The sequence below is a fragment of the Triticum urartu genome, chromosome 7A, assembly GCF_056163025.1.
Source record: "Triticum urartu cultivar PI428250 chromosome 7A, HENAU_Tu73, whole genome shotgun sequence".
NCBI lineage: Eukaryota > Viridiplantae > Streptophyta > Magnoliopsida > Poales > Poaceae > Triticum > Triticum urartu.
In genome coordinates, this window is record NC_141879.1 from 144,925,621 (window position 1) to 144,997,709 (window position 72,089).

Consider the following 72,089-nt stretch of genomic DNA (forward strand, 5'->3'; position numbering starts at 1 on the left):
ATAGGCGACTCCTGTCCAATGAGTGGATGACATCTGTCCCAACGGTGAGCCAACACGTGTTTCCTTCGGCCAATGAGAATTTTACACGTGGAAAATCCCCATTGGTCCAGGCTGTTAACGGGTTATCGGATCCAAAAATGGTCCCGATAGCTTAACAATGACCCGTTATGGTGGATGCCACATGTCGGTTACCCTTGACGAAAACACTTCCATGACGCGCCATTTATCGTCATGGAAGTGGACACTTCTGCGATGATAATTTTGGTAATGCAATGGAACACTTTAATAACCCACAAGTATAGGGGATCAATTGTAGCCTCTTTTGATAAGTAAGAGTGTCGAACCCAACGAGGAGCTAAAGGTAGAACAAATATTCCCTCAAGTTCTATCGACCACCAATACATCTCTACGCACGCTTAACGTTCGCTTTACCTAGAACAAGTATGAAACTAGAAGTACTTTGTAGGTGTTGTTGGATAGGTTTGCAAGATAATAAAGAGCATGTAAATAAATTCTAGGGGTTGTTTAGATAAAGAAACAACTAAGTTAGTTTCAGTAGAGAGCTTTTTGTCACGAGAAAGTTATTTGTCCCTAGACAATCGATAACTAGACCGGTAATCATTATTGCAATTTTATTTGAGGGAGAGGCATAAGCTAACATACTTTCTATTCATGGATCATATCCACTTATGATTGGAACTCTAGCAAGCATCCGCAACTACTAAAGATCATTAAGGTAAAACCCAACCATAGCATTATAAGGCATCAAGTCCTCTTTACTCCCATACACAAACAACCTACTTACTCGGGTCTGTGCTTCTGTCACTCACGCCACCCACCATAAGAAAATCATGAACATATTGCAAACCCTACAGCGGGGATCCCTCATGCTTGCGTGACACGGAGAGCACCATAGGACAGCACCAATAATAAAACATGCAGCTCAAACCAATCACGATCATCAATTAACCCATAGGACAAAACAGATCTACTCAAACATCATTGGGAAATAATATATAGAGTTGAGCACCATGTTTAAGTAGAGATTGTAGTGGGTAAAAGAGGGGTTACACCGCTACATAGAGGGGGGAAGAGTTGGTGATGATGGCGGTGAAGTTGTTGGTGTAGATCGTTGTCGCGATGATGGCCCCGGCGGCGTTCCCGCGCCACCGGGAGAGAGGGGGAGAGCCCCCCTTCTTCTTCTTGCTTTACCTTCCCCCTAGATGGGTTAAGGGTTTCCCCTTTGGTCCTTGGCTTCCATGGCGGCAGAGGGGCGGGAGCCCCCCCCCCCCCCGATTGGATCTCTCTCTCTGTTTTCTTCTGTTTCTCCGTTCCCCGATTCTGCCCTTTCACCGTTTCTTAAATTCCCGGAGATCCGTAACTCTGATTGGGCTGAAATTTTGACACGATTTTTACCCGGATATTGGCTTTCTTGTGGCGAAAGAAGGGTGGCAACCGCCTTATGGAGTGGCCACGAGGGCCCAGGGCGCGCCCCTCACCCTCATGGGCCCCTCGGGCATCGTCTCGCGTTGACTCCACTTCCCAAAATTCACATATATTCCAAAAAAAATCTCTGTAAGTTTTTATCCCTTTTGGACTCCGTTTGATATGGATTTTCTGTGAGACAAAAAACATGCAACAAACCGGAACTGGCACTGGGCACTGGATCAATATGTTAGTCCCAAAAATAGTATAAAAATTTGCCAAAAGTATGTAAAAGTTGTAGAATATTGGCATGGAACAATCAAAAATTATAGATACGATGGAGACGTATCAGCATCCCCAGGCTTAATTCCTGCTCGTCCTCGAGTAGGTAAATGGTAAAAAGGATAATTTTTGATGTGGAATGCTACCTACCATAATCTTGATCATGTAATCTAATCATGGCATGAATATTAAGACACGAGTGATTCAAAGCAATAGTCTATCATTTGACATTAAGATAATAATACTTCAAGCATACTAATAAAGCAATCATGTCTTTTCAAAATAACATGGCCAAAGAAAGTTATCCCTACAAAATCATATGGTCTGGCTATGCTCCATCTTCATCACACAAAATATTCAAATCATTGATACGTCTCCAACGTATCTATAATTTTTGATTGCTCCATGCTATTATATTATCTATTTTGGATGTTAATGGGCTTATTTTACACTTTTATATTATTTTTAGGACTAACCTATTAACACCCAGACCAAATTGTTGTTTTTGCCTATTTCAGTGTTTCGTAGAAAAGGAATATCAAACGGAGTCCAAACGGAATGAAACCTTTGGAAACGTTGTTTTTGGAACAAACTTTATCCAGGAGACTTGGAGTGGACGTCAAGAATCAATCGAGGAGGCCACGAGGCAGGGGGCACGCCCACCACCTCCCCCCCCTTGGGCACGCCCTCCACCCTCGTGGGCCCCTCGTTGCTCCACCGACCTACTTCTTCCTCCCATATATATACATATACCCCGCAAACATCCAGGAGCACCATGAAACCCTATTTCCACCGCTGCAACCTTCTGTACCCAAGAGATCCCATCTTGGGGCCTTTTCCGGAGCTCCGCCGGAGGGGGCAACGATCACGGAGGGCCTCTACATCAACTCCATGGCCCTTCCGATGATGTGTGTGAGTAGTTTACTTCAGACCTTTGGGTCCATAGCTAGTAGCTAGATGGCTTCTTTTCTCTCTTTGGATCTCAATACAAAGTTCTCCTTGATTCTCTTGGAGATCTATTCGATGTAATCTTCTTTTGCGGTGTGTTTGTCGAGATCCCATGAATTGTGGGTTTATGATCAAGTTTATCCATGAACAATATTTTATGTATGATCGGTTTATCTTTGCAAGTCTCTTCAAATTATCAGTTTGGTTTGGCCTACTAGATTGATCTTTCTTGCAATGGGAGAAGTGCTTAGCTTTGGGTTCAATCTTGCGGTGCTCGATCCCAGTGACAGAAAGGGAAACAACACGTATTGTATTGTTGCCATCGATGATAAAAAAGATGGGGTTTACATCATATTGCATGAGTTTATCCCTCTACATCATGTGATCTTGCTTAAGGCATTACTCTGTTCTTATGAACTTAATACTCTAGATGCATGCTGGATAGCGGTCGATGTGTGGAGTAATAGTAGTAGATGCAGAATCGTTTCGGTCAACTTGTCACGGACGTGATGCCTATATATATGATCATACCTAGATATTCTCATAATTATTCACTTTTCTATCAATTGCTCGACAGTAATTTGTTCACCCACTGTAATACTTATGCTCTTGAGAGAAGCCACTAGTGAAATCTATGGCCCCCGGGTCTATTCTCCATCATATAAGTTTCCAATCTATTTTATTTTGCAATCTTTACTTTCAATCTATATCATAAAAATACCAAAAATACTTATCTTATTATTATCATCTCTATCAGATCTCACTCTTGCAAGTGGCTGTGAAGGGATTGACAACCCCTTTATCGCGTTGATTGCGAGGTTCTTATTTGTTTGTGTAGGTACGAGGTCACTCGCGCGTGGTCTCCTACTGGATTGATACCTTGGTTCTCAAAAACTGAGGGAAATACTTACGCTGCTTTACTGCACCACCCTTTCCTCTTCAAGGGAAAACCAACGCAGTGCTCAAGAGGTAGCAAGAAGGATTTCTGGCATCGTTGCCGGGGAGATCTATGCCAAGTCAAGACATACCAAGTACCCATCACAACTCTTATCCTTCACATTACATTATTTGCCATTTGCCTATCGTTTTCCTCTCCCCCACTTCACCCTTGTCGTTTTATTCGTCTCTTTCCCATTTGTTTTCTTGTACCATGGCCGATTCAAAAAGGGCTAGGGGTTCTCTCCCGGGTTTTACCTTGGATAGTCCTTTTGTCCTCTCTAAGCTCATAAATAATGACGCTATGGAGAGACCTACCGGGGTTATCAATGAGAGTTTGAATAATTTTGATGAAGATGATCCTGGAATTTTTTGTTATTTACTTGATGAATCTTTGAAAGACGCTTGGGATAGGCTATTAAGAATTCGATCTAGCTATGTGCCCCAATATCAAATTGAGGTTTACCTGAAAAGCTTTTATATTGGTTTACCCTCTTCATTCAAGCAAGTTCTAGATTCTATATTTGAAGAAGGTTTTCTTGAGGGGGATACCATTGATACTTATGAAAGTATGAAAACTATATTTGCGCACCCCATGAGTGAGAAGGTTGAATCTACCTCTCTTTTGTGCTTCTACCGAAATGAAACTATCAAAGAAATGAGGGCCAGCTTAGATGCCAATTTCCATAACGTGCTTAATCTTTCTTCTACTATCAATGCCCACGTGCTAACTCAAAATAGAAAGATAAATGCTATAGAAAAGAAATTTTCTCTTTTCTTCCCTAATACCAAAGATGACAATACCTAGATCTATCCTTGCTTTTATGCCTAGCTAGGGGCGTTAAACGGTAGCGCTTGTTGGGAGGCAACCCAATTTTATTTTTATTCCTTGCTTTTTGCTCCACTTTAGTAACAAATAATTTATATAGCCTCTGTTTAGGTTGTGTTTTTTGTGTTTAATTAGTGTTTGTGCCAAGTAGAACCATTGGGAAGACTTGGGGAAAGTCTTTTTGATCTTGCTGTAAAAAAACAGAAACTTTAGCGCTCACAAGAATTGCTGCCATTTTTTATTGGAGAGCGATATTTAGTTAATTATTTTTGCAGATGATTAATAGATAAATTCCTCACGTCCAGCAATTTATTTTAGAATTTTTGGGGTTCCAGAAGTTTGCGTTAGTTACAAATTACTTCAGACTGTTCTGTTTTTGACAGATTCTGTTTTTCGTGTGTTTTTTGCTTATTTTGATGAATCTATGGCTAGTAAAAGAGTTTATAAACCATAGAGAAGTTGGAATACAGTAGTTTTAACACCGATATTAATAAAGAATGAGTTCATTATAGTACCTTGAAGTGGTGTTTTGTTTTCTTTTGCTAACGGAGCTCACGAGATTTTTCTGCTAAGTTTTGTTGTGTGAAGTTATCAAGTTATCGGTAAAGATTTGATGGATTATGGAAAAAGGAATGGCAAGATCCTAAGCTTGGGGATGCCCATGGCACCCCAAGGTAAAGTACAAGGACACCAAAAAGCCTAAGCTTGGGGATGCCCCGGAAGGCATCCCCTCTTTCGTCTTCGTCTATCGGTAACTTTACTTGGAGCTATATTTTTATTCGCCACATGATATGTGTTTTGCTTGGAGTGTCTTGTATGATTTGAGTATTTTATTTTTAGTTTACCACAATCATCCTTTCTGTACACATCTTTTGAGAGAGACACACATGAATTGGAATTTATTAGAATACTCTATGTGCTTCACTTATATCTTTTGAGCTATATAGTTTTTGCTCTAGTACTTCACTTATATCTTTTGGAGCATGGTGGTGGTTTAATTTTATAGAAATAATTGATCTCTCGTGCTTCACTTATATTATTTTGAGAGTCCTTTAGAACAACATGGCAATTTGCTTTTAGGCATAATAAAAACTTTCATATAAGTGCATTGAATACTAAGAGAAGTTTGATACTTGATAATTGTTTTGAGATATGGAGATGGTGATATTAGAGTCATGCTAGTTGAGTAGTTGTGAATTTGAGAAATACTTGTGTTGAAGTTTGTGATTCCGGTAGCATGCACGTATGGTGAACCATTATGTGATGAAGTCGGAGCATGATTTATTTATTTATTGCCTTCCTTATGAGTGGCGGTCGGGGACGAGCAATGGTCTTTTCCTACCAATCTATCCCCCTAGGAGCATGCGCGTAGTACTTTGTTTCGATAACTAATAGATTTTTGCAATAAGTATGTGAGTTCTTTATGACTAATGTTGAGTCCATGGATTATATGCACCCTCACCCTTCCACATTTGCTAGCCTCTCTAGTACCGCGCAACTTTCGCCGGTACCATAAACCCACCATATACCTTCCTCAAAACAGCCACCATACCTACCTATTATGGCATTTCCATAGCCATTTTGAGATATATTGCCATGCAACTTTCCACCATTCTGTTATTATGACACGCTTCATCATTGTCATATTGCTTTGCATGATCATGTAGTTGACATCGTATTTGTGGCAAAGCCACCGTTCATAATTCTTTCATACATGTCACTCTTGATTCATTGCATATCCCAGTACACCGCTGGAGGCATTCACATAGAGTCATATTCTGTTCTAAGTATCGAGTTGTAATTCTTGAGTTTTAAGAAAATAAAAGTGTGATGATCATCTTAGAGCATTTTCCCATGTGAGGAAAGGATGATGGAGACTATGATTCCCCCACAAGTTGGGATGAGACTCTGGACGAAAATAAAAAAAGAAAAAAAGAGGCCAAAAAAAAGAAGGCCCAAATAAAAAAAGAAAAAAATTAATGAGAGAAAAAGAGAGAAGGGACAATGTTACTATCCTTTTTCCACACTTGTGCTTCAAAGTAGCACCATGATATTCATGATAGAGAGTCTCCTATGTTGTCACCTTCATAAACTAGTGGGAATTTTACATTATAGAACTTGGCTTGTATATTCCAATGATGGGCTTCCTCAAATTGCCCTAGGTCTTCGTGAGCAAGCAAGTTGGATGCACACCCACTTAGTTTCTTTTGTTGAGCTTTCATACTCTTATAGCTCTAGTGCATTCATTGCACGGCAATCCCAACTCACTCACATTGATATCTATTGATGGGCATGTCCATAGCTCATTGATACGCCTAGTTGATGTGAGACTATCTTCTCCTTTTTTGTCTTCTCCACAACCACCATTCTATTCCACCATAGTGCTATATCCATGGCTCACGCTCATATATTGCGTGAAGATTGAAAAAGTTTGAGAACATCAAAAGTATGAAACAATTGCTTGGCTTGTCATCGGGGTTACGCATGATTTAATATTTTGTGTGATGAAGATAGAGCATAGCCAGACTATATGATTTTGTAGGGACAACTTTCTTTGGCCATGTTATTTTGAGAAGACATGATTGCTTAGTTAGTATGCTTGAAGTATTATTATTTCTACGTCAATATTAAACTTTTATCTTGAATCTTTCGGATCTGAACATTCATGCCACAATAAAGAAAAAATTACATTGAGAAATATGTTAGGAAGCATTTCACATCAAAAATTCTGTTTTTATCATTTACCTACTCGAGGACGAGCAGGAATTAAGCTTGGGGATGCTGATACGTGTCCAACGTATCAATAACTTTTGATTGCTCCATGCTATTATATTACTATTTTGGATGTTAATGGGCTTATTTTTACACTTTTATATTATTTTTGGGACTAACCTATAAACCGGAGGCCCAGCCCAAATTGCTGTTTTTTGCCTATTTCAGTGTTTCGTAGAAAAGGAATATCAAACGGAGTCCAAATGGAATGAAACCTTCGGGAATGTGATTGTCAGGACCCCGATTCCAAGTCACATCGATCTAGCCGGTAACACCTCATATCACTTTGCGGCCTCACGCACGGTATTCCCACGGGTGTCGCCTTACCATGGCCCGGGACCGTTTGCGCCTTTTGGCTCACGTATATGATAGTGTCGCTAGCATCCATATGACAGAGAACCCGGGCCGACATGACTAGTCGTGAACCCAAAGTGGCACTAACTTACGGGGACAGGCATACATGAATCAACATCGAGCATGTCGGTCAGCAGCGTGCGAATCCGGGCTGTGGCACTCGGCTAACAAGACTCCGATGAACACGGGCTATAGCAGGCTAGGCAGGACTCCGGATGTCACCGCGTGACATTTCCCCAAAGGGACAGACACAGGAACGAAGTGAATCACATGCCGGCCAGTCAAGTTTTCCGGAGCAGTAGTGCTGGGCTAGCAGGACTCCGGTGAACCAGGCTGTAGCGGACTACTATGGCTCATGGAAGCACAAGACTACATTTCCCCATAAGAGAGGCTACCAAGGATAAACAACTAGGTTGTCGGATCCCACACATACCAAGCATTTCAGTCATACACACAATATGCTCGATATGTGTAAATACAACATGGCATCACAACAAAACTCTACGACTCAAAGTATTTATTCAAAAGGCTCCAGAGAGCCATACATAACATGTTCATACAGGTAGGGGTCACATGACCCGACACTCAAGTCATACAAGCATACAAGCACATGCGGAAGCTTAACATGTCTGGGTACAGACATCTACAAATGAAAAAGGCTGAGAAGCCTGACTATCTACAAGACACTGCCGAGGGCACAAGATCGTAGTTGAGGTATCAAGCTAAACGTCAAAGTCCACACGGAACTGATGGCGAGACTGACGTCTCTCTGCAAAACATAAAATAGGCAAACGTGAGTACAAATGTACCCAGCGAGACTTACATCAGAACTAACTACATATGCATCGGTATCAACAAAGGGGTAGTGGAGTTTAACTGTAGCAAGCCAGCTTCGACTCGGTGGCTATCTTAAACTACGACTGCAAGTAACTCTTTTGAGGTGGCGCACACGAGTCCACATATTCACCATATCAATACACCACTATGGATCCGCTCCCGTCTCCCTACGAGAAAGCCATCCATAGCACTCACGCTTATCTTGCGCATTTTAGAGTATCCACTTTCACTTGTCTATGAACTATGCAAGGGGTCCAAGTTTCCATATCCGAGGAATCCGGCTATTCGAATAGATAATGATAACCCTGCAGGGGTGTACTTCTTCACACACGCTCTCACCACTTATCACCATATACACGTCATGTATCTCGGCAACCTTCAAGTGGAAGCCTGGCAAGGGTGTCGGCCATGACCTGACTAACCACACAAGTCTCTAGTCCAGGTTTATCGCCTATTCGGGTTCCATCCGCAAGGAGATCCGGCCGGAGTTTTGCTCATAGCCCCAAACGATGTGTGCAGGGTTCCCGAGACACCAAACGGGCGCCCGGTACACCGTGCCACGGTGTATCTACCGCATCATAGCCCACCCCTAGGGTCAGCGCTATGCACGGCCGCCAACACATATCCTATAAACACCATAAACTAGTTGCAACTCCTGGACAGAGGACTAGGGCAGTTAATAAGTCGATAGGGTCAATTAAGGATCCCAATGAGTGGTAGTAGCTGTTCATGGATCACCAACACAGAACTCAGTTCTTGAGGACGGTTTCAATGAGACAACCCACCAAGTATAACATGGCCTCTCACCGCTACCTTTACCAAATCGTGTTCACACACTTAGCTCACACACAGTAGGGCATGTTCATCGCCATTCCAATTCATCCCCGATGAATCAGACCTGACTCAACTCTAAGCAGTAGCAGGCATGACAAACAAGCATGAATGAGTAGGCACATCAGGGCTCAAACAACTCCTACTCATGCTAGTGGGTTTCATCTATTTACTGTGGCAATGAAAGGCGTTCAACTACCGCAGCATGTAACAGTTGAATCGTTGTTGTCATAATGCAGTAAAAGAGAGCAGGAGCGAGAGAGTGGGATTGTATCGGAATGAACAAGGGGGTTTTGCTTGCCTGGCACTTCTGAAGATAGTATAGTTCTTCATTGGTGTCAACGATCTCATCGTCAAAACCACGTCTATCGAGAGGGGACAAATACCGGCACAAAGAAAGAAACACAATCAATGCAATGCACAATATGATGCATGATCATGGCATGGTAAAATGAGAGTGTTGGGCTAATGCAACTACAACCAGATGGGTTTGAGCTATTTTGAATCAAAGATTCAAAGTTCAAACTCATTTGTGATCTTAAATAGTGCTTTATCATGTTTTGCACTAAACAGCAAGTTAAATTGTTTAAACATGCATGAAACTATTACATATGGATAGATTGGATTTTTCTGATCATTTTTCATATATAAATCTTTTCAATCTGAGTTATAGATTATTTTCTATGATTTTTAGAAGTTTTGAACATTTTTTGGAATTTCCTGATTATTAATAAATCCAGAAAATGTATTACAGCGTCAGCGTCAGGTCATGCTGACGTCAGCAGGTCAACAGGGGCTGGTCCAGGTCAAACCTGACCAGTGGGGTCCACTGGTCACTGACTCAATTAACTAACAGGGTTAAATAGGATTAAAATTAACAGGCACTGGGCCCATTATCACTGTCAGAAGTGGGGTAATTAGTCCTAAACTAAACAAGTCAGGGGTGGGGCCCACATGTATTGACCACAGGGAGGTCAAACCCCGGTCAAACGGGACAAACTCGTCGGCGTTGAGTCGCCGGCGAGGTCAGCGGCGGCGAGGGGCTTCAGAGAACCCCTCTGGTGCACCGTTTGGCACGCGGTTGGGCTCTGCGGGACGCTGGCGAAGCGGCGCATCGAACGGCGATGGGCTCCGGGCCTGGGGTGGCCAGAAACACCGACGGCGAGCAGTGCAGCGGAGGCTGGAGCTCAGGCCCGCTCGGGTTAGGTGCTATGGCGCGCAAACGCGCGAACTAAAGCTCGGGGGCTGCTCTACGTGAGGCTGCGAACGCGTTGCACACTGGCGCATGACCAAATGGTCACCGGAGTGTCGCCGGGGTCGAGCTTGTGCGGCGGAGCGTCTCAGCTCTGGTGGACGAGGCGGCTAGAGCTCGAAATTGGGCATGGAGTTAGGGGGAAACGAAGCAGGGGCTCACATGGAGTCGGTAGGGCGGCTCAGCAAGCTCGGGGAGGTCCGGACGGCGGCGGAATCACGATGGCGATCGTCGGGACCCGAGGATGAAGATGACATCGATGGTGGCACTTCGAGGGCCTTCCAGTCACGTGGATCGGCGGGGACGGTGTAGCGAATGACGGCGGAGCTCGTGGTCCGGTCGAGGGAGCGAGGGGGATGCGGTGGACACGGTGGCAGCGAACGGCGGCGACGGCTGCGCTCGGTGTACTCGGGAGAGAGAAACAGAGGAGGGGAGGAGCACAGGGAGAGTGAGAGGGGTCGGGGGGTTGCGTGGCGTCGCGGAAGACGTCCAGGGCAATGAGGGGACAGCCAGGCAGGCAGCTGCCGGCGTGGCACGCCGCGACGCCGTGGCTAGCTTCTCTGCCTTCTGGCGAGAGGAGGAAGACAACTGGCAGGGGGGTGGCTGGGCTGGGCCGGCTTCAACAGCAGGCCGCACAGGTGGGCTGGTCTCTCTGGTGGGCTGCTGCTACAGGTAAGAAGCCCAGGTGAGTTTTTCTGCTCTGTTTTAATTTTTGTTCTGTTTTCTTTTATTTATTTAAACTTGCCACTGTTTAAAATTTAGAACAATCAAAACAGTGCCAAATATCCTCCAAGTATAACTTATGTTGCTCATTGGACATTTCCAAATGCACATAAATTATCACAGAGCATTTAAAGACATGTCCATATATATATTTGAATATATTTTCAAATTCAAATAGAATATTGTTTTAAATTCAGAGACCAAATAATTTCTTAAAAATGTTCCAAAATTTTGGTTTGGTATATAACCCTTGCCAAAATTCTCAAAACTATTTTTAGGGAATTTTGGATTCACTGAATGCAATTTAAAGGGTCCTTGCCCTTCTTTTAAAAGATTTTGAGGCTTTCAAATTCCCTCAATTCAAGTTTCTTCAATTTAAACATGATGCATGCTCATGGATGCAACTATTACACTCAGATACTCTAGGGCTGTGACAGTGATTTTTTGAACAAATGTGATCCAGGAGACTTGGAGTGGACGTCAAGAATCAATCAAGGAGGCCACAAGGCAGGGGGGCGCGCCCACCCCCCTGGGCGCGCCCTCCACCCTCGTGGGCCCCTCGTTGCTCCACCGACCTACTTCTTCCTCCTATATATATCCATATACCCTACAAACATCCAAGAGCACCACGAAACCCTATTTCCACTGCCGCAGCCTTCTGTACCCAAGAGATCCCATCTTGGGGCCTTTTTCGGAGCTCTGCCGGAGGGGCATCGATCACGGAGGGCCTCTACATCAACTCCATGGCCCCTCTGATGATGTGTGAGTAGTTTACTTCAGACCTTCGGGTCCATAGCTAGTAGCTAGATGGCTTCTTCTCTCTCTTTGGATCTCAATACAAAGTTCTCCTCGATTCTCTTGGAGATCTATTCGATGTAATCTTCTTTTGCGGTGTGTTTGTCGAGATCCGATGAATTTTGGGTTTATGACCAAGTTTATCTATGAACAATATTTTATGTATGATTTTTTTTATGTATGATTGGTTTATATTTGCAAGTCTCTTCAAATTATCAATTTGGTTTGGCCTGCTAGATTGATCTTTCTTGCAATGGGAGAAGTGCTTAGCTTTGGGTTCAGTCTTGCGGTGCTCGATCCCAGTGACAGAAAGGGAAACGACACGTATTGTATTGTTTCCATCGAGGATAAAAAGATGGGGTTTACATCATATTGCATGAGTTTATCCCTCTACATCATGTCATCTATCTTAAGGTGTTACTATGTTCTTATGAACTTAATACTCTAGATGCATGCTGGATAGCGATCAATGTGTGGAGTAATATTAGTAGATGCAGAATCGTTTCGGTCTACTAGTCACGGACGTGGTGCCTATATATATTATCATACCTAGATATTCTCATAATTATTCGCTTTTCTATCAATTGCTCGACAGTAATTTGTTCACCCACTGTAATACTTATGCTCTTGAGAGAAGCCACTAGTGAAATCTATGGCCCCGGGGTCTATTCTCCATCATATAAGTTTCCAATATATTTTATTTTGCAATCTTTACTTTCAATCTATATCATAAAAATACCAAAAATACTTATCTTATTATTATCATCTCTATCAGATCTCACTCTTGCAAGTGGTCGTGAAGGGATTGACAACCCCTTTATCGCATTGGTTGCAAGGTTCTTATTTGTTTGTGTAGGTACGAGGTGACTCGCGCGTGGTCTCCTACTGGATTGATACCTTGGTTCTCAAAAACTGAGGGAAATAATTATGCTTCTTTACTGCACCACCCTTTCCTCTTCAAGGGAAAACCAACGCAGTGCTCAAGAGGTAGCAATCATGCACAACCCAATGACAAGCCAAGCAATTGTTTCATACTTTTGATGTTCTCAAACCTTTTCAACTTTCACGCATTACATGAGCGTGAACCATGGATATAGCAATATAGGTGGAATAGAATATGATGATGGAGGTTCTGTGGAGAAGACAAAAAAGGGAGAAAGTCTCACATCGACGTGGCTAATCAACAGGCTATCGAGATGTGTGACACCCCAAAATTTTGACCTTGTTTTAATAAATTAAAATTTTGCCAGGAAATTAAAACTTTTATTTTCTGGGCTCCCTTTTTATTTTTGAACCTTTTTCTCCCTTGTTATTATGGAGTTTTTCCCCCAAAATGAAAACTTTTCAAATATGTTATTGGACTTGCTTAACCTCTCAAGAAAAACTCTTCTTTTATTAGTAGAACTAATTACATAATTAATTTGCTTGACCTTTATTTTCTTGAAAAATGGTTTTCCAAGGTTATATGGCCATAACTGAACTACAACCATTTGATAAATTCACTTAAAATTCCAACCAAAATTTGGAGATGTCATGTGATGTTTTTAAATCACTTTTATACAAAAATATCTTTTATTCATGAAATATTTTGAGCTCTGCATCAATTTTTCTTCTCCGGTCCAGAGTGCAATTTTTCACTACAACCCATTTAAATATTTCTTTCTAGCCTCCACCAAAATTATGGGATGTTGGTAGTAGCTTATGATTCAACTTTATGCAAAATCCCAATGATGTTATTTGAAGTTTTTGAGTGAATCAACCTCATTTTCATTCTGTTCCAACAAGTCCAACCCATTTTTGGATTTTATTTCATTTATTCTATTCCCCAAAACAATTCTGTCAATTATTTTAAGCCTAGGTGATTTGCAAAGCAAGTACCTAATTTCCTTTGAGTTTTGATCTCAAACCAACTCCTCTGGATAGTCCTTAGCACCCACAACCTAGAACCATCAAGATCCACTCTTCTTCTTTTCAAAATTTTCAAGTTTCAGCCTCTGCAAGTTTGGACCAGATTTGTCAAATTTGGTGAAATTCATATCTTCTCTTCTCCAAAAATTCTACCAAAATTCAGGCAGCCTCCAGGTGCAATGAGAGACCACTCCACCAAAAATCAGCTCAAGGAAAAATCCCTAGAGGCCAGAATCATTCTGTCGAACACTTGGCGTGCACTGTTTTTGTTCATGTTCAGTAAATTCAGAAATTGCAGTGTCGTTCTCCGTCAGAGATTCAGTCACATGTCCATAGTGCCCTTGGCACATTGCTCGCCGCCTGGCCTGCTTGTCCGGAGCTCCACACGCGCGCTTGGCGCCTTCCTGGCGTCGGTGGCACCCTGGCCCGCCTGCGCCGGCGTGTCTTGCGGTGGCCGAACCACCGTAGCGGCCGACAGGGAGCAGAACGGCGGCTCAACGCCGTTCGGCACCGCCCAACCCTCCTGGTAGCTCCGCGTGGCCATCTCCTTGCCAGCGCACGCATGCAGCACCGTCGCCGTGGCCTGGCACGCGCAGAGCGCGTTCTCTGCCGCCAACGGGCCGTGCTGCCGTTCCGTCGAGGGCAGGCCGTAACCCTCCCTCCCGTGCTGAGTTGGACCCTGTAATGGCACCACTGCTCCACCTAGGCGATGCTCAAGCTCCTAAGCCGACCGTCCCGCCACAGCGCCGCCGTAATCACCCGCCGAACTTATCCGTTCACGGCAACCGCCTCGGGCCGGCTATAAATAGCACCCCCGAGCTTGCTCTCGCCCCCGCACAACTCCACCACCTCACTAGACCCTGCCTAGCCACTGAGAGAGCCTTGAGGGGCCTTTCTTCTTCGACTCCGGCCACCTCCGTCCGCCTCGGGCTCCGGCAACATTCTCTTTGGTGAGAACTCCTCCGCCGCCCTGCTCTTGCCCGTAGCCCCGTACCACCTCCAGTAGGCTAATCCCCACTTCAATTTGAACACCGCAGCTCCCTCTGGCGAGATCCACGACTGCCCGAACCGCCGTCCGCCGGAGCAAGGGCCGCCGTCGACACAGTGCTCGCCGGCGACCACCACCACCACCCACAGACGCGGAAAGGTGCACTGATCATGAAGGTAACCTCCGATCCCCCTGCCTCGCCGTGGATCGCCGCCGGCGACCACCGTGGCTCTCAGGCATCGTCGAGCTCTGCCGCCTCTTTTGAAATTTCAAACCTGACGGGCGGGACCCGCCTGTCAGCCTCTCTGATCTTTTAAACGAACCGTTTTCTGAAAACGTCTTCTGCCAAAATGCGTCTCCCCTCTGGGCCGGCGTACTCTCAGTCGAAGCGTTTTCTGTTTTTATAAGTTAGCCCCTCGGAACTTTCTGTTTCATTACAGATGAGTCCCTAGATTAAAACTCTTATAACTTTTAAACAGAAAATGATTTTTGATTGATTCTTTTTCTGTCCTCTTTAAATTTTTGTCTAGTTTTTTATCATATTTATTTGAAAATTTTCAAACAACTTTTTTTGTGCTGTTTTGAAATTGTGTGTTAATTCAAATTTATTGAAAATAGGATTTTGGAGAGAGGAAGAAAACTTTCAAAAGTTTTGGAGAGCACCCCCACCTCTCCACACCTTGAAGGCAAGCATCTTGAACCCTGGCATAATATTTTTGATGTGTTGGTTGACACGATTATAACACCACCTTATTTCGGAGAACTAGTTATTTTATGTGATGATGCGATCATTTGCATGAATGCATATTAGTGATTTCCTCGCTGTTGGAAATGAATATACTTGTGATGGTAAGCATCCTCATGTGCCTTGCATGCATGCCGGAAAGGAATCCGGGAAAGCCTCTGCCTTGGGTAGGAGTGAGCTTGTTGCCGGTCCCCGTCGGGACGGTTATGTCCGGTATGGCATAGTAAGGTATAATGGGTGGTGATTTCGTCGGTTGAAATATATTTGATATACATGTCATGCAGGGAACTCATAAGCCTCCTGAGTCGGCCATAGATCGAGTCTTGTTCCGGTAACCCCCATACTTGTTTCGTACTGCCACTAGTCCCTGCCGTAGGTAGGGTATGGTTCAGTAAGTTGTTAACCCTTGTCTTGGCACACACCGTACAGAGAGGCCATGGTGGAAGATACCGGTTGTAGCCGGTAGGCATGCCACCTGGTCTGGGGGCATGGGTGTTTCCGGTTGGGACCGAGAGGGGGGCACCCATTAGAGCGCGCGATAGAAATTTGATCCCATGCTACGCGAGGTTGTAGCCTCCCCACTTAGAGTTTTGCTTAACAGGTGTCATGGGTGATTCCAGACACGAGTAAAGTTAAGCTGGTGTGTGCAAGTCAGGTGTGTTTCAATTAAAAGACCGTAGACGGAATTAGTTCCGATGAACTAAAGAAATCCGTTACTCGTGGGTAAAGAGTAGACCCTCTGCAGAGATATTAAACCTATTCGAATAGCCGTGTCCATGGTTAAGGACTACAGTCTGGGATGGGTCAAGTGTCGGTCTTAGTGTCGGTCTTCGGAGGAGAAACTACTAAACCCGAATATTGATTATGACTTGTGATATATGATGGTTATGATTATTATCATTATGGACTAACCGTTTGCACTGTTTGAAATAATGAATATCCCTGGGACGGTACCACCTCCTGGATATTCACTATGATTATGTTTATATATATAAGCCCTTATGTGGCGTCGCTCAGACGCCCGACTGTGGCATGTTTGTTATTCCATTTTCTCATAAGCCCTTTATGCGGCGTCGCTCAGACGCCCGACTGTGGCATGTTCGTTATTTCATTTTCATATAAGCCCTTTATGTGGCGTCGCTCAGACGCCCGACTGTGGCATGTTTGTTATTCCATTTTCTCATAAGCCCTTTATGTGGCGTCGCTCAGACGCCCGACTGTGGCATGCTTGTTATTTTATTTACTTTATAAGCCCCCTTACGTGGTGTCGCTAAGACGCCCGACTGAGGCATGCTCACTTTTACTATCCTTTCGAGACATCGCTTCAGACATCCGATCGGTGCAGTTTATTTCTATTCTGTCATTGCATATTCCGGTTGCATATAAATAACCTGCTTGCATGCATCAAGATTTTATTTATGACTGACGATGTGATCATAGAATATTTCAGTGTATGTTGATCAATTATATTATACCTGTGTTCTTAATGTTTGCGAGTACATTCAAAGTACTCACTGGCTTGTCCCTGGCTATTGTCTTGGCCAGATTGCTTGCTTGGAGAGGAGCGTGGCGATGACAGCCTCGGGACCTAAGCAACGGTGATAGCAGCCTCGCGAAGATAGGAGTTAACCTGGTCAGCTGTTCCTGTGGGAAATGGAGTCCCATAGACCGTGGTGATCCACAAACCGCTTCCGCCCTCAACCACTAGAAACCATTTGATGTACTCATAGGCCACAATGGTCTTGTACTACATATTTTGCACTTTTGCTTGGAATTTCTATAACAAGTCGGTGCCTCATCAGCTAACAGTAATCCTGGGGCTGGTGAGCACAACAGCCCTTTTCTGGAAATTAGAGCCCGGAAAACCGGTCGCGACAAGATGCCCATAAATTGATGTCAATGCGATGAGTAGGGATTGCCATGCAACAGATGCACTAGAGCTATAAGTGTATGAAAGCTCAAACAGAAACTAAGTGGGTGTGCATCCAACTTGCTTGCTCATGAAGACCTAGGGCATTTGAGGAAGCCCATCATTGGAATATACAAGCCAAGTTCTATAATGAAAATTCCCACTAGTATATGAAAGTGATAACTCAAGAGACTCTCTATATGAAGAGCATGGTGCTACTCTGAAGCACAAGTGTGGTAAAAGGATAGTAACATTGTCCCTTCTCTCTTTTCTATAATTTTTTTCTTTTTTTTCTTTTTTTTGTAGGCTTCTTTGGCCTCTCTCTCTCTTTTTTGGGGGGGGCGCGTTCTCTGGCCACTTTTATTTTGATAACCTCACATGGGACAATGTTCTAATAATGATGATCATCACACTTTTATTTACTTAAAACTCAATATTACAACTCGATACTAGAACAAAGATATGACTCTATATGAATGCATCCGGCTATGTATCGGGATGTGCAATGATATAGCGTAGCAATGAAATCAAAAAAAACGGACAAGCCATGGAAACATCATGCTAGCTATCTTACGATCATGCAAAGCAATATGACAATAAATGCTCAAGTAATGTATATGATGATGATGGAAGTTGCATGGTAATATATCTCGGAATGGCTATGGAAATGCCATGATAGGTAGGTATGGTGGTTGTTTTGAGGAAGATATAAGGAGGCTTATGTCTGACAGAGTGTATCATATCACGGGGTTTGGATGCACCAGAGAAGTTTGCACCAACTCTCGAGGTGAGAAAGGGCAATGCACGGTACCGAAAAGGCAAGCAATGATGGAAGGGTGAGAGTGCATATAATCCATGGACTAAACATTAGTCATAAAGAACTCACATACTTATTGCAAAAATCTATTAGTTATCGAAACAAAGTACTACGTGCATGCTCCTAGGGGGATAGATTGGTAGGAAAAGACCATCGCTCGTCCCCAACCTCCACTCATAAGGAAGACAATCAATAAATACCTCTTGCTCCAACTTCGTTACATACCGGTTCACCATACGTGCATGCTACAGGAATCACAAACTTCAACACAAGTATTTCTACAATCCACAACTACCCACTAGCATGACTCTAATATCACCATCTTTATATCGCAAAACTATTGCAAGGAATCAAACATATCATATTCAGTGATCTACAAGTTTTATGTAGGATTTTATGGCTAACCATGTGAATGACCAATTCATGTCATCTCTCTAAATAGATATAAGTGAAGCAAGAGAGTTTAATTATTTCTACAAAAGATATGCCCATGCTCTAACAAATATAAGTGAAGCACAAGAGCATTCTATAAATGGCGGTTTTCTATGTGTAGGGAAACAGGCAATCCAAACTTCAAATGATATAAGTGAAGCACATGAAGCATTCTATAAAGCCATACTCAAAAGATATAAGTGAAGTGCAAATAGCATTCTATAAATCAACCATGGACTATCTCATACCAGCTTGGTGCATCAAAGAAAAGTGAAAACTAAATGCATAAGGCACTCCAAGATTTGCACATATCACATGAACGAAACAAAACTGAAAACATACCGATACTTGTTGAAGAAAGATGGGATGCCTTCCGGGGCATCCCCAAGCTTAGACGCTTGAGTCTCCTTGAATATTTACTTGGGTTGCCTTGGGAATCCCCAAGCTTGAGCTCTTGCCTCTCGTCCTTCTCCTCATATCAAGACCTCCTCGATCCTTGATCACTTCATCCACACAGAACTCAACAGAAAGTTTTGTAAAATCCGTTAGTATAATAAAGTCAATCACTACTCTAAGTAACATTGCAAACCAATTCATATTTTGTTTTTGCATTGTAGCTACTGTAATTTAACTTTTCCATGGCTTAATCCACTAATAGAAATCGATAGTTTCATCAAAACAAGAAAACAATGCATCAAAAACAGAATCTGTCTTAAACAGGACAGTCTGTAGTAATCTGAACATTCACCATACTTCTGGTACTCCAAAAAATCTGAATAAATTAGTAAATTTGTATATAAAGACAGTGCAAAAAGTTTCAGAACCGTTTGACGTTCCAGTCAAAAATGTAAAATCGCGCACTACAACCAAAGTTTCTGTTTTGCACCGCACAAACCAACAAGCAATGTAGACATCCTAAAAGCAAATCTTGGCACATTATTTTTATAATACAATGAAATTGTACAAGGGGATAATTATTTTTGTTGAAAAGTTTCTGTAATCAAGATTCACAAAGTTTCCGTGAGCATGGAAAAAGTTCAAGGAGCTCCCTCACTTCAACAATGCTTGTCTCTCTCACTTTCACTTTCCTTTTTGAAAAGTTTTGGGTTCCCCTCTTTTGTTAAAACTCTATAAAAGCACTCAACAGAAATAAATGACTCTGTAAAACTTCCGGGTTGTCTCCCTGGCAGCGCTTTCTTTAAAGCCAATAAGCTAGGCATAAGGTGCTCAAGTAATGAATCCACCCGGATCCCAAGGTATATCAAAGCCAATTTGAATTAGCAATGATTTGGCATTTAGTAGTGAGCACAAAGCAACATATATCAGGCAATGACGAAGTCTAACTCTCTTCCTATGCATCGGCATGTCATACAAGAAGAATTCATGCACATCAAGTAAAGGCCAATGAATAGCAAAAGAAGTTTCTTGCAATTTTATCGTGTTGGAAACATAGAGAGGCGGAGATGTAGTTCCTCTCTCATAATAATTGCAAGTAGGAGCAGCAAGCACATGCGTATTATATTCATCAAAGTTATCATGTGCAACGGTAAAAGGCCACCCATCAATATAATCCTTAATAAGTGCAAACTTCTCCGATATAGTGTAGTTTGGAGAATTCAAAAAGATAATAGGACTATCATGTGTGGGTGCAATAGCAACAATTTCATGTTTAACATAAGGAACAATAGCAGGTTCATCTCCATAAGAATAACTCATATTGGCATCTTGGCCACTAGAATAGCAAGCATCAAGTTCATCAAAAAGGGATATTTCAAACGAATCAACGGGATCATAGCAATTATCATGGCATTCATCCTTCGGTAAGAACAAAGGGACATTAAATAATGTATGAGTTGGAGAGTTACTCTCACTACAAGGTGGGTACGGGTAGCTAATACGATCTTCCTCCTTTTGTTCTTCACTCTCCTCATCATCTTTTTCATCCAATGAGCTCACAGTTTCATCAATTTCTTCTTCCATAGACTCCTGCAAAATATTAGTCTCTTCTTGGACAATGGAGACTTTCTCAATAAATTCATCAATATCATAATTGCATTTATAATTCTCATAGCAATATTTACGGATAGCTAAATTTTCAAGTCTATAAAGTGAATCATCAAAATCTTCAAACTCTTTAAACAAAGATTCAATTTCACAAGCACCCTTAAAAGCAACAAATTCTTCTATTCATTCCACATCATAGTAATCATATATACCATTAGCATAAGAAGCTAAGGTTTCATTATCATTAAATTTACATGAAAAGGGAAGGTGTTGAGCTTTCATCCTAGAGCAACAAGTATAATCATATATCAAGCATAGTTGCCGAGCATACCAATGCAACATATAAATTTGATTCCTTAATAGTTTCCCTTTTTGAGTCAAGCGATAATCCCTAAAGTATTCACGTTGATCCAACGTGTCTCCCGTTATATAATTGAATCAGGTTTTCTCAGGGTTATTAAAGTAGTGCATAATATCTTTCACATAATGAGCATCAAGGGTTTTACGAGGTTCCCCATCTCCATGAGTAGAAAGTAAACCTATTTTTTTGGTATTTAGTGTTCCATATCCATAACTAAAGACAGAGACACTTCAAAAAAAGACACTTCTGTGATGATACGTGTTTGTCACAGTAGGTCACATTTTCTGTCATGCATGTACATCCATGACAAATTTATGATGGAATGAAGATAGTCATACCTGTGCTGTCGTAGAAGTGTTCCATGACATTACCAAAATTATCATCACGGAAGTGTCCACTTCCATGACGATAAATCGCGCGTCATAGAAGTGCTTTCGTCAAGGGTGACCGACACGTGGCATCCACTGTAACGGGACGCCGTTAAGCTAAGGGTCTGGTTTTGGATCCGATAACTCTCTAACAGCCATGACCAATGCCGATTTTCCACGTGTAAAATTCTCATTGGCCGACGGAACCACGCGTCAGCTCCGCGTTGGCACAGGTGTCACTCATCCAACGGTCGAGATGGGCCTATGATATGTTGACATGTGGACGGGCCCAAAAGTGTCCCATAAAGTTTAAATGGGTCGGCCCAACTAAAGGCCCACAAGATTTAGCAGACCATAATGGGTTGGCCCAGCTAAAGGCCCACAAGCTTTTGCAGACCATAATGGGCCGGCCCAGCTAAAGGCCCACAAGATTTAGGAGACCGCAATGGGCCATCCCAGCTAAAGGCCCACAAGATTTTGCAGACCATAATGGGCCGGCCCAGCTAAAGGCCCAACATTCTCAATTAAGTCCCGTACAGCTAGTGTCAAATCGGCCCATCAACGGCATGTCCTAAACTTGTCATAATCGCGGCCCGTGGTCACTTCTGGCCCATGAACAGTCCGCTAAGTATATCGGTTGAATTACGGCCCGGTGTATTCCCGTCCTGTTAAAGGTCCTGCTTCATTTGGGCCCGTTTACAGGCCATTGAAACTTTCGGCCCATAAACGACCATGAAGGATTTGGGTCATATTCGGCGATGTCTGACATCCGGCCTGTTAGAGGCCCACTATAGATTTGGGCCACTTTCAGCCTGTTGTGATTTTCGGCCTGTTAACGTCGGACGGAATCCATGGGCCATATGTGGCCCAACGTCACATCGGGCCCATTAATGGCCCATATAAAAATGATGATAATCTAGCCCGACCGAACTTCCAGCCTATTAAAGGCCTGTGTATTAGGTCGGCGCATTTACGGCCGTCCGAATTTCGGCCTGTGAAAGATCCGCATCGTAAATGGGCCACCATTTCGTCCTGCTAAGACCAGTGGGTTATTTGGCACAATCAGGGCCCAATCTCACTTTCGGTCTATTAAAGGCCCATGCTTTTTATGACCTCAAGATATTTACACCTGTAAACGGCCTATTGTTACCGAGGGCCCAAATTATGTTTAGGCATGTTAAAGGCCCACTATGGGCACAGGCCTACCAGAAAAATATGAAAGCTTATGCTGATTTAGGTCCAGATATTTTTAGTGGGCTACATGCAAATTTCGGCCCATAATCGTTTTTAGCCCAATTGGAATGGGCCCGACGAATGTTGGCATGTTGGGCTCCTATGAAGCTTTTCGCCGAATACATTACTAAGATAAACCTACACTATACAAAAATAGCATCGTAATTACTGCAGCCTTTGGCAGCATCATAAATGTTGTATCACAACAAAATAAATTCCAACCATACAACAAAAGGCCTGTTGGCATAAAGTTTATAGTCCTTGCAGATAAAAGCACCATCAGATGTATAGAAGCACAGATCATTTGACCTGAGTGCTGATGTTTCATGCTGTAGAATCTGATGGAGCAGCACGGTCTTCACCTTTTTTCCACCATTGCTCTTGAACAAAGAAGTGAATGTCTGATAGTCTGGTTCCAAAACCATTCATATCTTGACGACATTTGTCAACCACTATTCTTGTTTCCAAAACAACGTCCATTATGGATTGGACTTGTGTCTGGAGCACAGATATATCACTCTGTCTAGCAGGAAGATTTTGTTCAGTAGGCGATTTGGACGAGGTTGCCTTGACAACCAATCCAGAATTACGCAGGAAGGTGCTTTTTTCACTGTTAGTGGAGAGATACTGACGCACTGCAGCAAGAGGTGACATTGTGCCTATGGTAGCCTCGTCACCTTCAGGTGGTTGTGGCTGTTCAACCATTTGTTCCATAGCTTCCTGAAAGTTTGAACTTGTAGATTAGTGTACTAGATAAGTTACTAATGAGACAAAAACAAACAAAGTAGGTTACACATTTATACATAACTTATTTTGGTGAACTACTATAATACATTAGCATGTATTGTAGTGCCAACCACATAATAAAATCACTTTCGGAACATATGTCCATGTACCATGCCTACTGTATTATCTATTTCCTCACATTCATTGACATCTAAGGATAAAGAGACATGGTTTAAAGTAGGATGAACATAGTATGACATCATTCATATCATGGGCAAACATATATAAAACAAACAGGCTATTTTATCATTATGTGAGCACGTGAACATAACAACTAGATTACAGATCAAGACCAAAAGAATATCCTTCATCTCTTTTAAACCATGTAAGGTGAAATGATACGTTAAGAAAACTGTGTATAAAAGTGAATAGAGTAACTTACATTGGCTGCAAACCAAGTAGTTAAATGAACACATCACAGTACCAATCAGTTCAAAGGCAGGAGGAGTAAGGACTTACAACAGCGGCTTTAACTGGTGTGCTTATGCCCTTCATCTTGCTAGTGTGGCAATCCTTGAAGATTTGCACTGCATTCGATTCAGGTTCTTTTTGGTCCGCACAGGCTTTCCTCTGTATTTGGAACAAGTCAATATAGATACGATAATATGGCACAGAAAAAATAAGGAAGTAGCAGCTATTTACAAGAGCCTCGCAGTGTGCAATATAGCTACGAGATGCTGTTGTCTGTTGGAATTTCACTTTAGAACAGTTGGTCTTGTTCTCAAAGAGTTAGCCTAGAAGAATATACACTTGTAAGGCACATACATAAATACAAGTTCAATATGTGGTCTGATCAAATACATATAGCCTACCTGATACTTTGGATCAGACCAGTGTTTAACGAGGTCTGTCCAGTCTTCATCTGTAATATATTCCACTAGAGATGTTTGGGCGATTTCATTGTTAGCTCTGCCGTCAAAGTAAGATTTTCTAAGGTGGTACCGATATTGTCGCAAAGCAGACTGAAAAACATGAGTGCATGCTTGTTTAGTTGCATCATCTTTCGGATCCAACTTGAACCTCATCTGTTGAAAAAAGAATGTGAGTCTTATTAGGAGGAAGCTAGAAAGTATGGGACAGAGCAAGACAATATTACTAATTGCGATGAATAACATTACTTACGGATAAATGGTCAAGGAAGGTGTTAAACTGGGTATTGTCTTTCTCATTCCTATACTGTATCCACGTTGGGAGGATACGTGCATGACACCTAATGGCAATGGCTGCCTCTGATACTAACTTGGCTAACTCTGTAGCATCACGTGGCCTTTTTAAACCTACCTCAAAATGGATCTCCATTCTTCCTCCTTTAGATTTTGTTAATCTGTCAAGCATTATCCCTGATGTTTGTTTCCACTTGCGCTGTGGTGCTAGTTCAACAACGAATATGGAAAGTGTTAGTGTACATCAAACTGTGGGAGTACATATAAAGGAGCATGCAACTGCAACTTGACTAGGTCAGGTACCGTCTTGGTGTTGATGCTCATGAGGTTCATCCGATCTTGCCAAGTCCTGTTGTGTCAGCAGTGCTTCGGAAGTAGTGTTAGGTGTGAAGGCAGCTTGGGAACTAGCCAGTTCCGGAGCAAACGAACGAGTAACTCGTTGAGATGCTGGTACAGTTGAAGCGGATGTTGCAGCTGGTGGAGCAGGTGATACTGTGTTTGTAGATTTAGCCGGTGGACTTGGACCTTCTACTGCACTATAAGTACCAGCAGAATCTGGACAGTAGATCCTTTTCCGTTTCTCCTGACGAGTAACGCCACTCCCTACTATATTATTTTCCTTGATCTTTTTTGACTTTGCCATGTCAAGCTATACCCACAACACAAAAGAATAAAATCGCTCTTCAGAACTCATTGATGCATGATACAGACAAGCAATACTTTGATGTAAGACAACCGTATGAGGATGGAATATGTAAGAAAAACAGGACGGCATGACATATTCACAGCTATGATGTGTAAACTAAGCAGAAGGATTTTCAATAAAATAGAAGTAATGCAAGCTAGACACCATATGAAAGATGCAACCAGTATTACTCTGCCAAGTTAAAGTGTCTTGTCATAAGTGGCAATTCAAAAAATTAGAAGCAGTACAATGTAGAAATCAATGCAAGATGCAACCACTATCAAACTGCCATGTTAAAAGCCTCCAATCATGAGTGACATGCGGGATACACAACATTAGTACTTTGATGTAAGAACATGGTATGATAGATAGATGCAGTGTATTCTAGACACAGAATGCCATGTCATGTGCACGTGTATAACATATAAACTCAGCAGGTGCAATTTAATCAAAATAGAAGAAATACAGGCTTGACAACATATGCAACATGAAACCAATTATCACACTATCAACTTAGAGCAAGCACCTGCAATGGTGGAGTAAGGGAGATGAACTCATCATGTAGACTTGGGACTTCAACTTCATTAGCAGTGGCAGTGGCAAATCTAGAGAGTCTCTATTTGCGTCGGTGCGGAGGACCACCAACATCCCCTAACTTACTCTTTTCCTTCCTATTTCTGATATTGCCTTATGAAGTCAAAAACCACAAGAAGATGAATAAAATTAGCTCTGCATAACTGGTTGATGCATGATACAGACGAACACTACTTTGATCTAAGGCAAGCGCAGGATAGGAGGATGGAATATATACAAAAAAGACAATGTTTCATATTCAGACGTATGATAGGAGGATGGAATACGTATGAAAAAACAGTAAGCGGAAGGCATTTCAACAAAATTAGAATAAATGGAAGCTAGGCACCATATGAACATGCAACCAATATCACTCTATCAGGTAAAAATTGTCTCGTCGTAAGTGTCATTTCAAGAAATTAGAAGCGGTACAAGCTAGAAGACAATGCAAGATGCAACCTACATCACAGTGCCAAGTTAAATGTGTCTTATGGGTAAGTGATCATTGCAGGTATAAGTTGTAAGCTTCGCAGATGCAATTCAACATAATCAGAAGCAATACAAACTAGACATCATACGGAAAACGCAACCACATATAACATTTCCAAGTTAGAGCAAGCCCCTGTGATGGTGGAGTAGGGCAGATGCACTACTGGAATCAGAATCTTTGCCGTCAGCCATCTCTTTGTCGTCTGCTAGCTGACAGCAAAGAAGGTCTTTGCCATCAGCTTACAGAAAGCTGACGGCAAATAAAGAGCGGACGGCAAAGAGGGTGTTTGCCGTCAGCCGGCTCTTTGCCGTCTGCTAGCGGACGGCATAGAAGCTTTGTCGTCTGCTAGAAGACGGCAAAGAGGGAGGGTGGCCCACTAGTGAGAACCACCTAACAGCCACTTTCTTTGCCATCTACTGGTAGACGGCAAAGCTTGTTTGTCATCTGCTAGCGGATGGCAAAGAAAGTGGCCAACCTAACATCCGTTAACTAGGCGCTTTGTCGTCTGCTAGCAGACGGCAAAGAGCTGTGACCTAACTAAAAAGTGGGCCAGCGCTCGCACTCGTGCCCCACCGCTCTCTCTGTCCGCTCTCTCTCTCTCCTTCCCGAGCCGCCACCGCCGCCCCTCACCCGCACCACACCCATTCCCGAGCCACCGCCGCCCCACGCCACCCCCGCCGTCGGCCGCCCCGCCCCTACTACCCCCATACCCGCACCCACATCTCCTCTCTGCTCTCCCGCGCCCTCGGGTTAGCCACCGCCACCGCCCTTAATCCGGCGAGCTCCGGCAACCATGGTCGGCGTGCAGTATGCTACCGAGCTCACCTCGCCCTGCTGTGTTGATTCCTCCGGCCAGATTCGTCCCCCCCCTCGAACGCTGGCGCCCAACCCATCCCTCCGCGACTAGGGTTTGGTGCGCGGCCTCGTCTCCGCCACCGGCATGCCTCTGGCGGTCCTCTATGCCTCGTCGCATGGCTCCTCATGCGGCTGCGCCTGCTGGACGCTACTTCTCCACCACAAGGCAGCGGTAGAGGAGGGCCTTATCCACCACCACGCAACGGCAGCCAAGGTCCTCCTCCCCCATCTCGCCTCTCTCCCTCTCTCAACCCCCTATTTCTTCCGATTTTGGAAGAAAATTTCCTTTTTCCCTTGTGCAATTTCTGATCTGACCGGGTTTGTTTTTAGGGGCATTAATTTGGTGCTTTCCGTGTCCAGAGAAAAGTAGTAGAAGGGGATGAGGAAGGAGGAGAAAGACCAGAAGAAGGGCAAGGGAGGTGGGGCGATCTGAATGTTCCTTGTTTAATTTTTTTATGTTGCATGCTCTCTGATTTCAGAGTAGATTTCTTTACAGCTTGTTGAATACCAATGGTGTTCTCCTCTGTTTGATTACTATGGCTGGTTGCTTGTTTAACTTTTGTGTGAGAAATAATGGAGATCAAGTGAGGTAATCTTGTTTCTAAATTTAGATACATGCATGTATGTGGGGCTCTAGTTCTGAACATAGCAGACCACTACCCTCCTATATGTTGTGCGAACCAGAGAGCTTCTTAATTGATTAACATTTTGGATTGGTTTAATTTTTCTAAAAATGGCTGCTTCTGTTGTCACACATACACATGCTTCTGGACAGTGCTACTAGCTATTATCTTTGCTATTTTTTTATTTGTTTCGACCATGTATTGCTAGTTGTGGTTGTCAAACAAAAAGAATTGGTTTATGATTCATAATGTCCAGACATTAGCTTGTCTTTTCAAGGAGTCGGTTTGTGATACATGCCCACCTATTCATTTTACTTTCAAAGAAAAGAATTGGCTTGTGATTCGTTATGCTCAGGCCTCAGGCATTAATTTTCACTGTCACATGCATGGTTTCAGATTACCTATGAGGTCGTCCACCGCGACTGTCACTGTGAGGTTGGTTATTTCCCTACAAACATTGCTCTACTGTAGCCTAGTTCGTTTCTATGCTGCTGGTTGTGAAACCAAACTAGGTGGGGGTGTGTGTGATGAGGTTTGGTTTAGTGCTTGATGCCACCGGACTGTAGGTTCTTGTGTAGGACTACTTGTTATATAACTCTGGTTCCTGATGAGATCATGTATATACTAGGCTAGTTGCACTTCGGTTCTATCTATTTCAAATCATATTTGGTCATGTATGTATGTATGTATGTATGTATGTATGTATGTATGTATGTATGTATGTATGTGTGTGTGTATGTACGTATGTATGATGCATGTGTGCTTCGATTTGGAGTAGCAGTAGGACGACGACGAGAGGACGAGTACCTCGACGGCGACGACAACCAGGAGGATGAACCCACCCACAAGGGCGCCGACGCCGGCCATCAGAACAACGACTCTTCGTCCTGCACCACCTCACGCTCCGACGGCTATAGGTAATTTTTTGGGGATTGCCTATGTTTCAATCCTATGGATCCGCTGCATGCTTGGTACTACTTGCAATCTGCCTTTCAAGTAGATCCAATCAACATCCAAGTTTCTGAAAATTCAGTTTAGAATTATATGCAATTCCATCAGTAGAGAGAGAGAAAGGGGGTCCATGGTCTAAACATACACATCATCTGCAATGCAATCGAGAGAGAGGCATCAGCTGAGTGTGGATGAATTTCCTAACCCTAATAGGCAATGCCAATTTATTTCTTGAGCCACATGCTTCCTGGTAGGTAAACTCAAGAAGGTTCCGTTAGTGTTGGTAATCTGTACTTGTGTTATTCAAGAGGTTCTATTATTTTGAGAAGGAAAGAGGTCGTATTTACAGTATGTTTCATACATCCTACAATATGTATAGCTTCCCATCTCGATTATTTTCAGGATTGCGATCCTTTTGACGTATTTAATTTTCCTTTAATCATTGGGACTGGGCATGGGTTTGAGCTCTCTGTTTTGTGCACTGGTTTTAGCTCATTTATGCTGCCTAAATTCTGCTTTACTTCCAAACACAATGCACTAATTAGTGCATGTACATGGTTAGTGAAGGAAAGTTTGCAGTTGCAGCCGTCACTCTAGATGATTATCTTTCGATGCAAAGTACTGAAGTGAAAAGTTGGTGACTTGCTTTCTAAAATATGAAAGCATTAGTTTCTTGTTCTATTCATTTCATCATAGATTTGGTAGCACAAAAATGGCATACTTAGATAGGTTAACTCTAAAATAACACAAATAATGAATAAGATGGAAAAAAACAAGAGGAGGAAGAGAAGGAATAGGAAGAGCTCTTCTTCTTCTTCTAGTCTTCTTCTTCTTCTAATTTCTTACTCCCATTTTTGCAGGTTTGGTTCACTTCATGGAAGGGCAGAATGCTACTATTTAGATGTTTGATGTTTGATGTATTGGATGTTTGTGAAACTATTGGATGTTTGTGAAACTATTGGATGTTTGTGACACTATGTATATATGAATTGGATGTATGATGTTTGATGTTTGATGACGATGGTGAAACTATGTTTGATGTATGATGTTTGAAACTATGTGATTCTGAATATGTGTGTGTGTGTGTGTGAATTTCTATGAAAATGAATTGATATAACAAAAAATAGAAAAAACAGGGGCTATATAGCCACTGTCGGCATTCTGGGAACGGGGGTCCCCAGACTTGCCTGCCTACGGCCTGCGGCGTGGCTCAAAGGGGGGCCCAGCACGGCCCATCTTCACCAACACAAACCCAAGACCCTCGTGAGGGACCAAGCCTCGCGGGGCGGACGACGCGAAGCCTCCTCAGGCACGGCCTCGTCAGGCTGGCTCACGAGGAGAAGGAGAGATCAAGGCGGGGTACCTCACGAGGTGCCCATGACGCAAGCTGTGACAACTCAGGGCGCCAGGCGGGTGCCAGCCCGCGCAGCGTCCTCCTTTCCTCTTTGGTGCAAAGGGGGCAAGCACAGCCGCGGAGTACCAAGGCATTAGGCAAAGGTTGCCATTTCGGTGCAACGAGACCAAGACCAGGAAGACTACGAGACGGAGGTCACCGTGGATCCCAAGACGGCGTCATCACCAGAGCTTTGCGCAGGCGAAGACTACTTTTGTCAGGATAGTTGATACTTGCTGTCCCCCTTCAAATTAGCCCGCCATTGTTGGCTCCCTTCCCGCTCAATATTTGGGGAGAGGACCAGGGCCTCTATAAATAGGACCAGCCACCCACATAGCTGGGGGGAGGACGAAGACAAAAGGAGAGCAGAGAGAGAGAGAAAGGTGGCTGAACTCCTCCCAGCAGTTCATCACCTCAGCCAAGAATAGACCCTCGCGAGGCTGTTCTTCCTTGTATCGTTCATCATCATCAGCCCAAGAGGCAATCCACACACTACACACTGGAGTAGGGTATTACACCACAACGGTGGCCCGAACCAGTATAAACCCTGTGTCTCTTGTGTTGTTCCTTCCTTAGTTTAGATCTTAGCATGGCGGAGGGGTGCAAGTAGGTAGGAGGCGAAATCTCCGCGCGCACCCCAGTGTTCGAACCTCAAGGGTCTGCCGGAACCCGAAATTCGACATTTGGCGCGCCAGGTAGGGGTGCGCCGGAATTCGTCTTCCACCGCCCCGTTCTCCTCCGACCGTCACGCCCATGTCTGACGCTCGTCAGGCCCGCGCCGAACGCCGGGCCGCACTCGCTTCCCGCGTCGCCCAGACGGCCCCTGTCGGCGGGCATCCACGCCGTTCCCCGTCGCCTGCGGCCAACGCCGCCACCGGCCCGGCGGGGGACGAGCGGCAAGCATCGTCCCAGTATCCGTTCGTGCGGCAAAACGGCCGCACCGCAACTCCCTCGCTCGCCCTAGCTGGATCTTCGTCCCGCGCGCTCCGTGCGCCCATGGAGGCTCGGGCTGCACTCATCGCGGCAAACGAGCTCCTGCGCTACCGTCCTGTCGACGACGTCTACGAAGAATGGCTCGACCGAGTCGCCGAGCTCGTCCGCGCTGCAGGGGGCTCTTCCGCGCCGTCCGTTCTGCTGCACCGCACCCCGCCCCGCGTGGGCGAAGAGGCTCCGGCGGTGCCCCGGCCGCCTCCTCCTCAAGAAGACGCCATGGCTCCAAGGCGCTGGCCCCTGGGCAGAACCCGCTCCGTCAGGTGCCAGCACAGCAAGAACAGAGCTGCCAAGAAGTCCCTCGCCCGTCAGAAGCTGCCCGGGCGCTCCCCGCTCCAGCACGTCGCGACCATCCCCCTGCTCCAGCGCGTGGGGACATGCAAGACCAGGCTCTCCATCACCTAAGGTCTCCCGTGGCCACAGCAGGCTGTCGTGCCTACACCACCGAACTACGCAGCGTCGCGTGGCCCGGCAAGTTCAAACCAGACCTGCCTCCTCGCTACGACGGCACGGCCGATCCTGTGGAGTTCCTCCAGCTCTACGAGCTGGGCATCGAAGCTGCCAACGGAGACAAGAAGGTCATGGCGAACTGGTTTCCCATGGCACTCAAGGACGGGGCCCGCACCTGGCTCCTGAACCTGGCTCCAGGCACAATCTCCTCCTGGGAAGAGATGCGCACCCGCTTCATCGCCAACTTCCAAGGTACTCGCGACCGGCCACCCGCCGTGAGCGACATGCGCCGCATCAAGCAACAACCCAGGGAGACCCTGCAGAAGTACATCCAGCGCTTCAACAACGCACGCCTCAAGATCCCCAAGGTGACTGAGGAGGCCATCATCTCAGCTTTCTCCGATGGGGTGCGCGACGTCAAGATGAAGGAGGAGCTGGCGATGCATGAAGACCTGTGCACTTCCTTGGAGCTGTTCAACATGGCAAAAAAGTGCGCCAGGGCTGAGGAGGGGCGTCTCTCCCTCCTCGAGCTGCCTGCCGCAGACCCAGAAGAGAAGAAGCTCAAGGCCAAGGATGTGAAGCGCAAGGGGGCTGCAGTGCTCGCGGCAGAACCAGACACCAAGCGGGGCAGAGATCAGCCCGGACCTCCCAAGGGTAGCCGGTACTGCGTGTACCACGACCTCCACACCCACAACACCAACGAATGCCAAGAACTCCGAGCCGTGCGTGAAGGAAGGATCGGCCGTCGCCCCGACCGCGATGACCTGGGCTACGGTCAAGGAGGAAGAAGAAACGCAGGACACTAGGAAGACCGTGGGCCGCGCCAAGGGTGGCGCGACCAACCTCGCGAGGATCGCTGGCAAGACCCGCCTCGCGAGAGAGGATGGAGGGATCAGCCTCGCGAAGATCGCCCGCTAGGCAATGCAGGCCTCCCACCGCTGCCGCCACAGCCAAGGAGAAACGAGGACCGCCATCAGGACAAGGAGGCTGGGGGCTTCCAGGAGCTGCGCGCGATCGCCTGCATCTTGGGCGGAGCACAAGCCCCAGCCTCTCAGCGCATCTTCAAGCAGTTCGCCCGCGAAGTGAACGCAGTACTCCCCAGACTCGAAGCCACACGCCCTCTCAGGTGGTTGGCGTGCGCCATCACGTTCAGCTCAGCAGATCAGCTCAAGTGTGTGGCAACAGCTGGAGTCCTCCCGATGCTTTGTTCCCCAATCATCAGCAACGTGGTGGTCACCAAGACCCTCATCGATGGCGGGGCAGGGCTCAACGTCCTGTCCGTGGAGACGTTCAACAACCTCCAAGTGCCCTACAGCCAGCTTCAGCCAACCAAGCCCTTCTCCGATATCACTGACAGCTCCACGGTCCCGATTGGGCAGGTCCGCCTCCCTGTCACCTTCGGGGCACGCGACAACTACCGCACCGAGCTCATCGACTTCGACGTCGCTCACATTCGCCTGCCGTACAATGCCATCCTTGGGTACCCAGCGCTGGCCAAGTTCATGGCCGTAACTCACCATGGCTACAATGTCCTCAAGATGCCAGGAAGTGGCGGAGTCATCACGGTGCCCTGTGAAGAGAAGGACGCGGTGTGTTCCCTGGAACGAGCCTTTCAGGCCGCATCACTGGAAGACCCGGATCGCGGAAGCAGGAGGCTTCCCGAGACCGCCCCCAAGAAGAAGAAGACATCGTTCGGCTCGACCACTCAGGCGGCAGGCCCCTCTGGGCCCGCGCCTGCGCAGGGGGAGCCTCCCTCCATCGCATAGGAAAGCGCACCCGGCGCCCTCCCCAGGCAGGGCTCGGGGGCTCCCCCCTGGAGGGCCACCGACCTAGCTAGGGTCACGAGGGAGGCGCTTGGGCACCACATGGAGGCGTGTTTTGAAGCACGTTTCCCTCAAGAAGGAGCAAGGCAAGGAGATCCAGACCCACAGGAGTTCGTCAGCAAGGCCATTCAGGAGCTACAGGAGTCAAGAATCATGAGAGGCGCCCACCGCCTACCAGCAGTGGCCCCCCATCCAGGCGAGGATGGTGGGCTGCGTGTCTGCATCGACATACCAGGGCTCAACCGAGTCATCTCTCTGGAGCGCCTCTGGCCCTCGCGAGTGGGGCGCTGCGGAGGTCCACCCCACAGCTACGTTCGCATGCCTTAAGGCTTGCCGAACGCGGCTGACGCGTACCAGCGCCTCATGAGGGGCATCACGGAAGCACGAGAGGCCAGGCGTTCCGCAGCCCTGGCAGAGATGGAGATGGCCCGCGAGGAGCCGCCAGCGCCTCCGGAGCCTCCCGAGGCCCCTGGGCCTGGGGGCTCGTGAGGATCGGCTCCCGCAGCCCCCCGAGCCTGCTACACCAACACCCCTTCATCCTCAACATCATCAGGTGACATCTTTTGAGTTTTACTTCCAGCTGGGAGCGCCCCAGGGCTGCATTATTCCCAGGCCGCGTGGGTCCGTCCCTGCGGCGAGTATCCCTTTATTCCATGTTGTTAGCTTACCTTGTTGGGGGCGCCCCTCAGGCTGCATGATCCCCAAGCCGCTCGGGCCAGGCCCAGTGGCATGTATCCCATTTGCGTTTATTTCTGATCATGTGTTAGACCCACCATGCTTGATTATTTGACGCCAGTCCATGGCACCTCTTCTCCTCCATGCCGACCACTTGCACGTTAAAGGGGGGCACCTGAGCATCGCGACTCAGGGCTCTTACTGGCTCTCCAGCCCTCACCCTCTGGCCTTGTCCATGGCATCACGACCTGGCATACCAGCGACGGCTGAGACCAGCTCGAGGGCCGGGACTCGAGGACGTAGAGTGCCGACATCTAACCAAATTTGCAGGGACACATCACAAGATAAGGCCCAGTGCCAGGCGCAACCCGCCTAGAGGTAGGGCCCCGTGAGTCCCGCGCTGGCTCACGGGTGCCCAGATACACCTCGCCAGGCCCTACCATGCCAACCACGTGTCAGGGCGGGGTTGTACACGCCCCGGGGGCTCCTCCCGGAGGGGGCCCCCTCCCACGTACCAGTGGAAGCACCATGCTCCGCGCTGGCTGACGACACTGCCGAGGAGCGGCTATGCCCGTACACATACGGTAGCACTATGCTCCGCGCTGGTGATAAACAATTGAGGGTGGCCCCCGGGCCGCATCAACCTCAGGGAGCCCAGAGCTCACCTCATCGTAACGCCTCCCCTCGGGAGTGCCGCGCGAGGGGGCTAGGCACGGGGGTTGTGCCTGGGTCACACCCAGACGCACGCCGCCCGGCCAGGTCCCCCCGGGCCTGGTTCGTCGCGCGTCTCTCCCCGAGCGGAGCCAAGGTACGAAGGCCGTTTGAGCGTCAAGGGGGACTCCTGAGCATCGTGACTCAGGAGCCTAACTGGTCACGTAGCCCCTCACTCCATGGCCCCGTCCTGGTTTCCGGTCGGGACCATCGCTGGGTGAGGCACGCGCGCGGCCGGGCCCTGCAGACGTAGAACGGTGGATCCACCCGCATCACACCTCCCTACTTGCTGTTTGTGCGCCAAGGGGGACTCCTGAGCATCGCGACTCAGGAGCCTAACTGGTCACGTAGCCCCTCACTCCGTGGCCCTATCCTGGTTTCCGGTCGGGACCATCGCTGGGTGAGGCACGCGCGCAACTGGGCCTTGCAGACGTAGAACGGTGGGTCCACCCGCATCACACCTCCCTACTTGTTGTTCGTGCGCCAAGGGGGACTCCTGAGCATCGTGACTCAGGAGCCTAACTTGTCACGTAGCCCCTCACTCCTTGGTCCCGTCCTGGTTTCCGGTCGGGACTATTGCTGGGTGAGGTACGCGCGGGGCCAGGCTCTGCCGGCGTAGAACGTAAGCAAGTAGGAAGGAAAAGCGCTAATCTCAAGGAATTCAAAAGCAAATATTACAATCCACACTGTTATTTCAATGCCAAACGCAAGTTTAAATGCCTCCCCGAGGCACGATACTTGTGCAGGAATTAAAAGCAGGACAGGAGCCACGACGGAGTCACTTGGTGGCGGGGGAGCAGCACGGAGCGGGTTCGCCTCACGGAGCAGCGAGGTCGGCAGCGCCTTGCTCCGGCTTGGTGTTGAAGGCCCGGAACTTCCCCAGCAGAACCTCCGCGCGACCCTTCACGGCCTCGGCAGCGGCAGCGGCACGCTCACCGCTCACTGGCTCCAGCAGGCTGTCGAGGTCGACACCGGGATCGCGAAGGTAGATGTGGGTGAGGACACGCGCCTCGGCCTCGGTCGTGGGGCCAAGGCCAATGGCGACATCTTCAAGAGCGTGAACCAGGAAGGGAAGCAGCTTGGCGGGGCCGTCCTCGGCGCCAGCCAGCGGGCTCTCCAGGCCGCTGTCGTAAAGCGTCCTCAGCGAGGAGCGAGCCTTCGCCTCCAACTCCGTGAAGGCCGCGCGGTCCTCGGCAAGAACCAAGGCCTTGCCGTCCAGCTCGGCCTTCCTCGCCCCCAACTCCTGCTCCAGCATGCCTAGGCGGTCGCGGCGCTTCCTGAGCTTGGCCTCCCGGCCCTCAACGGCTGCCTCGCGAGCCTTCACGCCTTCTTCCTGCTCTTGGCGAAGGCGGACCTCTTCCGCGAGCCGATCCCGCAGGCCTTGCAGCTCGCCCTCCAGCACCTTGCAGCGACCGCAGACGTCGACCACCTCCCCCAAGGCTGCATCACGGGCAGCCTTCGCCTCCAGGACGGCCTGCTTCTCCTCGTCGCATGCCGTCAAGGCATGGACCAGCGCCGCCCGAATCGAGGCGTCGGAGCGAACCCATCCAGAAGCCAGCTCCAAGCGCCCGGCCACCAAGCGGGGGTCGACGCCAAGAAGATCCTGCCGCAGTCGGTCCAGCTCAGCAACAACATGATCCAGAACGGCAGAAGGAGTCGGAGGGACAGCGGCCCGTGGAGTAGGAGGAGAAGGCGGCAGCGCAGCCGCAGCATCCTGAGGCGGAGTCTGCCGTGCCCCGACAGCTATAGTGGCGGCGGCAGGCAAGAGCACCTCGGGAGCCACTTGGGCCGTGGGGGCTGAGCTCGCCCTAGCCGGCTTAGCCAAACCTCGCGAGGACGACCGGGCAGGAGAAGCCTGTGCGTCGCGGTCACCTTCCTTCGGGGGCAGAAGCGCCCCCACGGATGGAACCTCGGGAGCCCCCTTCGGCTTCTTTGCTGCGGGCGCCAACCTATCCAAAGATGCGGACGTCAAGCCTCAGAAGCAGAGCAAGAGATAAAGACAAGAATCAAATGCTTACGGGTCATCGCCAGTGAGCTCAAGCGGCCTCCGGCCAAATTTGAAGCCTGAAAGTCGGCTGGAAGGGTCGACCTCGGGAAGCTTGGAGGCAGAAGGTGCGTCTGCGGTTCGCCCTGGGGCCGGGGGAGACCCGCAGGAGATCAGCCCGGTCCTGTCCTTCTTCGGGATCGGGGGCGAGCTCCCGCCGTCCTGCTCGTCGTCGTCTTCGTCGTCATCCTCGTCGTCATCATTCGGAGAGAGGCGGAGAATGCAGGACCTGCGCCGGGGGAGGGGAGCCCTCGACTCTCCATCAGTCGCCTCGGAGTCAGGCCCCTTTCCGCGCTCCCCTCCCTCTTCCTCTTCGCTGGAGTCGTCGGAGGGCACGTCCACCGGTTCCTCGGGAGCTTCCAGGGGCACTGGCCCATCCCCGTTGAAGACGGGCATGGACTTCACCACCTGCTCCCAGTCGTTGCGGAGGAACAAGGGCGTAGGAGCGCCCTCCAGCCTCGCCACATTGCCCCCGACCAGAGATTGGAGAACCGCAGCCAGGTCTCCGGTGGCCAGGGCCGCGGGGTTCGGACGGGGCCTCCACATTGGAAGCGAGTACTGCCGAAGCGGAGCCAGCTGGTGCTCCAGGAACTCCCTCAGCAGTGACGCGCCGGTCAGCTTCGCTGCCGCCATGTCGGCCGGCCTCAAATCCATGTCCATCTTCTCCAACACCATCTTCGCGCGGGGATCCGTGAGCTCCGCTCGACCCCAGTCGCTGGAGCTCGTGGGCTGCTCCGTGGGCAGGATCAGCCGAGGGTGGATGCGCCCAGCATCCACCAAGATCCACTTGCTCCTGAAGCCCTCAATCCTCCTCCCAGAGTTCGAGATGGCAATGGCGCCGCCGGACGCGACGAAGCTCGCGCACGCGGAAGCGGTCCCACGAGAGGTCCGGAGGTAGAAGTAGTGGCGCAGCAAGGCCACTGAGGGCTGCACCCCAACATGTGCTTTGCAATAATAAGCAAAGATTGCCAGGAGAAGGACAGAGTTGGGATGGAGATGCAGAGCCTGTAGCTTGTAATGGCGGAGGACAGAGAAGAAGAACTCGGAGAAGGGAGGCACCAGGCCAGCAACAATGGCACTTACGAAGAGCGGATAGAAGGTGCTCCTTTGACCCTCAGGGGTGGCGGATCCGGCCTTGAACACCTTCTCCCCGTCGATGCCCCACGTCGTCGCCATCCGGCGCAACCGGGCAAGGCCCGCCTCCGACATGTTCGGCGTGTCCAAGGCGGACGAGTACCAAGCTACGGCCAGGGGCTGACGAGGCGCCGTGGGTCCCTAGGCCGCGCGGTCAGAGCAGATCTGGAAATCTCGGAGGAAGGAAGGAGAGGCGCAAGAAAGGGGATCTGAGCAGCAGCTGGAGAAAGCAAGAAGCAGGGCCTAGGCGGATGCCACTCCTCTATCAACTTGCGCGGTTGCTGAGGCGCCCACGTCCAGTCAACCGCCACGCGGCGCCCATGGCCGCAGGCTGTTAGGGCTTGCGGCGCTTCGCTCTTGCCCTTCCGTCTCCCTGCACGGCCAAGCCCGGGCGCGCCTTGGGCCCGGGGGCTACTGTCGGCGTTCTGGGAACGGGGGTCCCCAGACTTGCCTGCCTGCGGCCTGCGGAGTGGCTCAAAGGGGGGCCCAGCACGGCCCATCTTCACCAACACAAACCCAAGACCCTCGCGAGGGGCCAAACCTTGTGGGGTGGATGACGCGAAGCCTCCTCAGGCACGGCCTCGTCAGGCTGGCTCACGAGGAGGCGGAGAGATCAAGGCGGGGTACCTCACGAGGTGCCCATGACACAAGTCGTGACAACTCAGGGCACCAGGCGGGTGCCAGCCCGCGCAGCGTCCTCCTTTCCTCTTTGGTGCAAAGGGGGCAAGCGCAGTCGCGGAGTACCGAGGCATCAGGCAAAGGTTGCCATTTCGGTGCAACGAGACCAAGACCAGGAGGACTACGAGACAGAGGTCACCGTGGAGCCCAAGACGGCGTCATCACCAAAGCTTTGCGCAGGCAAAGACTACTTTTGTCAGGATAGTTGATACTTGCTATCCCCCTTCAAATTAGCCCGCCATTGTTGGCTCCCTTCCCGCTCAATATTTGGGGAGAGGACCAGGGCCTCTATAAATAGGACCAGCCACCCACATAGCTGGGGGGAGGACGAAGACAAAAGGAGAGCAGAGAGAGAGAGAGAAAGGTGGCTGAACTCCTCCCAGCAGTTCATCGCCTCAGCCAAGAACAGACCCTCGCGAGGCTGTTCTTCCTTGTATCGTTCATCATCATCAGCCCAACAGGCAATCCACACACCACACACTGGAGTAGGGTATTACACCACAACGGTGGCCCGAACCAGTATAAACCCTGTGTCTCTTGTGTTGTTCCTTCCTTAGTTTAGATCTTAGCATGGCGGAGGGGTGCAGGTAGGTAGGAGGTGAAATCTCCGCACGCACCCCAGTGTTCGAACCTCAAGGGTCTACCGGAACCCGAAATCCGACAGCCACTTTGCCGTCTGCTAGTAGACGGCAAAGAAGTTTGCCATCTGCTAGCAGACGGCAAAGAGGCCACATGGCAGCAACCTGGGCTGGCCTATTTGGGCTCTTTACCGTCTGCCAGCAGACGGCAAAGATGCAAAGGTCTTTGTCGTCTGCTGGCAGACGGCAAAGCACGTCGTTAACCCCCTAACAGACCTACGCTGCCACGTGTGCCATCTAGGTCCTTTGTCGTCTGCTGGCGGATGGCAAAGACCATTTCATATTTGCCATCCGCCAGCAGACGGCAAAGTGCCCTTTGCCGTAGCTTATTCAACCGGACCTTTTGCCGTCTGCTGGCTGACGACAAAGGTCTTTGCCATCCGTGACGGCAAAGAAGCTGATTCCAGTAGTGATGTGCTCATCATGTACACGTATGTTCTAGAAACAGGAACACGTGTCATATTCACATGCATTAAGTGTAAAGTAAGCAGATGCAATTCAACAAAGTTAGAAGCAATACAAGCTAGACATCATACAGAACATCCAACCACATATAATAGTGCCAAATTAGAGCAAGCACCTGTGATGGTGGAGTAGGGGAGATGTGCTCATCATCTACACAGCTACGTTGACTGTCCAGCCTTGTGTTGTCTTGCGAATCTTGTTGGGAGGATGGCGGAGTAGAATCTGTAGAGACCCCCTGTTTGAGTTGCTCCGAAGGACCACCATCATCAACTACCGGACTAATTTCCTTCAGCTGTAATGATTTTGCATTGTGAAGTCAAACCGATAAGAAAAAGGAATAAAATTCGCTCTTCAGAACTCATTCATGCATGATACTGACGAACACTACTCGGATGAAAGGCAAACACATTATGCGAGGATGGAATATGTATGAAAAACAGGATGGCATGACATATTCACACCTATGATGTGGTAGCTAAGCAGAAGGCATTTCAACAAATTAGAAGCACTGCAAGCTAGACACCATATGAAAGATGCAACCAATATCACTCTGCCAAGTTCAAACTGTATGGCGTTTCAACAAATTAGAAGCAGTACATGCTAGAAATCATATGCAAGACACAACCAATATCATAGTGGAGACTTAAAGGTGCCTTATCATAAGTGACTGATGCGGGATATGCAAGAGCAGTAGTCTGATGTAAGAACATCGTGTGATCAGATATAGTATGTTCTAGAAACAGGAACATATGTCATATTCACAGGCATTATGTGTAAAGTAAGCAGATGCAATTCAACAAAGTTAGAAGCAATAGTACAAGCTAGACATCATACGCAACATGCAACCACATATAATAGTGTCAAGTTAGAGCAAGCACCTGTGATGGTGGAGTAGGGCAGACGTGCTCATCATCTACACAGCTACATTGACTGTCTAGCCTTGCGTTGTCTTGCGAAGCTTGTTGGGAGGATGGCGGAGTAGAATCTGTAGAGAACCTCCGTTTCAGTTGCTCGGAAGGACCACCATCATCCAATGCCTTGCCAATTTCCTTCAGCTTTATTGATTTTGCATTGTGAGGTCAAACCGACAAGAAAAAGGAATATAATTCGCTCTTCAGAACTCATTCATTCATGATACTGACGAACACTACTCTGATGAAAGGCAAAGTCATGATACGAGGATGGAATATGTACGAAAAAATGGATGGCTTGACATATTCACACCTATGATGTGGTAACTAAGCAGAAGGCACTTCAACAAATTAGAAGCACTCCAAACTAGACACCATATGAAAGGTGCAATCAATATCACCCTGCCAAGTTAAAAATGTCTCGTCATAGGTGGTGTTCATCAAACTAGAAGCAATACATGCTAGAAATCATATTCAAGACACAAACCAATATCACACTGCCAACTTAAAGGTGTCCCATCATAAGTGATTGATGCAGGATACACAAGAAGAGTAGTTTCATGTAAGAACATGGTGTGATAGACAGATATAGTATGTACCAAAAATAGGAAAGCATGTCATATTCACATGTATCATGTGTAAGCTAAGCAGATGCAGTTTACACTAATTAGGAGAAATACAAGCTAGACACCATATGAAACATGCAACCAGATATCACACTGCCAAGTTAGAGCAAGCACCTTGGATGGTGGAGTAGGGGGAGCGGAGACTTGGACCTTGTAATGCACTATCAGTACAAGGAGAATCGATACAGATACTCCGTTTACGTTGCTGCAGAGGACCACCACCATCGCCTTCCTTACTCTTTTCCTTCCTTTTTCTTGATTTTGCCTTGTCAAGTCAAACCCACAAGAAAAAGGAATAAAATTTGCTCTTCAGAACTCATTGATGCATGATACTGACGAACACTACTTTCATGTAAGGCAGCTGCATGATAGGAGGATGGAATATGTATGAAAAACAGGACGGCGTGACATATTGACATGTATGATGTATAAAGTGTAAACTAAGCACAAGGTGCTTGAACTTGTTAGAATCAATGCAAACTAGAAACCATATGAAAGATGAAACCAATATCACTCTGCCAAATTAAAAGGGTGCCCTAACAAATGTATTTGACCAAATTAGAAGCAATACATGGCAACAGGCTAGAAATAATATGCAATATGCAACGAATAAAGGTGACTCATCGTAAGTGATTGATGCAGGATACAGAAGAGATGTAGTTTCATGTAAGAACAAGGTTAACACATAAATGTAGTGTGTACCAAAAATAGGAAGGCATGCCATATTCACAGGTATAATGTGTAAACTAAGAAGATGCAATTTACCCTAATTAGAAGCACTAGTCGTCAACCCATGCATTCGCACGGGCTAGTCTTGACGGTTCTGCAAACCATTATTATTTTGCCATTTGTGCTGCCTTCTATTTTCTATGCATGCATGACTTATATGAGATTGTTAATTTGTAAGCTACTTTAAGAAAGTAATTCAGATATCATTGTATTGTAATTTTTCAAATTTATTTAAAAACAACTTCATATAAAAGAATCATTTATGAATTCACATTAATAAAATTCTTACATGTTCGGCATTGCAGCGTTAAACTAATATGTACTCCCTCTGTAAAGAAATATAAGAGCATTTAGATGACTATTTTTGTGATCTCAACATTCTTATATTTTTTTACGGAGGGAGTATTATTTAACTTGCAACAACCATCCAACTATTTGATCTCAAAGAAGAAGAAAAAACCCAACTTTAAAATGGTGCAAAACATGAGGTGGACGTACATAGATTTATAGATCCCTTTTCCTGCAGAGTTTATATCTATTTGACATTTACTTCAGAATTTAAGAATTCATTTCATGTAGCAAAGAACTACTAAATCATTGTTATTTGTGCCAATATGCATCTGATAATTTAAAGCACCAAGAACAAAGGATTCAACAGTCCAGGAGTTTCAGTTGCCAGGTCCTAAATGAAATACAGAAACCAATATTTAGAAAACTCCAAATACTATATTGTAATGGTTCTAAATAAAATTTGAAAATAGACATACCTAGGCCTTAAACATCATGCATCATGCATGCATAACTGCAAATATATATATCCTAAGAAAACACTGAAAAACGTAGCCAACATGTAGGAATAGAATAGTCCAACATATTAAATAAAACCTGGCATATAACCAATAGTCACATTGAAACATCATTCGCTTTTATTCTGATTGGACAAAGTGAATGTTCTTTTTTTAGTCACACTGACCCAAGACATAAATCAACTTGTATCTTGAAATTCGAGCGTAGCATAGAAACTGAAAATTGCCTAAAAGGTTAAGATTTGCACATGATCCAACTATCCAAGTGAACCAATCTGGCCACGGTAAAGTCTACAAAGATGATTCACTACCTTACCGTGTAATTAACTGATGGAAAATTGGCTCAGCTTCTAGGATAATCCTGCTACTACTTTACCAGTTGGATTTTTTTTTCATTAGAATAAAAGAACACAAACCATTATGAGGCCGCTATGGAATTAGCAGAACCATGATTCTGATCTTTTTTGCATGAACCATGATTCTAATCTGCTATAAGATTTATCCTTATGTTCGTCATATTCAGACCTCACATGTGAAAAAACACCTAGCAAAACTGTGTATGCATGAAAGAAACATCAACAGTTAGTATTATCTAGATAATCATGGGAACAACATATAAAAGTTAATAAAGTTTGGTAGGAATCGATCAAGTGTGGGGAATTCACCTGGTTGCTAGCTAGCTAGCATGGCCTATTAGCAAATAGAGCACGTACTGCAGGATTCAATCTACGTCATCGTTGCCGGGTAATACGTTCACATCTGGGCAGCTTGTGGTTGCTAGTTAGCTAGCATGGTCTATTATAGCCAATAGAGCACGTACTGCAGGATTCAATCTACGTCGTCGTTGCCGGGTAGTACATGCGCATCTGGGCAGCTTGCTTCGTCATATTCGTCGGTGGCACGTGCGGCGCCATGCCAATATAAATAAAACCTGGCATATAAAAATTACGTACGATGTTTGTGGCATGTTCAAACCATCAATAGAAAGATCACATTAAGCAAACCTTCACTATTCTTGATTTCATATATGTGAAGGGAGAAGCGACCATGTACAACACATATTTTTGATGTACTTCTCTAATGCACACAAATCCCTTATTGAACCAATCCGATATCCTAGCAGCAAGAAGAAGAGGACACCTTCGTCTAAAAAAGGAGAAGAGGACACCATAGCTGGTGGGAGGGACGACATGAAAGGAGTTGCAGACAACACGAAGACTTGATGGTTGTACATGGCGGCTTCTTGAAGGGCACTTCGGCGGTGGTGCCGGCGCATGGCGCTCAAACGAAAGCGGCCGGAGGCATCTTGTAGTTTTGTACGTGGATATCTCATACGAAGCTGGTTGTTGGAATATCTCCGGAGATGATTAAGGGATCGTATTTCCTAGCGTTGTTACGAATGTGGCCAGAGGTGCTCAGTAGTATTTTCGTGCGTGGATAATTATATTATGAGAATATGTGGGAGTTTTTTCTTGTGATCCATAATGAAACAATTTGTTACATGGTCACGTAAAGACATGAACCAATTTTTAACATGGTTACGTAAAAAGAAACATTGTAACGTGGTCTTTTTATGGAACTTTGTAACGCGATTTTTTTCATGTTTTTATACGAAGGTTAATCTACACCGTAATAATTCGGTCCCACTGCAGATGAACGGCCTCTAATTTCTAATTAATATGGTACATGGTCATGTAAAAAGAAACATTGTAATGAGGTCTTTTTATAGAAGTTTGTAACGCGATTTTTTCATGTTTTTTACGAAGATTAATCTACACCATAATAATTCGGTCCCACCGCAGATGAACGGCTCCTAATTTATAATTAACGTGGTAATTATTTGAGAGTCTGTAATTAGTATAGGTATAGATAGATTACAAGCTAGACACCGTATGCAACATGCAACCACATATCACACTGCGAAGTTAGAGCAAGCACATGTGATGGTGGTATGGGGGAATTGCGGTCATCAACTAGAGAGCTGACAGCTGGGTCCACGGCCGCAGCAAGGAAGTGCATCCTTATTACGTGGAAAATAATGATTCCTCCACCTGACAGCAGGGACCCACCGTACGGGCCACCGTATTTTGTAAAAGAATGTTTCCCCCTGACTGCTGGGACCCACCAGACGGGCCACCATATTTCGTGAAAAAAACGTTCCCCCCGTTGTCAGCTCAAACCCACCGGAAGTGCCTCCTTATTACGCAGAAAAAAATGAATAATCCCCCTGCTAGCTGGGACCCACCTTGGTGAGGCTGACTTGTGGGCCTACTAAGTTGACGGGAACGGAGGGCTTTGTCAACTTAGTCAATATGAACGATTCTAGCTCCAGCGGTCGTACGATGTCCATCCAATGGCCGTAGTGATTCTTCAACCTCTGGTCTTCTTGCTCCAGCCGCCCAAACCAGCGCCGATCGTGCCGCGTGCTCCTGCCTCCCGTGGCCGGCTGTGATGCCGCGGAGGCCTCACGGCCCCCTACTACTCCCACCGCTGGCCAGGTCATCCCTCTACTCACCCACACCCCCTGTTATTCTGCGGCGACGGCAGCCTCACACCACAGCCGAACCAGTGAACCCTCATACTCCTCTACGCGTGGGCATCCACTACCGCGTCTTCCCCGGCTCCGTGTCGTCGCCTTCCTAGGCCTCGCCGTCGTCCATCGCCCTGGTGCTCTCGTCGTGGCGTGGTCAACATGGTTAAGGAACGGCTTCCATAGGACGTGGACTGTACGTGGAGAGGCTGACAGCTGGGTCCACGGCCGCAGCAAGGAAGTGCCTCCTTATTACGCGGAAAATAATGATTCCTCCACCTGACAGCAGGGACCCACCGGACGGGCAACCGTATTTCGTGAAAAAAAGTTTCCCCCCTGACTGTTGGGACCTACCAGCTACATCTTCGCATGCAAGGAAGTGCGCCCGGGCAAAAAAAATGAATCGCTCCCATGACTGCTGGGACCCACCAGCTACATCTTCGCACGCAAGGAAGTGTGTGACAGTCGGGACCCACCTGGTCGAAGCGTACGTAGCGTTGTCATTCTGGTCGCGAACGTGTACGTTCATACTGGTCGATGTAGAGGCGCGCACGTGTCGTAGTAGAGGTGCGCACGTAGCATGTACATGTACATACAGCGGCCAGTGTGCAAGAAAGAAAATACGGCCACATGCGTACATACAGGCGGGGTCTCGAACGCCTACTCGCGCATACGTATGGCCATGGCTCGTGTACATGGCTGGGTCGGAACGGAGAAACTGCGTCATCGTCGTGTTCATGGGGAGGCAACAGAATGCGTCGTGTTCATCAGGAGGCAACGGAACGCGTGGGAGCCAACCGGCTTGGACGGAACAGCCGATGGAAACAAGGCCTGGCATACCGCACAACGGAGGAAATGGCCTCGTGTTTGACCGGCCACGTTCGAAACGGGATCCTGTTCATCGAGAGGGGTGTGGCGTACCGCAAAACGAAGGAAACGGACTTGTGTTGGAGCGCTACGATCGAAACGAGGGTCCTGTTCATCGGGAGGGGTGTGGCGTACCGCAAAACGGGACTCCACGGGATACTATTCATCTCCATCGTCGACCCCCTCCAGCCTCCATGGGCTACTGTTCATCCACCGTCGACCTCCTCCAGCCTCCACCTGCGACTGTTCATCCACGGGCTCCTGTTCATCCAGCCTCCACCGCGCGCTACACCACCAGCTACTATTCAACCAGCCCTCTCCACAGGCTCCTGTTCAACCACCCCTCCACGGGCTACTGTTCATCCAGCCCTCCACGGGGTCCTCCTGTTCATCCAGCATTCCACGGGGTCCTGTTCATCCAGCCCCAACCGGCTCGATCGATCGGGGTCCTCTTCATCTAGAGGCAACACCATGGGGTCCTGTTCATCCACCCCCACCGGGAACTGTTCATCCAACCCCCCCTCCCAGCAACACTCACTGTTCATCCAGAGGCAGCATCGATCGGCTTCAGTTAGCAGCAGTAGCGAAGGAATCGCTCAATCAGGTTCAGTTAACAGCCATCGATCGATCGCTCGGGTTCAGTAACGCTTAGCCTGCAGTGCAATCGCTCGGGTTTAGTAGGTGAACGCCTCGCTCGGGTTCAGTTAGAGCCCAACGCCTCGCACCCATGCGCGTGCGTGTACGAGAGAAACGCGCAAACCTTCGTGCATCGCTCAGCCCCAACCACCCACCGTAACCGGGAACACCCCGATATTTTCCTCGCCCTCGCTTCTACCACGGTTTTTTCCGTCATGGACGGCCCAAAGAATGTCATGCAGTTGCGTCTCCGGCCCGCCCAGGACGAAAAGCCCATTTTCTGTCATGATTTTTTGTCATAGAAGTAGGAGCCCACCACATCTATGATGATACCGGGTTTTGTCACAATTATCGTCATAGAAGTGTCATAAGTATGACAGAAAAAATATTCGTTTGGCCCAAAATGTCGTGGATGTGTCTTTTTTTTGTAGTGAGAACAACTTAGAACAACAAATAAAATCCACTTAGTGATAATGCAAACAAGCACACACAAGAATATTCACCCCACGCTATTGCTCCCGGCAACGGCGCCAGAAAAAGGTCTTGATAACCCACTAGTATAGGGGATCAATTGTATCCTCTTTTGAAAAGTAAGAGTGTTGAACCCAACGAGAAGCTAAATGTAGAACAAATATTCCCTCAAGTTCTATCGACCACCGATACAACTCTACGCACGCTTAACGTTCGCTTTACCTAGAACATGTATGAAACTAGAAGTACTTTGTAGGTGTTGTTGGATAGGTTTGCAAGATAATAAGGAGCATGTAAATAAATTCTAGGGGTTTTTTAGATAAAGAAACAACTAAGTTACTTTCAGTACAGAGCTTTTTGTCACGAGAAAGTTATTTGTCCCTAGACAATCGATAACTAGACCGGTAATCATTATTGCAATTTTATTTGAGGGAGAGGCATAAGCTAATATAGTTTCTCTTCTTGGATCATATGCACTTATGATTGGAACTCTAGCAAGCATCCGCAACTACTAAAGATCATTAAGGTAAAACCCAACCATAGCACTATAAGGCATCAAGTCCTCTTTACTCCCATACGCAAACAACCTACTTACTCGGGTCTGTGCTTCTGTCACTCACGCCACCCACAATAAGAAAATCATGAACATATTGCAAACTCTAAAGTGGGGATCCCTCATGCTTGCGCGACACGGAGAGCACCATAGGACAGCACCAATAATAAAACATGCAACTCAAACCAATCACGATCATCAATTAACCCATAGGACAAAACGGGTCTACTCAAACATCATAGGATAGCCATACATCATTGGGAAATAATATATAGTATTGAGCACCATGTTTAAGTAGAGATTACAGTGGGTAAAAGAGGGGTTACACCACTACATAGAGGGGCAAGAGTTGGTGATGACGGTGGTGAAGTTGTTGGTGTAGATTGGTGTCGCGACGATGGCCCCGGCGGCGTTCCAGCGCCACCGGGAGAGACGGGGAGAGAGCCCCCCTTCTTCTTCTTCCTTCACCTTCCCCCTAGATGGGAGAAGGGTTTCACCTCTAGTCCTTGGCTTCCATGGCAGCGGAGGGGCGGGAGCTCCTCTGAGATTGGATCTCTCTCCCTCTCTTTGTTTCCTTCTATTTCTGTGTTCCCCGATTCTGCCCTTTCACCGTTTCTTAAATTCCCGGAGATCCGTAACTCCGATTGGGCTGAAATTTTGACACGATTTTTATCCAGATATTCACCTTGTAGACTATTCATCGGTACAATCTACAAGGACGAACCCGGTCTAACCGATATGTATCATCCTTGACACCGCCAACTCGGTGTCACCGATGAAAGTGGATCAGCCTTACCGATTTCACTACTGAGAAAATATTTTTGCCATTACTGTTGTCATTCCTTCTCCAGCTCCACTCGATGATTCTTATCCTCTACTTGCATCTTAAACTACATGTTGCTTTGTACTGTGACTCAAGGACCAAACCTATTTGACTCATGCTCCAGAAAATCCCTTCTTGGAAATTGATGTCAAAGGGGGAGAGAGAGCACATCAAAGCTTATCTCATGGGAGAGAAAGCACATCTGCTTATTAACAATAGAGGAGAGAATTCACGTGTCTTTAAGAGGGGAAAGACAGGTTAGTGTATGTTATATTTTCTTTGCTATGATTTTCCTTTGCTCTGATTTTCTCTTACCCTACCTTCTCCCATTATCCAATATCAAATTCAGGGGGAGAAAGAGTTCATTTCTGAGGGAAGAAAATCTTTGGGATTCATTGCATATCTTTATTCCTTAGGGACATGTCTATATCCAAATAGAGTACTAAGTACTCACCCTTTACATGTCATCCCAGTCTTGGTACTTTTGTGGTTTTTCTGAACTTGCTTTGATTAGTAGTGTCCTTGTGTTATCTAACCCTGTTTTCTCAAGTTCATCTCTTTCAAAGGCTAGCTCAAGACCACAAGGTAAGTATATGCATCACACTCATGTGCATGATGATCTCTAGCTGATGTACATATTGTTTGCAAGAAGGACTCATGTATTTGCATCATTTGCTCTGTTACATATAGCCAAGATACATGTAACTCATTCCTTGCTCTGACATGCCTATGCATTCACAGGCTCTTACATACTATCTTTACATTATTGCACACATGTAGTGGGAGCCTATGCATGTTACATGTCTTTCCAAAGCTTTACTTGTTACTCTTCATATCTTTATCTAAAGCTTTGATGTATGTTGTCATCAATTACCAAAAAGGGGGAGATTGAATTCACAAGTGCTCCCTGGGTGATTTTGGTAATTAATGTCAACATATCTCTTGTTGGACTAATATCTTTATCTAGTATATTTCAGAAAGTTCAACAATGGTGTGGCATGGACTAGAGATGTGGACCCTTCAAAATGGTAAGGACAAAGATTGGCAAAAGCTCAAGACTCTTCATTTCTGTTTTAGTGATCCAAGATCACATTGAGTCCATAGGAAAAGCCAATACTATTAAAAGGGGATGAGGTGTTGCCTAATGGTCTACTTGCTCAAAGTGCTTAGTGATATGCTCCAAAGCCCTCAACCACTCTCTTAATTCCAAATATGTCCTAAACCTAAAGTCAAACTCGGCCCCACCGATTTGATTCATCCGGCGCCACCGAGTTCAGTTGACATAGCCACTGCTAGAAACCCTAATCACTTTGGTCTCACCGATAGGATCTTGGTCTCACCAATAGGATCTTGGTCTCACCGAGATGGCCTTGCAAACTCTGTGTTCCCTGTTGCAATTATTTCGGTCTCACCAAAATATCCAATCGGTCCCATGGAGTTTGCCTAACAAACTCTCTGTTTTCTTATTACTGAAATTGGCCTCACCGAGTTTATGTAATTGGTCAAACCGAGATAAGGTTTTGCCTTAACCCTAGCACATCGGTCCCACCGAGTTGATCATGTCGGTCCCACCGAGAATTCTAACGCTCACATTTTGAACTGAATCGGTCTCACCGAGTTCACCTATTCAGTCTGACCGAGTTGGGTCAAATGTGTGTAACGGTTAGATTTTGTGTGGAGGCTATATATACCCCTCCACCCCCTTCTCTATTCAAGAGAGAGCCATCAGAACGTGCCTACACTTCCACTACTCATTTTCTGAGAGAGAACCACCTACTAATGTGTTGAGACCAAGGCATTCCAATCCAACCATAAGAATCTTGATCTTTATCCTTCCCCAATAAGTTGCTTTTCACTCAACTCATCTTTCCACCATAGCCAAATCTGTGAGAGAGAGTTGAGTGTTGGGGAGACTATCATTTGAAGCACAAGAGCAAGGAGTTCATCATCAACACACCATCTATTACCTTTTGGAGAGTGGTGTCCCCTAGATTGGTTAGGTGTCACTTGGGAGCCTCCGTCAAAGATTGTGGAGTTAAACCAAGGAGTTTGTAAGGGAAAGGAGATCGCCTACTTCGTGAAGATCTACCCAAGTGAGGCAAGTCCTTCGTGGGCAATGGCCATGGTGGGATAGACAAGGTTGCTTCTTCCTGGACCCTTCATGGGTGGAGCCCTCCGTGGACTCGCGCAACCGTTACCCATCGTGGGTTGAAGTCTCCACCAACGTGGATGTACGATAGCACCACCTATCAGAACCACGCCAAAAATCTCCATGTCTCTGATTGCATTTGCACACTCCAATCCTGTCCCTTTACTTTCTTGCAACTTGCATGCTTTACTTTCCGCTGCTCATATACTCTTGCCATGCTTGCTTGAAATGTATTGTGAATGCTTAAACTTGTGCTAAAACTCCACCTCAACTTGAAGAACTTAAAAACTGCTACTTTTGCCTGTTGAGGGTCTAATCACCCCCCCCCCTCTAGACACCTCTTCTCGATCCTTTCAATAGGTCGGTGTTGGACGGGCTTTATCACGTGTACTCGAACATTGGAGGTTGTCGAGTGTCGGTGTCAAAACAGGCCGATCTCGAGTAGGGGGTACCAAACTATGCGTCTGAGGATCGAAGGTAATAGGAGACAAGGGGGACACGATGTTTACCCAGGTTCAGGCCCTCTTAATGGAGGCAATACCCTACTTCCTGCTTGATTGACTTTGATGAGTATAGGGGTTACAAGAGTCAATCTACCCCGAGATCATAATGGCTAAACCCTAGATGTCTAGCGTATGTGATTTTTGATAGCCTTTACGGACTAAACCCTTCGGTTTATATAGACACTGGAGGGGCCTAGGATTGTACAGAGTCGGTTTACAGAGAAAGGAAACTACATATCGGGATGTCAAACTTGCCATCCACGCAAAGGAGAGTCCCATCCGGACACGGGGGGAAGGCCTTCTACCTTTTATCTTCATGGCCCACTAGTCCGGCCCATGTCACATAGCCCAGACACTCGAGGATCCCGTAATCCAGGATTCCCTCGGTAGCCCCTGAACCAGTCTTTCGATGATGATGTGTTCGGTATGCAGATTGTCTTCGGCATTGCAAGGCGGGTTCGTCCTCCTAATACTTCAAAGCAGTCTTCTGAGCAAGAGAACAGTATCTGGTTCTATATAACGGCCACAAGCCTCAACTACAAGGGCATAATGCTTAATAAGGTATATCCACTGGCAGCTTTTTCGATGAAATGTTATGTCTAGCCTCTTTATCATTTTGAACCGTTTTTTGGCCTCTCACTTCGTGTTTCGAGGTACAGTCTCCATCGACATGTCTTGTGAAAGAAGAGATCGTGTCCCCTCATTGTGGGATTCTCATTAATACGGGTTTGGGTAATCCAACCATGCGATTCGCACGACCCCTTGGGAATAGACGAGTTTTAAGCCTAGTGGGGCGGGCTCTTGGTATTCACGGCCTATACAAGCGGATAAAGATCCATCTTTTTTACCCCACGCCTTCTTCTTTCCTCAGCCTTCCCATCCTCGAGCTCCAGCACTCAAGCTTCGATCTTCCCCACCGTCACCAACCTCTCCAGCCATGTCTGGATCCGGTTCTCAAGGAAAGTGGGTGGCCTCTGAAGGAAATATGCCCTAGAGGCAATAATAAAGTTATTATTTATTTCCTTATATATCATGATAAAAGTTTATTATTCATGCTAGAATTGTATTAACCGGAAACATAATACATGTGTGAATACATAGACAAACAGAGTGTCACTAGTATGCCTCTAATAGACTAGCTTGTTAATCAAAGATGGTTATGTTTCCTAACCATGGACAAAGAGTTGTCATTTGATTAACAGGATCACATCATTAGATGAATGATCTGATTGACATGACCCATTCCATTAGCTTAGCACCCGATCGTTTAGTATGTTGCTATTGCTTTCTTCATGACTTATACATGTTCCTATGACTATGAGATTATGCAACTCCCGTTTGCCGGAGGAACACTTTGTGTGCTACCAAACGTCACAACATAACTGGGTGATTACAAAGGAGCTCTACAGGTGTCTCCAAAGGTACATGTTGGGTTGGCGTATTTCGAGATTAGGATTTGTCACTCCAATTGTCGGAGAGGTATCTTTGGGCCCTCTCAGTAATGCACATCACATAAGCCTTGCAAGCATTGCAACTAATGAGTTAGTTGTGAGATGATGTATTACGGAATGAGTAAAGAGACTTGCCGATAACGAGATTGAACTAGGTATTGGATACCGACGATCGAATCTTGGGCAAGTAACATACCGATGACAAAGGGAACAACGTATGTTGTTATGCGGTCTGACCGATAAAGATCTTCGTAGAATATGTAGGAGCCAATATGAGCATCCAGGTTCCGCTATTGGTTATTGACCGGAGACGTGTCTCGGTCATCTCTACATTGTTCTCGAACCCGTAGGGTCCGCACGCTTAAGGTTTCGATGACAGTTATATTATGAGTTTATGAGTTTTGATGTACCGAAGTTAGTTCGGTGTCCCGGATGTGATCATGGACATGACGAGGAGTCTCGAAATGGTTGAGACATAAATATTGATATATTGGACGGCTATGTTCGGACACCGGAAGTGTTCCGGGTGATTTCGGAGAAAAACGGAGAGCCGGAGGGTTACCGGAACCCCCCAGGGAGAAGTAATGGGCCATATGGGCCTTAGTGGAGAGAGAGAGGGGCAGCCAAAGGTGGGCCGCGCGCCTCCTCCCCCCTGGTCCGAATTGGACTAGGAGAGGGGGGCGGCGCCCCCCCTTTTCCCTCTCCCTCCCCACTTCTTTCCCCCTCCTAGTAGGAGTCCTACTCCTACTAGGAGGAGGACTCCTCCTTGGTGCGCCTATAGGGCCGGCCGGCCTCCTCCCCTTGCTCCTTTATATATGGGGGCAGGAGGCACCCCTAGACACACAAGTTGATCCACGTGATCATATTCTTAGCCGTGTGCAGTGCCCCCTTCCACCATAGTCCTCGATAATATTGTAGCGGTGCTTAGGCGAAGCCCTGCGACGGTAGTGCATCAAGATCGTCACCACGCCGTCATGCTGACGGAACTCTTCCCCGACACTTTGCTGGATCGGAGTCCGGGGATCGTCATCGAGCTGAACGTGTGCTAGAACTCGGAGATGCTGTAGTTTCAGTGCTTGATCGGTCGGGTCGTGGAGACGTACGACTACATCAACCAAACGCTTCTGTTGCGATCTACAAGGGTACGTAGATCACACTCTCCCCCTCTCGTTGATGTACATAACCATGATCTTGCATGTGCATAGGAAATTTTTTGAAATTACTAAGAAACCCAACAGTGGCATCCGAGCCTAGGTTTTATATGTTGATGTTATATGCACGAGTAGAACACAAGTGAGTTGTGGGCGATATAAGTCATACTGCTTACCAGCATGTCATACTTTGGTTCGGCGGTATTGTTGGACGAAGCGGCCCGGACCGACATTACGCGTACGCTTACGCGAGACCGGTTCTCCCGACGTGCTTTGCACATAGGTGGCTTGCGGGTGACAGTTTCTCCAACTTTAGTTGAACCGAGTGTGGCTACGCCCGGTCCTTGCGAAGGTTAAAACAGCACCAACTTGACAAACTATCGTTGTGGTTTTGATGCGTAGGTAAGATTGGTTCTTGCTTAAGCCCGTAGCAGCCACGTAAAACTTGCAACAACAAAGTAGAGGACGTCTAACTTGTTTTTGCAGGGCATGTCGTGATGTGATATGGTCAAGACATGATGCTAAATTTTATTGTATGAGATGATCATGTTTTGTAACCGAGTTATCGGCAACTGGCAGGAGCCATATGGTTGTCGCTTTATTGTATGCAATGCAATTGCCCTGTAATGCTTTACTTTATCACTAAGCGGTAGCGATAGTCGTAGAAGCATAAGATTGGCGAGACGACAACGATGCTACGATGGAGATCAAGGTGTCACGCCGGTGACGATGGTGATCACGATGGTGCTTCAAGGATGGAGATCACAAGCACAAGATGATGATGGCCATATCATATCACTTATATTGATTGCATGTGATGTTTATCTTTTATGCATCTTATCTTGCTTTGATTGACGGTAGCATTATAAGATGATCTCTCACTAAATTTCAAGATAAAAGTGTTCTCCCTGAGTATGCACCGTTGCCAAAGTTCGTCGTGCCCAGACACCACGTGATGATCGGGTGTGATAAGCTCTACGTCCATCTACAACGGGTGCAAGCCAGTTTTGCACACGCAGAATACTCAGGTTAAACTTGACGAGCCTAGCATATGCAGATATGGCCTCGGAACACTAAGATCGAAAGATCGAGCGTGAATCATATAGTAGATATGATCAACATAGCAATGTTCACCATTGAAAACTACTCCATTTCACGTGATGATCGGTTATGGTTTAGTTGATTTGGATCACGTGATCACTTAGATGATTAGAGGGATGTCTATCTAAGTGGGAGTTCTTGAGTAATATGATTAATTGAACTTAAATTTATCATGAACTTAGTCCCTGATAGTATCTTGCTTGTTTATGTTAATTGTAGATAAATGGCCCGTGCTGTTGTTCCGTTAAATTTTAATGTGTTCCTTGAGAAAGAAAAGTTGAAAGATGATGGTAGCAATTACACGAACTGGGTCCGTAACTTGAGGATTATCCTCATTGCTGCACAGAAGAATCACGTCCTGGAAGCACCGCTGGGTGCCAGGCCTACTGCTGGAGCAACACCAGATGTTATGAATGTCTGGCAGAGCAAAGCTGATGACTACTCGATAGTTCAGTGTGCCATGCTTTACGGCTTAGAATCGGGACTTCAACGACGTTTTGAACGTCATGGAGCATATGAGATGTTCCAGGAGTTGAAGTTAATATTTCAAGCAAATGCCCGGATTGAGAGATATGAAGTCTCCAATAAGTTCTATAGCTGCAAGATGGAGGAGAAGAGTTCTGTCAGTGAGCATATACTCAAAATGTCTGGGTATAATAATCACTTGATTCAGATGGGAGTTAATCTTCCAGATGATTGCGTCATTGACAGAATTCTCCAATCACTGCCACCAAGCTACAAGAGCTTTGTGATGAACTATAATATGCAAGGGATGAATAAGACTATTCCCGAGCTCTTCGCAATGCTGAAAGCTGCGGAGGTAGAAATCAAGAAGGAGCATCAAGTGTTGATAGTCAACAAGACCACTAGTTTCAAGAAAAAGGGCAAAGGGAAGAAGAAGGGGAACTTCAAGAAGAAAAGCAAGCAAGTTGCTGATCAGGAGAAGAAACCCAAGTCTGGACCTAAGCCTGAAACTGAGTGCTTCTACTGCAAGCAGACTGGTCACTGGAAGCGGAACTGCCCCAAGTATTTGGCGGATAAGAAGGATGGCAAGGTGAACAAAGGTATATGTGATATACATGTTATTGATGTGTACCTTACTAGAGCTCGCAGTAGCACCTGGGTATTTGATACTGGTTCTGTTGCTAATATTTGCAACTCGAAACAGGGACTACGGATTAAGCAAACACTGGCAAAGGACGAGGTGACCATGCGCGTGGGAAATGGTTCTAAAGTCGATGTGATCGCGGTCGGCACGCTACCTCTACATCTACCTTCGGGATTAATATTAGACCTAAATAATTGTTATTTGGTGCCAGCGTTGAGCATGAACATTATATCTGGATCTTGTTTAATGCAAGACGGTTATTCATTTAAATCAGAGAATAATGGTTGTTCTATTTATATGAGTAATATCTTTTATGGTCATGCACCTTTGAAGAGTGGTCTATTTTTGATGAATCTCGATAGTAGTAACACACATATTCATAATGTTGAAGCCAAAAGATGCAGAGTTGATAATGATAGTGCAACTTATTTGTGGCACTGCTGTTTAGGTCATATCGGTGTAAAGCGCATGAAGAAACTCCATACCGATGGACTTTTGGAACCTCTTGATTATGAATCACTTGGTACTTGCGAACCGTGCCTTATGGGCAAGATGACTAAAACACCGTTCTCCGGTACAATGGAGAGAGCAACAGATTTGTTGGAAATCATACATACAGATGTATGTGGTCCGATGAATGTTGAGGCTCGTGGCGGATATCGTTATTTTCTCACCTTCACAGATGATTTAAGCAGATATGGGTATATCTACTTAATGAAGCATAAGTCTGAAACATTTGAAAAGTTCAAAGAATTTCAGAGTGAAGTTGAAAATCATCGTAACAAGAAAATAAAGTTTCTGCGATCTGATCGTGGAGGAGAATATTTGAGTTACGAGTTTGGTCTACATCTGAAACAATGCGGAATAGTTTCGCAACTCACGCCACCCGGAACACCTCAGCATAATGGTGTGTCCGAACGTCGTAATCGTACTTTACTTGATATGGTGCGATCTATGATGTCTCTTACAAATTTACCGCTATCATTTTGGGGTTATGCTTTAGAGACGGCCACATTCACGTTAAATAGGGCACCATCAAAATCCGTTGAGACGACACCTTATGAACTATGGTTTGGCAAGAAACCAAAGTTGTCGTTTCTTAAAGTTTGGGGCTGCGATGCTTATGTGAAAAAGCTTCAACCTGATAAGCTCGAACCCAAATCGGAGAAATGTGTCTTCATAGGATACCCAAAGGAGACTGTTGGGTACACCTTCTATCACAGATCCGAAGGCAAGACATTCGTTGCTAAGAATGGATCCTTTCTAGAGAAGGAGTTTCTCTCGAAAGAAGTGAGTGGGAGGAAAGTAGAACTTGACGAGGTAACTGTACCTGCTCCCTTATTGGAAAGTAGTACATCACAGAAACCTGTTTCTGCGACACCTACACCAATTAGTGAGGAAGCTAATGATAATGATCATGAAACTTCAGAACAAGATACTACTGAACCTCGTAGATCAACCAGAGTAAGATCTGCACCAGAGTGGTACGGTAATCCTGTTCTGGAAGTCATGCTACTAGATCATGATGAACCTACGAACTATGAAGAAGCAATGGTGAGCCCAGATTCCGAAAAATGGCTTGAAGCCATGAAATCTGAGATGGGATCCATGTATGAGAACAAAGTATGGACTTTGGTTGACTTGCCCGATGATCGGCAAGCAATTGAGAATAAATGGATCTTCAAGAAGAAGACTGACGCTGACGGTAATATTACTGTCTACAAAGCTCTAGTTGTCGCAAAAGGTTTTCGACAAGTTCAAGGGGTTGACTACGATGAGACCTTCTCACCCGTAGCGATGCTTAAGTCTGTCCAAATCATGTTAGCAATTGCCGCATTTTATGATTATGAAATTTGGCAGATGGATGTCAAAACTGCATTCCTGAATGGATTTCTGGAAGAAGAGTTGTATATGATGCAACCGGAAGGTTTTGTCGATCCAAAGGGAGCTAACAAAGTGTGCAAGCTCCAGCGATCCATTTATGGACTAGTGCAAGCCTCTCGGAGTTGGAATAAACGCTTTGATAGTGTGATCAAAGCATTTGGTTTTATACAGACCTTTGGAGAATCCTGTATTTACAAGAAAGTGAGTGGGAGCTCTGTAGCATTTCTGATATTATATGTGGATGACATATTACTGATTGGAAATGATATAGAATTTCTGGATAGCATAAAGGGATACTTGAATAAGAGTTTTTCCATGAAAGACCTCGGTGAAGCTGCTTACATATTAGGCATAAAGATCTATAGAGATAGATCAAGACGCTTAATTGGAATTTCACAAAGCACATACCTTGACAAGATTTTGAAGAAGTTCAAAATGGATCAAGCAAATAAAGGGTTCTTGCCTGTGTTACAAGGTGTGAAGTTGAGTCAGACTCAATGCCCGACCACTGCAGAATATAGAGAGAAAATGAAAGATGTTCCCTATGCGTCAGCCATAGGCTCTATCATGTATGCAATGCTGTGTACCAGACCTGATGTGTGCCTTGCTATAAGTCTAGCAGGGAGGTACCAAAGTAATCCAGGAGTGGATCACTGGACAGCGGTCAAGAACATCCTGAAGTACCTGAAAAGGACTAAGGATATGTTTCTTGTATATGGAGGTGACAAAGAGCTCATCGTAAACGGTTACGTTGATGCAAGCTTTGACACTGATCCGGACGATTCTAAATCGCAAACCGGATACGTGTTTACATTAAACGGTGGAGCTGTCAGTTGGTGCAGTTCTAAACAGAGCGTCGTGGCGGGATCTATGTGTGAAGCGGAATACATAGCTGCTTCGGAAGCAGCGAATGAAGGATTCTGGATGAAGGAGTTCATATCCGATCTAGGTGCCATACCTAGTGCATCGGGTCCAATGAAAATCTTTTGTGACAATACTGGTGCAATTGCCTTGGCAAAGGAATCCAGATTTCACAAGAGAACCAAGCACATCAAGAGACGCTTCAATTCCATCCGGGATCTAGTCCAGGTGGGAGACATAGAGATTTGCAAGATACACACGGATCTGAATGTAGCAGACCCGTTGACTAAGCCTCTTCCACGAGCAAAACATGATCAGCACCAAGGCTCCATGGGTGTTAGAATCATTACTGTGTAATCTAGATTATTGACTCTAGTGCAAGTGGGAGACTGAAGGAAATATGCCCTAGAGGCAATAATAAAGTTATTATTTATTTCCTTATATATCATGATAAAAGTTTATTATTCATGCTAGAATTGTATTAACCGGAAACATAATACATGTGTGAATACATAGACAAACAGAGTGTCACTAGTATGCCTCTAATAGACTAGCTTGTTAATCAAAGATGGTTATGTTTCCTAACCATGGACAAAGAGTTGTCATTTGATTAACAGGATCACATCATTAGATGAATGATCTGATTGACATGACCCATTCCATTAGCTTAGCACCCGATCGTTTAGTATGTTGCTATTGCTTTCTTCATGACTTATACATGTTCCTATGACTATGAGATTATGCAACTCCCGTTTGCCGGAGGAACACTTTGTGTGCTACCAAACGTCACAACGTAACTGGGTGATTATAAAGGAGCTCTACAGGTGTCTCCAAAGGTACATGTTGGGTTGGCGTATTTCGAGATTAGGATTTGTCACTCCAATTGTCGGAGAGGTATCTCTGGGCCCTCTTGGTAATGCACATCACATAAGCCTTGCAAGCATTGCAACTAATGAGTTAGTTGTGAGATGATGTATTACGGAACGAGTAAAGAGACTTGCCGGTAACGAGATTGAACTAGGTATGGGATACCGACGATCGAATCTTGGGCAAGTAACATACCGATGATAAAGGGAACAACGTATGTTGTTATGCGGTCTGACCGATAAAGATCTTCGTAGAATATGTAGGAGCCAATATGAGCATCCAGGTTCCGCTATTGGTTATCGACCGGAGACGTGTCTCGGTCATGTCTACATTGTTCTCGAACCCGTAGGGTCCGCACGCTTAAGGTTTCGATGACAGTTATATTATGAGTTTATGAGTTTTGATGTACCGAAGTTAGTTCGGAGTCCCGGATGTGATCACGGACATGACGAGGAGTCTCGAAATGGTCGAGACATAAAGATTGATATATTGGACAGCTATATTCGGACACCGGAAGTGTTCCGGGTGATTTCGGAGAAAACCGGAGAGCCGGAGGGTTACCGGAACCCCCCGGGAGAAATAATGGGCCATATGGGCCTTAGTGGAGAGAGAGAGGGGCAGCCAAAGGTGGGCCGTGCGCCTCCTCCCCCCTGGTCCGAATTGGACTAGGAGAGGGGGGCGGCGCCCCCCCCTTTTCCCTCTCCCTCCCCACTTCTTTCCCCCTCCTAGTAGGAGTCCTACTCCTACTAGGAGGAGGACTCCTCCTTGGCGCGCCTATAGGGCCGGCCGGCCTCCTCCCCTTGCTCCTTTATATACGGGGGCAGGAGGCACCCCTAGACACACAAGTTGATCCACGTGATCATATTCTTAGCCGTGTGCGGTGCCCCCTTCCACCATAGTCCTCGATAATATTGTAGCGGTGCTTAGGCGAAGCCCTGCAACGGTAGTGCATCAAGATCGTCACCACGCCGTCGTGCTGACGGAACTCTTCCCCGACACTTTGCTGGATCGGAGTCCGGGGATCGTCATCGAGCTGAACGTGTGCTAGAACTCGGAGGTGCCGTAGTTTCGGTGCTTGATAGGTCGGGCCGTGGAGACGTACGACTACATCAACCAAACGCTTCTGTTGCGATCTACAAGGGTACGTAGATCACACTCTCCCCTCTCGTTGTTGTACATCACCATGATCTTGCGTGTGCGTAGGAAAATTTTTGAAATTACTACGAAACCCAACAGCCTCCTCTGTGACGGAGAAGGACATCAAGGAGCTCCGGGAGGCGGGGTACCTGAGTGCGGACGTTGCACACAGGATCCCTGCCAAGAAGCAGGTCATCCCAACTCTGGAGCCCGGAAAAAGGGTGGTATTTATCCCCAACTTCCTTCGCAGACTAGGGTTTGCACCTCACCCTTTTGTCCACACCCTCATGTTCTATTATGGGCTAGATTTCCATGATCTAGCCCCAAACTCCTTCCTCCACATCTCAGTGTTTATCGTCATGTGCGAGGCGCTCCTCCGCATCCCCTCCTCCCACTTCGTCCTATGGCTCAAAGTCTTCAACGCGAAGCCGAAGGTGGTTGACGGGTAGCACACTGACTGCGGAGGTGCTATGGTGAGTAAGCTCCCCAATGTCACCTGGCCCAAAGGGGCCTTCGTGGAAACTGTCAAGATATGGTAGCAGGAGTGGTTCTACATCACCGAACCCCACGGCGCCAACTGGGCAGCCACTTCTGAGTTTAGATCTGGACCCCCGATGCGGCTCGCGTCGTGGACTAACAAGGGTCTGGACTGGGGATCAACCGACGAGGTGTTGGTGCTGCAAAAGCGCATCAAAAACATTATAGAAAAGAACACCAGCCTCACTAACGTGATTCAGGTGATGCTATTCCGCCGAACCCTTCCCTGCCAGAGACAGCCTCTCCACATGTGGGAGTTCAATCCGGAAGGGCCATGGACCCTGTAGTGATTCTTCGGCACGACGCACGAAGATATCTCGAAGCTGCTTTTCAAGGCCCAAAAGTTGTGGCCAGAGACGATCGACGACATCGGCCTCGACTGCGCTCATCCGGCCAGCCCGGTAAGTTTTTCGGTTTCCGAACATAACTTAGCTCACAAATCAAAGGGGTATGCTGAGACTTCCATCCTTTAATCAGGGCTGGACGAAGAAGGTGGAGCGGATTAAGTGTCCATCTCCGCTACCAAAAACCCAGTTGATCCTCTGCTAACGAGGATGCTGGTCCCAGCGCCGTACCAGGCACCCGAGAAGAAGGCCAAGAAGAAGGGCAAGGAGGACAAAGGTGGCCTCCGCTGTAAAGGTACTTCGGACAATGTTTCCGGAGATACCGAGCCTCCGTCCTCCCACAAGGGACATGAAGACGAAGAGGAGGAGGAGGAGGAAGAGAGCAATTATCCCCTTAAGGGGAGCAAGAAGAAAAGGGTGGCCTCTATAGACCCAGAGGCGGAGGCGTCCAAGAGGGGGAAGATATCACTCTCAGACGACTCGAAGTCGGATGCCGAAGCCATCCCCGAGTGGCACCCCAGGTCGAAGCCCTTGGCCGATTCATAAGTATCCAAGGATGCCTTACATATATCCGGTATTTATGATTGTAGTTTTAACACATTATATTGTGTGCTTCAGTCCGGCCCGTGATCTCCCCCAACTATCATCATCTTCGGGGAACTCGTTGGAGCAGGCCATGGTGGAGAGTGAGACGCCTCCGCGAGCCTCTCCGCCAACCGCCACGGACGACGCCGAAGTGTTGTCCCGAAGAGCCTCTCTGGGCCATTGATGACCCACAAGTGTAGGGGATCTATCGTAGCCTTTTAGATAAGTAAGAGTGTCGAACCCAACGAGGAGCAAAAGGAAATGATAAGCGGTTTCCAACAAGGTATTCTCTGCAAGCACTGAAATTATCGGTAACAGATAGTTGTGTGATAAGATAAATTGTAACGAGCAACAAGTAATGAAAGTAAATAGGGTGCAGCAAGATGGCCCAATCCTTTTTGTAGCAAAGGACAAGCCTGGACAAACTCTTATATGAAGGAAAGCGCTCCCGAGGACACATGGGAATTATCGTCAAGCTAGTTTTCATCACGCTCGTATGATTCTTGTTCGGTACTTTGATAATTTGATATGTGGGTGGACCGGTGCTTGGGTACTGTCCTTACTTGGACAAGCATCTCACTTATGATTAACCCCTATTGCAAGCATCCGCAACTACAACAGAAGTATTAAGGTAAACCTAACCATAGCATGAAACATATGGATCCAAATCAGCCCCTTACAAAGCAATGTATAAACTAGGATTTAAGCTTCTGTCACTCTAGCAACCCATCATCTACTTATTACTTCTCAATGCCCTCCTTTAGGCCCAAACAATGGTGAAGTGTCATGTAGTCGACGTTCACATGACACCACTAGAGGAAAGACAACATACATCTCATCAAAATATCGAACGAATACCAAATTCACATGACTACTTATAGCAAGACTTCTCCCTTGTCCTCAGGAACAAACGTAACTACTCACAAAGCATATTCATGTTCATAATCAGAGGGGTATTAATATGCATAATGGATCTGAACATATGATCTTCCACCAAGTAAACCAACTAGCATCAACTACAAGGAGTAATCAACACTACTAGCAACCCACAGGTACCAATCTGAGGTTTGGATACAAAGATTGGATACAAGAGATGAACTAGGGTTTGATATGAGATGGTGCTGGTGAAGATGTTGATGGAGATTGACCCCCTCCCGATGAGAGGATCGTTGGTGATTATGATGGTGATGATTTCCCCCTCCCAGAGGGAAGTTTCCCCGGCAGAACAGCTCCGCTGGAGCCCTAGATTGGTTCCACCAAGGTTCCGCCTCGTGGCGGCGGAGTTTCGTCCCGTGAGCTTGCTTATGATTTTTTTCCTCGATGAAAGACTCCATATAGCCAAAGGTGGGCATCAAAGGGCCACCAGGGGGCCCATGAGGCAGGGGGCGCGCCCCCCACCCTCGTGGATGGTGGGTGGCCCCCCTCTGATACTTTCTTCGCTCAGTATTTTTTATATATTTTGAAATAACTCCCGTGGAGTTTCAGGGCTTTTGGAGATGTGCAGAATAGGTCTCTAATATTTGCTCCTTTTCCAGCCCAGAATTCCAGCTGCCGGCATTCCCCCTCTTCATGTAAACCTTGTAAAATAAGAGATAATAGGCATAAGTACTGTGACATAATGTGTAATAACAGCCCATAATGCTATAATTATCAAAATAAAAACATGATGCAAAATGGACGTATCAACTCCCCCAAGCTTAGACCTCGCTTGTCCTCAAGCGAAAGCTGAAATCGAAAAATATGTCCACATGTTTAGAGATAGAGGTGTCGATAAAATAAAATATGGACATGAGGGCATCATGATCATTCTTAGAACAGCAACATATATATTGTCATATGATCTCTCATGCTAAAGTAACAATTCAATCACAATTTCAAGTATGAATCATAAACTTCATTGAAAACTAACAAACTACAATTTTAGTCATTGAAGCAATTGCAATTTATCATAATATCGAAAAGAGTCAATAAGAGCTTTTCAGCAAGTCCACATACTCAACTATCATTTAGTCTTCCACAATTGCTAACACTCATGCAATATGTATGGTTATGAAGTTTTAGCCAGACACAGAGAAAGGTAGGGGCTTATAGTTTGCCTCTCAACTTTTTACCTCAAGGGTAATGTCAACAATAATAGTTCATGAAAACTCACATCCAATTAGCTATATGTATCTGGATCTTTCCAACACATTGTGCTTGCCAAAGGATAAAATGTAAAAAGGAAAGGTGAAGATCACCACGACTCTTATATAAGGTAGAAGATAAAAGTAAAAGGTAGGCCCTTCACAGAGGGGAGCAGAGGTTGTCATGCACTTTTATGGTTGGATGCACGAAATCTTAATGCAAAAGAATGTCACTTTATATTGCCACTTGTGATATGGACCTTCATTATGCAGTCTGTCGCTTTTATTTCTTCCACATCACAAGATCGTATAAAGCTTATTTTCTCCACATTAATAGATCATACATATTTAGAGAGCAATTTTTATTGTGTGCACCGATGACAACTTACTTGAAGGATCTTACTCAATCCATAGGTAGGTATGGTGGACTCTCATGGCAAAAATGGGTTTAGGGATATTTGGAAGCACAAGTAGTATCTCTACTTGGTGCAAAGAAATTGGCTAGCATGAGAGGGAAAGGCAAGCTCAACATGTTGGACGATCCATGACAATATAATTTATCTGAGATGTAAGAAAACATAACCCATTATGTTGTCTTCCTTGTCCAACGTCAACTCTTTAGCATGTCATATTTTAATGAGTGCTCACAATCATAAAAGATGTCCAAGATAGTATATTTATATGTGAAAACCTCTCTTTCTTTATTACTTCCTATTAATTGCAACGATGACCAAAACTATGTTTGTCAACTTTCAACAACTTTTATTCATCATACTTTTATATGTGAAGTCATTACTCTCCATAAGATCCTTATGATCTCTTTATTTATTTTTCTTTTATTTTATTCCCTCAAGATCATAGCAAGATAATCAAGCCCTTGACTCAACACTAATCTTTATTATATAGCTCACGGACTCAATTACATAGAAATCATCCATGATTACCTCAACAATATTTTCACAAAAGTTAGAGAATATAGCAGGCATACATATTTGAAAGGTAGCAGCTGCATTACATAAATCAAAAGGCATACATCTATAAGCAAAGGTACCGAAAGGGCAAGTAAAAGTTGTATTTTCTTGATCCTCTTTTGACACAGGTATTTGAGAGAAACCAGAATAACCATCTAGGAAGCAAAAATGTGTATGTTTGGATAATATTTCTAGCATTTGATCAATAAAAGGTAACGGGTAATGATCCTTTTTAGTAGCTTTATTTAATTTGCGGAAATCAATTACCATTCTATAACCTGTAACAATTCTTTGTGGGATCAATTCATCTTTATCATTAGGAACAACAGTAATACCTCCCTTCTTAGGGACACAATGGACAGGGGTTACCCACTGACTATCAGCAACGGGATAAATTGTACCTGCCCCCAGAAGCTTTAGTATTTCTTTTACCACTTCTTTCATCTTAGGATTTAACCGTCGTTGGTGATAAACAACTGGTTTAGCATCCTTCTCCAATTTTATTTTGTGCTGGCATAAAGTGGGACTAATGCCCTTAAGATCATCAAGAGTATATCCAATAGCAGCATGGTGCTTCTTCGGAGTTTTCAATAATTTCTTTTCCTCATGCTCTGAAAGGTTAGCACTAATTATAACAGGATATATCTCTTTCTCACCAAGATAAGCATATTTGAGAGTATCAGGTAAAGGTTTAAGCTCAAACACGGGATCACCCTTGGGTGGAGGAGGGTCCCCTAGAATTTCAACAGGCAAGTTGTGTTTCAAAATAGGTCCCTGCTTAAAGAATACTTCATCTATTTCCCTTCTTTCATTCATGAACATATCATTTTCATGGTCTAGCAAATATTGTTCTGAACGATTAGTAGGAGGCACGGCAATAGAAGCAAGACCAATAATTTCATCTTTACTAGGCAATTCTTTATCATGGGGTTGTCTACGAAACTTAGCAAAATTAAACTCATGAGACATATCCCCCAAACCAACAGAAACAATATCTTTATTGCAGTCTATCTTAGCATTAACAGTATTCAAGAAGGGTCTACCAAATATAATGGGACAAAAGTCATCTTGTGGGGAACCAAGAACAAGAAAATCAACAGGATATTTAACTTTCCCACACAAGACTTCAACATCTCTAACAATCCCAACTGGTGAAATGGTATCTCTATTGGCAAGCTTAATTGTAACATCAATCTCTTCTATCTCAGCAGGTGCAATATCATGCATAATTTCTTTGTATAAGGAATGAGGTATTGCACTTGCACTAGCACCCATATCACATAAACCATGATAGCAATGATCTCCTATTCTAACATAAATAACATGCATGCCTACAACAGATCTATGTTTATTTTTAGTATCGGGTCTAGCAATTCTAGCAGATTCATTGCAGAAGTAAATAACATGCCCATCAATATTATCGCCCAAGAGATCCTTAACCATAGCAACACTAGGTTCAACTTTAATTTGCTCAGGGGGTTTGGGTGTCTTAATGTTTCTTTTGTTAACCACAATTGAAGCTTTAGCATGATCCTTTATTCTAACAGGGAAAGGTGGTTTCTCAATATAAGTAGTAGGAACAACAGGATCATTATAAGTGGTAGTCTTTTCTTTAACTTTAATAGGTGCAACTACTTTTACTTCAATGGGAGGATTATATTTAAACCACTTCTCCTTAGGGAGATCAACATGAGTAGCAAAGGATTCACAGAAAGAAGCTACTATCTCAGAGTCAAGTCCATATTTAGTGCTAAATTCATGAAAAGCATCGGTATCCATAAAAGATTTAACACAATCAAACTTAGGTGTTGTACCTGACTCCTTACCTTCGTCAAGGTCGCAATCTTCAGAGTTGCGTTTAATTCTCTCCAACAAATCTCATTTGAATTCAATAGTCTTCATCATAAAAGAACCAGTACAAGAAGTACCAAGCATGGAGCGATTACTGAGAGATAGCCGAGCACAAAAAATTTGAATAATCATTTGTCTTGAGAGCTCATGATTGGGGCATGAATATAACATTGACTTAAGCCTCCCCCAAGCTTGAGCGATGCTTTCTCCTTTGCGAGGCCAAAAATTATATATATAATTACGATCACGATGAACAAGATGCATAGGATAAAACTTCTAGTGAAATTCCAATTTCAATCGTTTGTAGTTCTATGATCCCATATCATCACATAGCCTAAACCATGTCAATGCCTCTCCCTTCAAAGATAAAGGGAAGACCTTCTTCTTGATAACATCCTCGGGCATACCTGCAAGCGTAAATAATCCACAAACTTCATCCACATAGATTAGGTGCAAATCGGGATGTAATGTTCCATCACCTGTGAAAGGATTAGCTAGCAGTTTCTCTATCATATCCGAAGGGATTTCGAAGTAAACATTTTCAGTAGGTTCAGTAGGTTGAGGAGCAACTCTTTGCTCTACTGGTTGGGGTGAAGATACCCCGAACAAGCCCCTCAAAGGATTATGTTCCATAGTAACAAGTGACAGTAAATTTCAGCACACTATGTAAATTTTTCCTTACCAAATTCCACCTACCAAAGGCGATTCACTCCCCGACAACGGCGCCAGAAAAGAGTCTTGATGACCCACAAGTGTAGGGGATCTATCATAGCCTTTTCGATAAGTAAGAGTGCCGAACCCAACGAGGAGCAGAAGGAAATGATAAGCGGTTTCCGGCAAGGTATTCTCTGCAAGCACTGAAATTATCGGTAACAGATAGTTGTGTGATAAGATAAATTGTAACGAGAAACAAGTAATGAAAGTAAATAGGGTGCAGCAATATGGCCCAATCCTTTTTGTAGCAAAGAACAAGCCTGGACAAACTCTTATATGAAGGAAAGCGCTCCCGAGGACACATGGGAATTATTGTCAAGCTAGTTTTTATCACGCTCATATGATTCGCGTTCGGTACTTTGATAATTTGATATGTGGGTGGACCGGTGCTTGGGTACTGTCCTTACTTGGACAAGCATCCCACTTATGATTAACCCCTATTGCAAGCATCCGCAACTACAACAGAAGTATTAAGGTAAACCTAACCATAGCATGAAACATATGGATCCAAATCAGCCCCTTACGAAGCAACGCATAAACTAGGGTTTAAGCTTCTGTCACTCTAGCAACCCATCATCTACTTATTACTTCCCAATTCCCTCCTCTAGGCCCAAACAATGGTGAAGTGTCATGTAGTCTACGTTCACATGACACCACTAGAGGAAAGACAACATACATCTCATCAAAATATCGAACGAATACCAAATTCACATGACTACTTATAGCAAGACTTCTCTCATGTCCTCAGGAACAAACGTAACTACTCATAAAGCATATTCATGTTCATAATCAGAGGGGTATTAATATGCATAATGGATCTGAACATATGATCTTCCACCAAGTAAACCAACTAGCATCAACTACAAGGAGTAATCAACACTACTAGCAACCCACAGGTACCAATCTAAGGTTTGGATACAAAGATTGGATACAAGAGATGAACTAGGGTTTGAGATGAGATGGTGCTGGTGAAGATGTTGATGGATATTGACCCCCTCCCGATGAGAGAATCGTTGGTGATCACGATGGTGATGACTCCCCCCCAGAGGGAAGTTTCCCCGGCAGAACAGCTCCACCAGAGCCCTAGATTGGTTCCGCCAAGGTTCCGCCTCGTGGCGGAGGAGTTTCGTCCCGTGAGCTTGCTTATGATTTTTCCTCGATGAAAGACTCCATAGAGCCAAAGATGGGCATTGGAGGGCCACCAGGGGTCCCACGAGGCAGGGGCGCGCCCCCCACCCTCGTGGATGGTGGGTGGCCCCCCTCTGGTACTTTCTTCGCTCAATATTTTTTATATATTCTGAAAATAACTCCCGTGGAGTTTTAGGGCTTTTGGAGATGTGCAGAATAGGTCTCTAATATTTGCTCATTTTCCAGCCTAGAATTCCAGCTACCGGCATTCCCCCTCTTCATGTAAACCTTGTAAAATAAGAGAGAATGGGCATAAGTATTGTGACATAATGTGTAATAACAGCCCATAATGCGATAATTATCGATATAAAAACATGATGCAAAATGGACGTATCAGCCATGGAGAGGTGCGGGAGGCCGCCAAGACGGTGCCAGAGTGTAACACCTCGGCTACCGAGAACATGGGGGAACCAACCCCCATGGAGACTGATGACGGGGGCCATGACCAATTCGGCCCGCAGCCGAACATCATTTTGGAGACCCACACGGCTCTAGAATCGAGCGAGCAACCCCCTTTAAAGGAGGGGGAGCGTCGACTCCACCGGCGACCTCTATCAATCCAGAGGCACCGAACACTTTGGTGGAAGCACTTCGACGTGCTTCCGTCGTGGAGGAGCACCGTACCCTGATGGGTATAGTGGTTGAGAAGGTTCAGTCCGCCAAAAGTCGGCTGAACGAAGCCTTCACCAGCCTATTAACAGGCTTTGAGGTATGCGATGTAATACTCTTAGCCGCTTTCTATATGCAAAAAATATGCTTGTGTATAGATAGTAGCCCCTGAGACTCTGTTCGGCTTTTTTTTAAAGGAAAAATAGAGGATCAAGTAATATTCAGAGGAGATAACGTACTTGTCTATTTTGATAAACAGGCTTCACTGTTAGCAGCGACCGCCTAGGCCGCCGAAGTATCCGAACTCAAGCGGAAGCTGGAGCGGGCCAATGAGGATCTCGTCTGTATCAACAAACGGCTTGATGAGGCATAGGGTATGGTTTGAAAAAGTGCTTACACACCTGAAGTGACATGCCAATGTGGAGTCTAATCTCCTGTGTTGTCCTGAACATATTTGCAGGTAGTGCGGCCGTGGTCGAGACCCTAAAGAGTGCCCTCGCCCAAGCCAAAGAGTAGGTGCGGGTGAGCGAAGCGGCCGCTGACAAAGCGGTTGTGGATTTAGAGGCCGAGCAGGTCACCCGCCGCAAGTATGAGGAGCGGGTGACCGAAGTGGAGCAGGAGCTCAAGGATACCGCCAGCAAGTGTGAGGCCTTGGAGGAGAAGAATAAGGCCCAAGCAGTCAGTCTCACCAAGGCTCTTCAGGAGGCCAAGGAGGCGCGGACCGAGTCCCGAGCGGCTCGCGGGGAGATCAAGCAGGCCGAACAGATAGCGGCTGGTAAGCCCTTTCTTTTACAGAGTATATTTGGCGGTCGGAGATATGCTTTGCTTAATCGACTATGGAGTTCTCCAGACGCCTTTGCGGACCTTCCGAGGAGTGCTGCCGACGCCGCACAGTATTTCCGGGCCCAAGAAGGGAACACGACGGAGAAGCTCTTCTGGTCGCAGTACATGGCGCCGGAGCGGCCAGCGCTGCTGAACAACCAGATGATGCAGCTGGCGGAGCTGCATAGGATGTCCGGTTTGGCCATGAAGGACATCATAGTTCGGCTATGGCCAGCCGGATCCATTCCTGGTAGCTACTTCGGCCTCGTCAAGAGGCTCGGCGACGCCTTGCCCCGAGTTGAAACTGTAAAGCGCTCGGTGTGCATAGAGGGTGCGCAGATGGCCTTTACCCGTGTCGAGATGCACTGGGCGAAGATGAAGGTCGCCGTCGTGGCACTAGAGGGCCCACCCGAAGGCAAGGACCACCGCAAGCCGGAGCGATATTTCGAAGATGTCTAGAGGGTTCCCGTTTAATAGAGGGTCAATGCTCGAAGGATATCATGTTTGAATGAATGTATCCCGGCTGTCCAGAATTTGTTTTATGAACCAAGGCTTTTGTAATATATTTGTGCCTTTATCTGAAATTATTTTCCTCCTTTACAGTCGTTTTTATTTCTGAAAGTTTGCCAGTCGTCGGCTTCAGCACCCACGTAGATACTAAGGGGGTGTTCGGAATAGCACGTGACCACACTTGACCCAACGTCTTGGTCCGTAAAGGAGGTGTCTATGCAGCGAACCAGGTAATCAGACTATGCGGATTTATCACTCTCACTTAGCTATAGGAGTTTGACAATGGGACTATGAGCTAGCCCCTGGTGCGTGTGCGGCTATCTGAACTTGGATGCTTTAGGCGCGTGACTGGGTGGAGGCCAGTCCTTGTTTCTTGGGGGTTCTGTTCCAGCCAACCCTAACTATTTTGCTAGTGTGCTAGCCAATTAGCTAGCTTTCCAGTAATATGCATATCCTATCCTAAGGTCAACAAGTAGGTAAGAAGAAAGATTTTCCAAGGTAGCAAACAGGTTCAATTTCAGGTGAAATAACACATCTAAAAATGGAAAGAAGGATTCCTAAATTCGAGAATATTTCCAAAATAGGCAAACATTTTGGACAGTATTTTTAAAGTTTCTGGAGCATTTTTAAAATCTACAAAAAAATAAATAAATTCACGAACATTTTTCAAAAGCTGAACACATATTTTAATGTTTGAATATTTTTCAAACATACATTTTTTTAAGAATCTCGAAAAACTAATGAAAACCGGCTAAAAACCAGAAAACCAAAGAAAAACATCGTTGAAAGGCCGAA

At 46.1% G+C, this 72,089-nt stretch overlaps 1 protein-coding gene across 1 annotated transcript; it reads left to right on the top strand.

Annotated features, from left to right (window-relative positions):
- Positions 1 to 27,680: 27,680 nt before the first annotated feature.
- LOC147958641 (uncharacterized) lies at positions 27,681 to 29,784 on the top strand. The gene is made up of 3 exons (XM_087535859.1): positions 27,681 to 27,720; positions 28,703 to 28,841; positions 29,736 to 29,784. The coding sequence occupies exons 1-3, from the start codon at positions 27,681 to 27,683 to the stop codon at positions 29,782 to 29,784; spliced, it is 228 nt and encodes a 75-aa protein (XP_087391985.1).
- Positions 29,785 to 72,089: the final 42,305 nt, after the last annotated feature.

Bases quoted from the DNA above. Each gene is read 5' to 3' on its own strand.
- LOC147958641 (XM_087535859.1), top strand. From the start codon at position 27,681: ATGAGGAAGGAGGAGAAAGACCAGAAGAAGGGCAAGGGAG. The intron at 27,721-28,702 runs GTGGGGCGATCT...GATTTGGAGTAG, and splicing joins CCAGAAGAAGGGCAAGGGAG to CAGTAGGACGACGACGAGAG. The intron at 28,842-29,735 runs GTAATTTTTTGG...CCATTTTTGCAG, and splicing joins TCACGCTCCGACGGCTATAG to GTTTGGTTCACTTCATGGAA.